This window comes from Saccopteryx bilineata, chromosome 4 (genome assembly GCF_036850765.1).
Source record: "Saccopteryx bilineata isolate mSacBil1 chromosome 4, mSacBil1_pri_phased_curated, whole genome shotgun sequence".
Lineage (NCBI taxonomy): Eukaryota > Metazoa > Chordata > Mammalia > Chiroptera > Emballonuridae > Saccopteryx > Saccopteryx bilineata.
Genome location: NC_089493.1, coordinates 291,687,890 through 291,749,951, shown reverse-complemented (window position 1 = coordinate 291,749,951; position 62,062 = coordinate 291,687,890). Strand labels below are relative to the sequence as shown.

Sequence of the window (62,062 nt, the reverse complement as noted above, 5' to 3'; positions counted from 1 at the left end):
AAAAGGGTTTCAGACCCTAGCCAGTTGGCTCAGTGGAGAGACTGTCAGCCCAGCATGCAGACATCCAGGGTTCAATTCCTGGTCAGGGCACACATGAGAAGTGACCATCAGCTTCTCTTCCCCTCCCCCCCCCCTTTTCTCTCTCCACCCCTTGCAGCCAATGGCCGGGTTGGTTCAAGCATCAGCCCCAGGCACTGAGGATAGGTCGGTTGATTGGAGCATCGGCCCCAAACAGGGGTGCCCAGGTAGATCCTTGTCGGGGTGCATGTGGGAGTATGTCTCTCTATCTCCCCTTCTCTCACTTAAAATAAATAAATAAATAGGCTTTCAGCCACAGAAGTTTTTTGTTTAACAAGAGAGAATTGGGAAAGAAAGGCAAACACAGAGAACACACAGAGAAAGAAAGGGACGCACAGGATAGAATGGCAGAAGTCCTGTCACCAGGATGTCCTTGTTTTGGACTTGGAGAAGGTGGGAGAGTTCAAACATTGCATCCTTGGCAGTCCTCCTGGCACCCGGAACCTCCCTGCCAGGAGTCCCACCCTATTTCCGGCTCCTCAGGGTGGGGTTCCCTTCGTGTCCTAGGATGAGTGCTTAGTCCCAGGTGGTGAGCCTGGAAGGGGTGGGGTGCTCTCAATGTCCTGATAATGGTCACTGATAACTGAGGCTCCATCTTTCTCTGCTTGGAAGGACCTGCTGACTCCAAGGGTTAAGGGACCCAGCCTAGAGGGGTCACAAAGAACTCAGGAGTTGGTCTTAGGGATTTTAGGTGGAAAGGAATTGATCCTGGAAGAGAAGGGCCTGCAAAGACAAGAACTCTTGGGTATCAACCCTGGGGAAGTTTAGGACCTACAGGAAGGAACAATTGTTCTGTGTAGACAACAGCCCCAGGACCCATCCCCAGGGTTCCTGGGGCCTTGAGCCCAGAGCTGCCTCCGGAGGAGGACCTGCTTACTCTCAGTGCCTGAGCTTCCTGCTGGCCCACTGGGCTGACTCTGCGTGCTCCCGGAGGGGACCTACAGGTGGTCAGTGCCCACCGGTGGCCCCAAGTCACCTTTCTCAGAGATATAAAGGTTGGGAAGGGTTTGGAAGACTGAGGATGGATAAATGAATGAATAAAAATGAAAAAAAAAAAAAGCAAGTACAGCAAAATATTTACCATGGTAGAATCATGGTATGTATATGGGTGTTCACTGTACAACTCTTCCAACTTTTTTATATGTTTGAAATTTTTTCATATAAGATATCAGAGGAGAGAGAAAAAAAATTGTCTGGCAAATCATAGGCACGCCTAAGTACAAGACTTGGGAATTGTGAACCCCTTCTAGGAGAACTGATATTTCAAATGGCTGGAGAGAGCAATGTCATCCCGAAAGATGACAGATTGCAGGTGAGAGGGCCTGCAAACACCCTACAGAGGAGGGGGAGCCTTAGGCCACACCCAGACATGACTAGTAACTTTGCCCACCCAAAGCTGTTGGCCTTTTGCTTGGTGACTTTTTCTGAAGTTTATTCTGCCCCTCCTGAGTTCTGGGCCTTGGCCTAGAGTGGACCCCACCCTGCCACCTGGAACTCTTGGGGGGAGGGGCAGGATAAGATGTTCCAGACCCTGCTTGACAACTGACCTGAAGAGGTTGACCGTGTTTGCCCAGCTGGTGAGGTTCACACGACAAAGAGCAGGGGGAGGGCTTAGACTTGGTATAAAAGGTTTGGAAGAGTCTGGGTGGCGGGTTACTTTTCACCTGAACCTGCCAGGTGAGGGGTGACAGAGGCCTGGGCTATGGGGTGACAAGGACGCCCGGATTTGAGTTAGGGGGGAAGGCAAGCTGAGCGGGAGGAGAGCCTGCCTGGACTGAATGAGAGAGGCGAGACCTGGATGTCAGTTAGCTGGGGCATCTGGATCTGAGCTGGTCGTGGGTGCACCGATATTTGGGTCTCAGCTGAAGGACTGGGGACACTTGGGATGCTCAGGGCACGGATATAGCCAAATTTGTGTTAGTGGGGAAAGAATTATGACAAATAGACCAGACACCTGGGATCTCACATCTTGAGCTGGTCCCAACTCCTATGACTTTTCCGTCTACCCCACCTCCACTAGAACTGCCTGGAAGCTAGTATTGGCAGTCTCTTCTACCACTGCCTTTACTCCCCAGGTGACACAGGGACACATCTCTATAATGCTCTTTTTCCTTCTGAGACCACGGTGAAGCTAGAAATTTAAACTATGCCCAGATGCCCCTAAGTCCGGCCAATCGCCACAGTAAACTTCAGTTAGGTTTTCTAAGACTCCTGGATTGGTAAACTCAACCATCTTTACGATTTGGAGATTTTTCTCTACTCTAGAATAACCCTGTTCTACTTTGTGCCATGAGGGAACATGGCTTGGAACAGCTTAATCCAGATAGAGGGTTAAGATCGATCTTCTGGCCTGGGACAGAAGAGGAGGGTTGGCTACAAGCAGACCAGGGAGAGGCGGAGGGGGGTTCAGGACACAGAAGATAGTATCTGTGAGGAACAGGGCTAGAGACTATGGACAATCCTTTCAAAGCCCAAGCCCGGGTTGGCCAGGCCTGAGTTGAAGGACCAAGAAACCTGATCTCAAGTGGAGGTCAGGGACGCCTGGGTCAATGAAGTCCCAAGGAAAAGGGTACATCTTCACTTTCTTCTTTCTTCCCATTCCAGCCCCAGGATGTTGACCCTCGCTCTTCTTGCCCTTCTCTGTGCGTCAGCCTCGGCCAATGCCAGTAAGTGAGAAGCCAGCAGCCCAGCACCAGGGTCGCGGCTGCGGGCCCAGGCTTTCCAAGCAGGCTTGGGTGGTAGGAACCGAGTCGCGGCGGAACAGGGGTGGCGGGGAGAACTGAGCTCTCAGAGGACGTCTTCCTCCAACTCTGACCTTCCTCTGCAGTTCAGGCTCGGTCCTCCTCCTACAATGGAGAGTACGGCGGTGGCGGTGGCCAGCGGTTCTCTCATTCTGGCAACCAGATGGATGGCCCCATCACTGCCCTCCGCGTCCGAGTCAACAAATACTACATCGTAGGGTAAGACACTGAGTTTCTGTGGTTTGGGGACCTTCTAGAATCTTACTGTATTGGGAAGTTCTCAGTCACTTTGGGTCACACCTGTTGCAATTAACAAGTCGCAGGGATAACATGGCATGTGAAAGTTGTTAGGGGCTCGGGTTTGAGACCTGCACTGTTGAGACCTCTACAACCCAAGCATGAGTGACCTTGAGGCAGTCCTATACCATGAACTCTCAAGGACCTGGAAGTTGTCTAGTTTGGCCCCCGCCCGAGATTTCAATCCCCTCCGACATCCCACATCTTCGCACGATGCCTCTCCCAAAGCATGTACCCTTCTGATCCTGGATCTGTATGCTGGGTCAGCACAGACAAGTCTCTTCCCCCATGACAGCCTTCTAGATATTTGGAAACCCGGCTTTGCTTCTTGCAGGGAGGGTGCGGGCACAGTGGGAGCCTAGACTTCAGGCTCAAGCTCTGCACTGTCTGAGTGACTCTGGGCAAGTTGTTTTCCCTCTGCCAGCCTGTTTGTGGTCAAAGGAGGAGTTGAAGTTTCTGGATGATCTCCAAGGGCTCACCCAACCCTCACATACTGTGGGACTGGCAGGAGACTTGTCCCTGTCACCAGTTTGAAGGTCTCAGCGTCTGGGCCAGGAGGTCCTGAGTTCTGATCGCCCTACCTGGTGTCTCCCCACTTTCCCTCCTCCCCCCTACCCCCTACCCCAGTCTCCAGGTGCGCTACGGCAAGGTGTGGAGTGACTACGTGGGTGGCAAACAGGGAGACCTGGAGGAGATCTTCCTGCACCCTGGGGAATCTGTGATCCAGGTGTCTGGCAAGTACAAGTACTACCTGAGGAAGCTGGTCTTCGTGACTGACAAGGGCCGCTACCTGCCTTTTGGGAAGGACACAGGCACAAGTTTCAACGCTGTCCCCTTGTTCCCCAACTCCGTGCTGCGATTCATCAGCGGCCGATCTGGCTCCCTCATCAATGCCATTGGGCTGCACTGGGACGCCTACCCCAGTCACTGCAGCAGCTGCTGAGCTCCTGTCTCCTCCTAGACAGGGCGGTGCAGTGAGGGCGGCGTGCGAACCCCCGTACCACTAACCCCATCTACATGGCTCAATTGAAAAAATAAAAAGATCTGGCTAAAGTGTGTATGTGGGTGTCTGCAGCTGGGATCCACCTCCTGACTCTGGGTACGGATGTGTGAATCTCGTTCTTGGCTATCTGTAGGATGCTAATCTGGGGCAGAGTGGGAGGAGGAGGGAAAGGTGTTAAAGTCTTGGGCTTTTCTTCATTATTTATCAAAAGAAGATAAGCTTCTGACTTGTACCAACTCATTTTTTAAGGATAGCTCCCGAGACTGTTTACCCAAATTGGGGTTCTGAGGCTAAGTCCGCTTTGTGACTTACTGCCAAAGCCCAAACTGTTCCCTTCTCTGGCCCCTCCACCTTGTCTCCCCCTCTCCTGACCTTAGCACCTCCTGACCTTAGCCCACTCACAGTACTTGGGTGGCCTGACCCATTACCCTTTGTTCTTTCCCAGAACCTACCTGCCTGCCAAAGTTTAGCCTAACGTGTCAAGAACTCTGCCTTTTTTTTATTCTTTTTTTTTTAGTAGGAGAGAAAGGAGAGGGAGAGGGAGGGACAAACAGGGACAGACAGACAGAAAGGGAGAAGCATCAATTCTTCGTTGTAGCTCCTTAGATGTTTATTGATTGATTTCTCATATGTGCCTTGACTAGGGGGACTACAGCAGAGTGAGTGACCCCTTGCTCAAGCCAGCGACCTTGGGCTCAAGCCAGCAACCTTGGGTTTCAAGCCAACGACCTTGGGTTTCAAGCCAGAAACCTTTGGGCTCAAGCCAGCGACCATGGGTTCATGTCTATGATCCCATGATCAAGCTGAATGAGCCCGTGCTCTGCCTATTGCCACAGCCTCCCCACCGTTATCCATAAGCCCTGGTGGCCTTGCTTAGCTCTCTCAGAACTGAAATTCCTTCCTTAGGATGCCACCTCCTCCTCACAGGAGATCTATGCTGTCAATACCATCCTCATAAAAGCGCATTTCAAAGTGGGGGAGATTTCCACTGTGGATTTTCATAAACATAAGGAATTGATTAGAGTTTGGGTAGCATTAGAGTGAATTGGTTCAGCAATATAAAGCTGCTTTGAAAATAACTCTTAGGACTCTAGTTCCCTGTCCTAAAACATTTCTTCCCAATTAGGCAAAGATAACAATTAAGTATGTGTAACTTTATAAAGAAATATTAACATTGCAGAAACAAGCTCATGCCTAGCCCATTTTTATAACAACTCCTTTCCCTTAAACAATCAATTCCATGGGATGGAATATTATATCACTGCCATTTTATTTATTGAAATATAAATCACATAATATAAAATTCACCTTCTGTGCCATTTCAGTGGTTTTTCGTATATTCACGGATTAAACAACCATCACCACTCTAATTCTATACTATTTTCATTACCTCAAAGAGAAACCTCATACCCTTTATGCGGGGACTCTTTCTCCTCCCACTCCCCTGGTAACTACTCATCTCTTTCTGTCTCTATGGATTTGCCTGCCAGACATTTCATACAGATGGAATCTTACAATAATGTGGCCTTCTGTGTCTAGTAGCTTCTCCATTTAACATGTTTCCAAGGTTCATTCATGTTGTAGCAAGTGTCAGCACTTCACTCATTTTTTTTTTTTTTAGAAAGAGACAGAGACAGGAGGGGAGAGAGATAAGAAACACTAACTTGTAGTTGTGTCACTTTAGTTGTTCATTGATTGCTTCTAATGTGTGCCTTGATGGGGGGGAGAGGGGACGTTCAGCCAAGCCAGTAATCCCTTGTTCAAGCCAGTGACCTTGGGCTCAAGCCAGCGACCTTAGGCTTCAGGCCAGTAACCTTGGGGCTCAAGTCAATGACCATGGTGTCCTGAATCTGATCCCATGCTCAAGTCCATGACCTTGGGGTTTCAAACCTGTCCTGTTCCTAGGTCTGCTCTCTAGCCACTGTGCCACCACCCGGTCAGGCTGTTTTTTAGTAGACATATTTTCTAAACCAGGGCTCTACCAGGAGCTCAAAGATTCAGTGATCTTCCCTGGTTAGGCTTCCAGAAAAGATAGGAAACTACTTAACAGACTGTCCAACCTATAGGCTATGGGACCTCAGGTGACGTTGACTAAGTGACAGACCAAGCATGCCTTTACCTCTTGCCCCCACATGTTAAATGCTGAGTTACAGAGTAAGGGAACATCTGCGCTGGTCTCCTTGGGGGCACATCTGGCCTCTGCACCTCATTCAGTGGCTTTGGGCATAGCAGGAGTGCAACGTGACTGCCCACAAGGCAGCCAGAGCACTGCACTTACAGAACTTACAGGGGTTAAAGCACCACTGACTGGCACTGAGGGAGGCCTGCAGTCCACAAAATGACCCCGTTTCACAGGCGCCCTAAACAACTTCTGAGGCAAGACACTATAGAAAGTGAAGGTCGTGCCTGACCAGGCGGTGGCGCAATGGATAGAGCCTTGGACCGAGATGCAGAGGACCCAGGTTCAAGACCCCGAGGTCGCCAGCTTGAGCGCGGGTCACCAAGGTTGCTGGCTCAGTAAGGGGTTACTCGGTCTGCTGTAGCCCCACCCACGGTCAAGGCACATATGAGAAAGCAGTCAATGAACTAAGGTGTCTCAACGAAAAAACTGATGATTGATGCTTCTCATCTCTCTCCGTTCCTGCCTGTCAGTCCTTGTCTATCCCTCTCTCTGACTCTTTCTCTCCGAAAAAAAAAAAGAAAAAATGAAAGTGAAGGTCGCTACCTGTCATTTAGAATAACCCAGTTTACCCGCAAATTTCCTTATTCACATAATCATCTCTTCTGCCGTGAAAATCGTATTTAGCTCAGGGAAATTTTTGGATAAATCGATTAAGTGCCTTCGATCACTGTCTGCTTGATTAGTACCAAAATTTGCAGTTATTTGAAGGAAAAAGAAATAAGGCGGAAACTGCAGTAACGCAAATCTACGCCTTGAAACTGGCGGCGCTCTGCAGCTCCCCAAAAGGCCACTGTCGCCACTGCTCGGGTTTCTGAGTTCGCCCAGGCCCTTGGGCCCGGACGGAAACAGCTGGGTGCTAACGTGCGCGCATGCGTCCTCCCGCCGGGGAACCTTTTACTTGCAGGACTCCGAGGCGAGTTCTAGAGGGCGGGATAGTTGCAAGCCGCAGAGGGGCTTCCGGCGGCGCGTAGCTATGATTGGTGGAGTCTAAGGAAGGGGGCGGGGCATCGGGAAATTCGAATGGAGAGGCGGGTTCAAGTAGGCGGCCGAATGGATGAAGGGGTCTCGGCGCCGCTGAGGCGACGCGAGATGGCGGCGGCTATCTCAGGTACGTGAGCCCGGCGTGGGCCGGGCGCCGAGGTCTGGAGCCTGGTCCGGTAGTGCGTCGGCATCTGGCCCGGGCTCTGTGGTTGTCCCGGAGGGGCGCACAGGGGCCGGTGGCGAAAGGTGGGAGTCACCGCGCCTCAGCCCTCCTCGCTCTTTCCTTCTGTTTTCCACCTCTCCGCGCGGGTCAGCACATTCGGGTTGAGACCCGGTTCTGGCACTCAGCGCCTCGTTTGAGGCCAGCGCCCTTGCCCTCTGTGAGCTTCAGTTTCTTTGTAAAGCGGGGGCGATGACCCCAGCTCAGGAGATCCCGTGAGTGAGCGAGCGAGCGCACGGTGGCGACCACTCCACCCTCTGTAAGGACAAAGAGAAGGCCGCTGGGTGTGACATCCTGCCCGGATGCCCGACCCCGGAGACGTCTCAGGGCAGGCCCGGTTAGATTGCCTGCCGCTTAGCGCGAGGCCACAGAACTGGGAAATAAGGGCCTGCTTTCTTTCACTCTAGCTGTGGATGGAGGTCAGTGCTGCTTTGCTATTTTAGGGTTGGAAAGGCTGTTAGAACATTCCGAGGCGCGTACGTGAGCATTTGTTTACATATGTCTGTGCTGTCTTCCTGTGGACTGAATTCTGGTCCGTAGTGATGGTGGGCACCCTAGTAATGTATTCTAGTCCCTGTTTGTCAAGCCCGGCGGGGAAAGGCTGTCTAGTAGAACGTCAGACACATGTTGAGCCCTTGCGAGGTGCCAGGCACAGTTGTAAGCACTTTATGGTGACGAGTCATTCAATCTCCACATAATGCCGTGAGGTGGCTTACCATCGTCCCTGTTTTATAGATGAGGAAACAGGCATAGATGGGTTAAGTAGGTTGCCTAAAGTTAACACAATGGTAAATACTAGGGTCTGAATTCACACTCAGGCAGCCTGACTCTAGAACCTCTGCCCTTAACCATTACGTCCAAGCACGTAAAATTCCCGCTGGCTGAGCACAACCTGCTCTTGCCCTTCCAAAACCCACTGTGTCTGGTCCATGGTAGGTATCATAACAACACTTGAATGAATAGGGTCCCTTCCCTAGAGGAGCTTATAGTCTGTTTTAGTAGGTAGTCATATAAATATATAATAAACACGAAAAGCAATGAGAGATATGTGTAAACTGCTATTTAGAGCCCAGAATCTGAAGTAACCTTGGGGTATTCTGGGAGGACCTCGTTAAGGAAGTGATACGTGAGTTGTGTTTCAAAGGTTAGATAGGAGTTTGCCAGACCTTGGTGGGACAAAAAGACTACCAAGTGACTTCCTTTTTGTGATGTAAAGAGGGGCCAAAAATGCTCTCCTTGGCTCAATTTCCTCATCATAAAAGAGGGAAGAGTTGCTGTGGCTGGTTAGCTCAGTTGGTTAGAGCTTCATTCCAAAGCACGGAGGTTGCTGGCTCCATCCCTGGTCAGGGCACCTATAGGAACAGATAGATATTTCTGCCTCCCTTTCTGTCTCCCCCTTCCTCTCTCTCTCAAATCAGTTTTTAAAAATTAAAAAAAGAGAAGGAGAGTTAAGGTGAATAAAACTTGGGAATTGTGTGTGTGTGGGGGATTAGAGTAAGTCCTAGCCTCGCCCAGTCTCGAAGTTGCTTTTATGATGAAGGGGAGAGACGCTGGTCCTGTAAGCAGCTGTTTACATGTGCCTCTTCCTTCCTCTCCTGGACCATGCGCTTTGGGGCAAGAATGGCAGTAAGCAGCTTTTAGGATGAAAATAGAAAACGAACAAGTTAATGTTTTATGTTAGTTTATTCATCAAATTTTCATTTGTTCAGCAAATACTCTCTGAGAGCCTACTCTGTGCCAGGCATTGGGGGTATAAAGGTGAGCAGAGGAAGATTTGTTTCCACCAACTTCACAGTTAGATGGAGAAGACAGACAGATTCGCAGTTCCAGTGGAGTGTGATCAGTGCTTGGGTGGAGGAGCTAGCTAAAGAGAGCCATGGCGGCCCTGGCCAGTTGACTCCGTGGTAGAGCGTCGGCCTGGCATGCAGAAGTCCCGGGTTCAATTCCCGGCCAGCGCACACAGGAGAAGCGCCCATCTGCTTCTCCACCCCTCCCCCTCTTCTTCCTCTCTGTCTCTCTCTTCCCCTCCCGCAGCTGAGGCTCCATTGGAGCAAAGATGATCCGGGTGCTGGGGATGGCTCCTTGGCCTCTGCCCCAGGCGCTAGAGTGGCTCTGGTCGCAACAGAGCAACGCCCCGGAGGGGCAGAGCATCGCCCCCTGGTGGGTGTGCCGGGTGGATCCCGGTCGGACGCATGCGGGAGTCTGACTGTCTCTCCCCGTTTCTAGCTTCAGAATAAATAAATAAATAAATAAATAAATAAATAAATAAATAAAGAGAGCCATGGCGGCACCTCGCAGAGCCTGAGTGGGCCAGTCATTTTACAAGGGGAGATTTTGTTATAGGAAGGAAGTAAGGTGTGTTTCCCTCAATGCTGTTGTAAGTATTTTTATATGAATTACCTTATTTACTGCTGTACCAACGAGTAGGTGTTTTTATTCATTCCCATTTTACAGGTTTGGTAATGAAAGCACAAGAATAGAAAATCGTTTCCTTAGGTTATTTAGTTAGTTGTAAGTGGTAGAGTTGGGATTTGAACACAGGCTGCCTTACCTTGAATAATGAACCTACCTACTGTATGCTATTTATTTATTTATTCATTTTAGAGAGGAGAGAATGAGAGTGAGAGAGAGAAAGGAGGAGGAGCAAGAAGCATCAACTCCCATATGTGCCTTGACCAGGCAAGCCCAGGGTTTTTTTTTACAGAGGCAGAGATAGACAGGGACAGACAGACAGGAACGGAGAGAGATGAGAAGCATCAATCATTAGTTTTTCGTTGTGCGTTGCGACTTCATAGTTGTTCATTGATTGTTTTCTCATATGTGCCTTGACTGCGGGCCTTCAGCAGACCGAGTAACCCCTTGCTGGAGCCAGCGACCTTGGGTCCAAGCTGATGAGCTTTTTTTTTGCTCAAGCCAGATGAGCCCGCGCTCAAGCTGGCGACCTCGGGGTCTCGAACCTGGGTCCTTCTGCATCCCAGTCTGACGCTCTATCCACTGCGCCACCACCTGGTCAGGCAAGCCCAGGGTTTTGAATGGTGGACTTCAGTGTTCCAGGTCAATGCTTTATCCACTGCGCCACCACAGGTCAGGCTGTATGCTAGTTATTATGTTGTAATTTTACATGTTACTTCTTGTAATCTTCATTAAGCCCTTCCAAGGCTCATCCTACCCTGTGTTAGAGACATGGAAACCAGGGTTAAGGGATGTTAAGTCACTTGATCAAGGTCACAAGGTAATAATTGAGAATTTAATTTCTACTTACTTGCTGCTGACTTTCAGGATTGCAATGAAGGTCAAATTAAAACTACATGCCCAAGTGCTTTTAAACCATAAAGCAAGAAATGGTATAATTAGCTTCATTTTTCAGGTGAAAGAACAGAGGCTCAGTTTTTGATATAGGCCATCTGCTTATGGGTAAGCCCTACTTATGTATAAGAGTCTTCCCAGGGTAATCTGTCCGCCTTTTTGTCTTGTTTCTGTACTGACCAACATAGACCATCCTCTTGCCTTCTGAGCCTATGGCTCCCAACAACCAGCTGCTAAAACCAGCAGAGGGGAGAGAGTCAAAACTGCCAAGAACTTTCCTAGTTAATCCTGAATGGGTTGCTCAGTGAATAGAGAGTCATCCCAAACAGGCTGAGGTTGCCAGTTTGATCCCTGGCCAGGGCACATATACAAAGTAACCAATGAATGCAGAGCTAAGTGGGCCTGACCTGTGGTAGCGCAGTGGATAAAGCGTCGACCTGGAACGCTGAGGTCGCCAGTTCGAAACCTTGTACTTGTCTGGTCAAGGCACATATGGGAGTTGATGCTTCCTGCTCCTCCCCCCTTTCTCTCTCCTCTCTAAAATGAATAAATTAAAAAAAATACATGCCTGACCAGGCGGTGGCGCAGTGGATGGAGTGTCGAACTAGGATGTGGAAGACCCAGGTTCGAGACCCCAAGGTCGCCAGCTTGAGCACAAGCTCATCTGGGTTGAGCAAAAAAAGCTCACCAGCTCGGACCTAAGGTCGCTGAGCAGGGGTCACTCAGTCTGCTGAAGGCCCACGGTCAAGACACATATGAGAAAGCAATCAATAAACAACTGAGGTGTCGCAATGAGAAACTGATGATTGATGCTTCTCATCTCTCTCCGTTTCTGTCTGTCTGTTCCTATCTATCCCTCTCTCTGACTCTCTCTCTGTCCCTGTAAAAAAAATAATATAAATAAATAAATAAATAAATAAAACTTGATTCTGACATAAAAAAAGAACTAAGTGGAACAATGAGACAATGCTTCTCTTTCTCTCAAATCAATAAAGGGAAAAAAACTACTGGTTGGTACACAATAGGAGGCAACGTGGCATGTTCATTAAAAACAGGTTTTTAGAGGTGAAGTGATGTAGGTTTGAACTATGCTATTAGCTGTAAACTATAGTATGATACCCTCCAACATGAAAGAGACATATCTTCCTCATAAGGCCTTTTTCTAGCTCATTCAGTCCTCACAAAAATAGGTTCTTTTTTTTTTTTAGTTTTATTTTCGTCTTTTCTAATGATACTCAGTTTTTTTTTAAATGATTTAGATTTAATTATCAAAAGCAGATTAAACATAAATTTTACAATAGAGAAGGAGTGCATGTCAGTGCCTTCTGCAAACTGAGCTGGGGCAAAAAGAGACGGCTGCCTCTCAGCTGCATCCCTTCCAAACAGAGGTTTCCACAGTGCTGTTCTTCGTTTTTTCGAGAGAGAGAAACATCAACTTGTTGGACTTGTTCCTCTTATGCTATCATTGGTTGTTTCCTCTATGTGCCCTGGCCAGAGATTGAACCCACAACCTCCTTGGCATGTTGGGATGATGCTCTAACCAATTGAACTACCTGGCCAGGGCTGCCATTCTTTTTTTAAAAAATGCAAACATGACAGCATTACCAAACGGGTAACATAGAAAATAAACCTACAAAACCTGCCGTCATTAACAGTTTGGTGTGTGTGTGTATCCACACATACACATACATGTAAATACATACTATAAACCCAGGTAAGAAATAGAGGGACAGAAAAGTCAGTTGGTTGAGTGGTTTTAGGTGGGAGCAAATGCCAGCTCTTCATTCCTAGGACAGCCCTGTCAGGGACTGGTCTACTACTCCTTGGCTTGCAATGCAAGTTGTGTTCCACCAGCAGCAGCTGTGTCACTTGGAAGTTTGCTAAAAGTGCAGCTCACAGGCAAACCCCCCAGGTACTGACACTGAATCTGTATTGTAACTAGATCTTCCATGCTGCGAACCAGCGAGACTAGTAATTCCAGGTCCTGAGTGGGAACAGCGTGGAATTAAGAAAATAGACTTAAACAGAAAAAGGATGGGCTCAGGACTCTTTGCAACGCAAAAAAATAGCTTGCAAAAAGCCCGCCTCCACCCCCCACCTGCTTTATTTATAGGGCAGAGTGAGGTCATTGGCAAATCAGGCATCCCAAGATTTCTACCAAGTGCAGAAAACCCCCACGATACATAACATCTTAACTTCACAGAAGAAAGGATAAAAAGGAAATTGCCTCAAGTCTTTCTGAGGGACATGGGGGATAAGACAAGAGACTGGGGGATAGGAGGAGTATAAACAGTCCAGCATCTCAGCTAACATGGAGGTGTGGAGAAAAACAGCCTTTAGCAACTTCACAGAACACGTGAGGTGGGGGATGGGCAGACTGTCAGCTTACTGCCAGTTCCCCACACCTCTCCCCCAAAAATCTAAACCATAAAGATTCTATTGGCTTGCGGTCCCCAACACTTCCGGGTTATTTATGTACACATTACTGTCTACACTCCCACTGGACCTACTTGAAGAGCAGGGAGGGAACTGAGGCCAAGCTTAGGAACACCCACAGCTTGGCCTGGGTGGGAAAGAGCTTTCCACAAAATGAGCTGTGGTCACTGACGTTCCCAGGGCCCCGCCTCCAGCCCTCCTTCCCTGCCCCTGGCTGTGGGGGCCTCTAGGCTACTAAGATGCTGGGGTTTTGTTTTGCTTTTAGGCTCTGCTTCTCCCTCTTCTGAAGAGGAAAAAGAACAATATAGGCTATGATAAAAGTAAAGTAATGGGCCCTGGTCAGTTAGTTCAGTTGATTATTAGAGCATTGTTCTGAAACACCGAAAACACCAATGTTACAGGTTTGATCAGCAACCAATGAATGCTTCCACCTGTCTCTCTCTGCTCCCTTTTCCTCCTTCCTCTGTCTCTAAAATCAATAAAAATAAATAAATAAAATAATGGCCACATGTCCCCATAAAATACCAAGGTGCTCACAAGAGCTGCTACACCTCTTCATTGATAAAGTGAGACTAATAGAACTTGATTTTCAGGGACACAGTGAAAATGAAAGTGCGCCTGGCATGTAGTCGGTGCTTAATCAGTGTTAATGCTTGCTAGTACACTATATGGTTCCTAGTCCCTGACCTGTATAGAATTTCTCTTCTCTGACCACTCCCCCTCCCCGAACTCGGCCTGAGACCATGTATTCTCCGTCCATCCTGCCCTTCTGTGCTCACCCTCGCTAGCAGACACTGAGTCCTGCCTTCCCAGTTCTCCGAGGGGTCCCACGCTTGCACACTCGGTGCTTTTTTGCCCGTGCCATTCCTTCTGCCCGGAATGCTCGGCAGGCTCCTGATCACCCTTCAGAGCTCAGTGATGTCAGAGACCTCTCCTCTAACATTCTTCCCCTCCCATCTCAGCAGAGCTGGGCCCTGCTTCCTCTGTGCTGTGCCATACTTCATGCTAAAACTTCTCTCCTCCAGGAGCTGGTCGCTGTCGGCTAAGCAGGGCGGGAGCTACCCGGCGCCCGCCTCCAGCTCGAGTGAGGGTGGCTGTACGGCTGAGGCCGTTTGTGGGCGGAATGGCTGGAGCAAATGATACCCCCTGTGTACGGGGCTTGGACAACTGTTCTTTAGAGATTGCCAACTGGAGGAACCACCAGGAGACTCTCAAATACCAGTAAGATTCAGGCCACCCTTTCTTCCCATCCCTCTCTCTCTTAGGCCTGCCCACACGATCACTTGCCCAATGTCTCAGACCTGCTTCCTTAGGGTCCTTGCCCCTTCCTTAGCACAGCTTTGTTCCCCACGCCATCATTTGTTCATTGAGGAAATGTTTGCAGGTGCCCGTGGTGACGAGTCTTCTGTAGGGTGCTGTGACGAAAGAACCGGAGGCCCAACCAGATGTACATTACTGTTCCCAGTCCCGTGGGGGAAAGAGGCACAAAGTAGGGGAGGAGCAACAAAGATGAGCAGGGGGCCCGGCTAGGGTCTGTGGAAGGTGTGGGCCAAGCTGGTGGCTGGGTGATGTCACAGAAGACCACCCAGGTTTGGGGGACAGACTGACAAGAGCAGCTACTTTAAAATTCCATTGGAGATTTAAAGTTCAGACTCCCTGCCTTGTCATCCTAGGCTCGTTGCTGGCAAACTGTAGCCTGCAGGAGTTTGAGCAGAAATCTTTACAATAAAACGTAATTGGAACATAACTGTGCTCATTTATTTATATATTGTCTGAGTCTGCTTTCCAATAGCAGGATTGAGTACTTGTGAAAAGAACCAGATGGCCCACAAAGCCTAAAAATATTTACTGTTTGTTTTTTTCTGGAAAAGTTTGCCAACCCTGTTCCAGGCCTTGACAGTGCCTTTAACTTCTTTCCAGCCTCATCCGCCAAATATATGCTGTATTCCACTTACATTAATCCCTGCTGTGGGCCCTGGCCGACTGGCTCAGTGGATAGAGCATTGGCCTGATGTATAGACATTCCGGGTTCAATTCCTGGTTGGGGTACACGAGCAGCAGCCATCTGCTCCTTTTTTCCTCCCTTTCCCGCCCTCTCCCTTTTCTCCTCCTGCAGCCAGTGGCTCGATTGATTCAAGCATCAGCTGCATAGATAGCTTGGTTGGTCCCAGTACATCAGCCTCAGGTGCTAAAAATAGCTCTGTTGATTGAGCATCAGCCCAAGATGGGGGTTGCTAAGTGGGATCTCCGTGGAGTCACATGTGGGAGTCTGTCTCACTATCTCCGTTCCTCTCACTTAGAAAAAAAAAAATCCCTGCTGTGGCCTCAGCAACAGCCTCTCTACCAGAGTACAGTGAATGAACTATAGGTGTGTGGAGTCTCAGCTAGTCATAAGCAGCATCCTCTATTTACTCCATTATGATGTACAAGCACTACTTTCTATATGTACTGTGTTATGAAAAAGATTGGGAAGCCCTACCCCTTTTTTTTAGTGAGAGAGATAGTAAGTAAGGGAGAGATGAGAGGTATCAACTTGTAGTTGTAGCACTTTAGTTGTTCATTGATTGTTTCTCATATGTGCCTTGTCTGGGAGGCTCCAGCCAAGCCAGCGACCGTGGGGTCTTGTTGATGATCCTCTGCTCAAGCTGCATGAGCCTGTGCTCAAGCTGGCGACCTTGGGGTTTTGAACCTGGGACCTCAGTGTCCCAAGTTGACACCCTATCCACTGTGCCACCACCAGTTAAGCAGCCTGACCTTTTTATACACACGTCTTTTTTTTTTTTTTTTTTTAATTCTGAAGCTGGAAACGGGGAGAGACAGTCAGACAGACTCCCGCATGCGCCCGACCGGGATCCACCCGGCACGCCCACCAGGGGCAACGCTCTGCCCACCAGGGGGCGATGCTCTGCCCCTCCGGGGCATCGCTCTGCCGCGACCAGAGCCAGAGCTGCTCTAGCGCCTGAGGCAGAGGCCAAGGAGCCATCCCCAGCACCCGGGCCATCTTTGCTCCAATGGAGCCTTGGCTGCGGGAGGGGAAGAGAGAGATAGAGAGGAAGGAGGGGGAGGGGGTGGAGAAGCAAATGGGCCCTTCTCCTATGTGCCCTGGCCGGGAATTGAACCCGGGTCCCCCGCACACCAGGCCAACACTCTACCGCTGAGCCAACTGGCCAGGGCCTATACACACGTCTTGTGTGTGCCTTTTTTTTTTTTTTTTGTAAGAGAGGTGGAGAAAGAGATGAGAAGCATCAACTCGTAGTTGCATCACTTTAGTTTATTGATTACTTCTCATATGTGTCCTGACTGGAGGGCTGCAGCTGAGCCAGTGACCCCTTGCTCAAGCCAGAGACCATAGGATCATGTTGATTATTCCACGCTCAAGGCTGTGACCCCGTGCTCAAACTGGATGAGCCCATGCTCAAGCTGGCGACCTCGGGGCCTTGAACCTAGGACCTCAGTGTCCCAGGTCAGCGTTCCATCCACTGCACCGCCACTGGTCAGGCTGTGTGCTATTTTTGATAGTTAGAATATCCTTTTCTTTGGTAAATCTTCGTTCCTCAAGCAGAATCAGTTCTTTCTCCCAGTGAGTAGTTTCCTGAGTCACAGGAAAGTATGGGTATCTATCCATCTCACCACACTGCAGAGCTTCTAAGAGCAGTGACATGAGATTCATCTATCTATTCCTAACGCCAGTATAAGAACTGGATGGAACAGGTGTTCGTTGGGTGCTTTCAAGGGTCTTTGTGTAAGAAAAGGGATACAGACTCTTTTAAATCTGAGGCCAGTGTTATCCTGTAGGTCTGGGTGAGATTGCACCTGTCTGTTAATGCCCTCCTTCCTGCCTGCAGGTTTGATGCCTTCTATGGGGAAAGGAGTTCTCAGCGGGACATCTACGCTGGATCAGTGCAGCCCATCCTAAGGCACTTGCTGGAAGGGCAGAATGCCAGTGTACTTGCCTATGGGCCCACAGGGGCAGGTAAGGGAGCCAGAGGAAGACCAGCTCTGGGTTAGAAAGGGCTCCCGAGTGTGGAGGACAATCCCATCTCTCTCCATTCTTTTCCCAGGGAAGACACACACAATGCTGGGCAGCGCAGAGCAGCCTGGAGTGATTCCCCGGGCTCTCATGGATCTCCTCCAGCTCACACGGGAGGAGGGCGCTGAGGGCCGGCCATGGGCCCTCTGTGTCTCTATGTCCTACTTAGAGATCTACCAGGAAAAGGTGAGGCCCTGCTCTGGTTGGGTGGAGAGACTACAAAGGGTCAAAGTAAGACCTAGTTCTAGAACACGCAGCTCTGCTGTAGCAAGGAGCTAAGGCAGAAAGACAGGTTGGGGTAGTAGATGGTACAACTTGGAGAATCCAGCAGAGAAATGGAGACTGATCCCCAGGAAGTGAGCAGCCTGTGTCTGGAAAATTGGCCATATGTCTCATTGCTCCAATAGGTATTAGACCTCCTGGACCCTGCATCTGGAGACCTGGTGATCCGAGAAGACTGTCGAGGAAACATACTGATTCCGGGCCTCACACAGAGGTCCATCACTAGCTTTGCTGATTTTGAACAGCACTTCCTGCCAGCCAGTCGCAATCGGACTGTAGGAGCTACACGGCTCAACCAGCGCTCCTCCCGCAGTCATGCTGTGCTCTTGGTTAAGGTGAGGCCACCTGACAGGTGAGTCCCCGGGAAGGCCCTTGGGCCTGAGCTAAGCCTGGGCCCTTGTTCTTACCGCCAGGTGGATCAGCAGGAACGACTGGCCCCATTTCGCCAGCGGGAGGGGAAACTCTACCTGATTGATTTGGCTGGCTCAGAGGACAACCGGCGCACAGGCAACAAGGGCCTGAGGCTGAAGGAGAGCGGAGCCATCAACTCCTCTCTCTTTGTACTGGGCAAGGTGGTGGATGCGCTGAACCAGGGCCTCCCTCGTGTGCCTTACCGGGACAGCAAGCTCACTCGCCTGTTGCAGGTCAGGCCACCATATCAGGGCAAAAGGAGCTGGAGAACAAGGCTTTTGGGCCTCCTGTGGGGTTGGGAAATAGCAATCAAGGAATGGAAATGTGGGGCCTTCTGACCAAGTCCCCGTCCCTCAGGACTCTCTGGGTGGCTCAGCGCACAGCATCCTCATTGCCAACATTGCCCCTGAGAGATGTTTCTACCTCGACACAGTCTCTGCACTCAACTTTGCCGCCAGGTCCAAGGAGGTGATCAACCGGCCTTTTACCAATGAGAGTCTACAGCTTCATGGTGAGGACTGGGGTTGGCAGGAGTGGACAGGCCGGTCTGGACAACGGGGTTTGCTAAATCTACCAAGCAGTAGCACAGAGGCTGACAGTCCTTCACCCCATCTTTCCTTAGGCTTGGCACCTGTTAAACTGTCTCAGAAAGAACTGGTAGGTCCTCCAGAGGCAAAGAGAGCCCGAGGCCCTGAGGAAGAGGACACTGGGAACCCCGAGTCCCTGGCACCTCCAGCTGCTTCCCAGAAATTCAGGTGAGCAGATACGAAGAGATCTTGGGCACATTCCCTTACCTGCTGTGTCTGGGTTGGGTGCAGAGCCAGTCAGATCCTTGAGCTGTGAGCCTGGTCCTTTCCTTGGTGCACCTAGCCCTCTCCCCTTCCATTTTCCAACCCCTGAGGCAACACCTCCCATTTTGTGTTTTGTTTTTTTTGTTGTTGTTGTTTGTTTGTTTTTGTATTTTTCTGAAGCTGGAAACGGGGAGAGACAGTCAGATTCCCGCATGCACCCGACCGGGATCCACCCGGCACGCCTACCAGGGGCAACGCTCTGCCCACCAGGGGGCGATGCTCTGCCCCTTTGGGGCGTTGCTCTGCCGCGACCAGAGCCACTCTAGCACCTGGGGTAGAGGCCAAGGAGCCATCCCCAGCACCCAGGCCATCTTTGCTCCAATGGAGCCTTGGCTGCGGGAGGAGAAGAGAGAGACAGAGAGGAAGGAGGGGGGCGGGTGGAGAAGCAAATAGGCGCTTCTCCTATTGCCCTGGCGGGGAATCGAACCCGGGTCCCCCGCACGCCAGGCCGACGCTCTACCGCTGAGCCAACCGGCCAGGGCGACACCTCCCATTTTGGGGCAGCTGTTTCAAGGACAGGTATTTTTACTTCTGGCTCAATGCGTGATCTGGATCAGGTGTTTCAGGTCCAGAGGATAAGACCAAAGCAAGGGAGACGAGGAAGAGATGAAGAGATATGTCTCACTGAGACCTCTCAGCCTGTGGGTGAAAAGTCCAGTCTCTTCATGACTCTCCCAGGAGCCGATAGCAGTCCTAAGAATACCCTGTTCCCGCCCTCAGTCCACACAAAGCCTCTCTAAACTGAGTCCCTTCTGTGTGTGTGGCCTCCCTCCCCAGTTCTGGTAGCCCCGTGGCCCAGTATGCACTCCTTCTCAGGTCACCTCTGTTTAGTGGTCTTGCTTTCTATGTGTCGCCAATTGTACTTTTAATTTGGCTCTGTTTCTTTCTTTCTTTATTTATTTTAGAGAGGAGAGGGAGAGGCAGAGAGAGAGAGGAGAAACAGAGAGAGAGAAGGGGGGGAGGAGCTGGCAGCATCAACTCCCATATGTGCCTTGACCAGGCAAGCCCAGGGTTTCGAACCGGCGACCTCAGCATTTCTAGGTCGACGCTTTATCCACTGCGCCACCACAGGTCAGGCAATTTGGCTCTGTTTCTATGGAGCCCAAATAAAGCCTCCTTTAACAGTGTACTGAACATGGATGAAGTGCAGAGGCCAAGCGTTAGTGCCCCAAGGGCTGCTGTGGCTGCGGAAGAGTGACGTCCATAAAAGTGTGCCGTTGGCTCACAGGTCCATCTTTCAGTCTTGTCTTCTCAAACCACTGTCAGCAGTCCCTCCTGTGTACACAGATTCAGAAATACACATACTTGTACATCTGTGTCACATGTCAACAGGCAGTATCGCTGCCACATGGGCATTTTGAGGGTGACCTCAGAGATGGGGCACATTAGACCTAGTCAGACCCTTACCTCAGAGAGCTCACGTTTGAGGAGGAGAAATACGACAAAATTGGCCATATGGTGCAAACATCAGTATATGGTGCAAGGTAGGCAGTATGCAGTGCAGCAAGGAGGGAGAAGCTGCTTGTTAAGTTAGCCAGAAAGAAATGACTTCTAATGTTCATCTGTATTTTCTTTTTCTTTTCTTCTTTTCTAAGTGAGAGGAGGGGACACAGAGAGACAGACTCCTGCATATGCCCTGACCAGGATCTACCTGGCAACCCCCATCTGGGGCCATGCTCAACCAAGCCATTTTTAGCACCTGAAGTGGTGGCTCCACAGAGCCATCCTCAGCACCCGGGGCCAATGTGCTCGAATCAATTGAGCCATGGGAGGGGAAGAGAGAGAGAGAGAAGGGGGAGGGGGAGGGTTGGAGAAGCAGATGGTTGCTTCTCCTGTGTGCCCTGACTGGGAATCAAACCCAGGACATCCATAATCCACACGCTAGGCCGATGTTCTACCACTAAGCCAACCAGCCAGGGCCCACCCATATTTTCTGATCCTGTTCTTCCTAGGCACTTGCACATAAAAAAAAAACAGGGGAGTCCCTGTTGTTGAGGAGCTAGTTCAGAATGTAGGAAAAAAGATACATGGTCAAGCGGGGCATCATGGGAAAGGTGGCATCAAACTCAGTTTGAATGATAATGGAGATCAGATGTGAGGGGGAAAAATCCCAGACAGACAGACCAGATGTCAGGCATTATTATGCTTAGGACTCTACGTGAATAGGCCTTTCCTACTGCCCACAGGAGAAAGCTGTGGCTTTTGAGGTCTCTAGTGGCTTTCAAAGCACTGTTGAAGATGACCTCCTCTGTGAAGCTTCCCTGACTGCCCCTTCAAATAAACAGGCTCACAGGCCCTGAATTCCTGGAACTGGGGCCTTCATTCAGTGCTTTTTGTCTGATCTGTATCCCTGAGAGGTTACTTGGGCAGGTAGTGATCACTCTCCACACTGTACCGAGTCTGGATGACTTGATCAGTTGTCCAAGTTAACATCAGGGTTCTAGAACCACATAATACACCAAGTTAAGGCATGATGAGGGGTTCCTGCTGCTGGAGAGGGTGCCAAGAGGTAGGTGGGAGTAACCTCTTTGTCTGCTCAGCCCACTGCAGAAGCTAAGTAGTATGGACCCGGCCATGTTGGAGCGCCTCCTGAGTTGGGATCACCTGCTTGGCTCCCAGGGGACCCCTCTGCTGAGCACCCCAAAGCGAGAGCGAATGGTCCTCATGAAGACAGTGGAGGAGAAGGATTTGGAGATTGAAGTGAGTGTGTGTGTGTGTGGGGGGGGGCTGGGATTCCTGTTGGACTTGAGAAGTAATCTGAGGGTTATTAGATAAGGAAGGACACCGACAGGCTGGATTCGGTTTGCACCCAGCACTGGAGTCCCCCCGTTTTTCAGCTTCTGCTTGAGTGTTTTTAACAGGGCGGAACTTGGAAAGATAATTGAGATCAGATGTGAGGAGGTGAGAGGAAAAAAATATTCTGGGTAAAAACAATAAATATAAGACATTGCCATTTCATAAGTCTTAGTTCTCAAGTTAGAAGACTCTGCTTGAACAGCCCTGATCATCAGAAAGCCCTTAGTTATGCTGGGCTCAACTTGTCTCCTGGTAGCTTCTCCCACTGATCCTCACTCTGCCCTCTAGGACCTTGGAGTCCTGCACACTCACTTTCCTAATCCACTGTCCTTCAGAGTGCCCTAAAGTTGGTTCTGGGTCACATCTCTTCCTGATCCTTGCCAACAGAGGCTTAAGATGAAGCAAAAAGAACTTGAAGCCAAGGTGCTGGCCCAGGAGGCTGTGGACCCTAAAGACAAAGAGAACTCTCCCACAATGCTCCGACCCCTTGCTCGCCGCACAGTCACAGTGGCTAAGCCCCTCAAAAAGGCTGTGGTGATTCCCCTACAACTGAGTAAGTTTGGCTCTGGGGGCCAGAAGGGCACAGATAAAAGATCTCAGGAGGGAGGCAATGTTAGGAGCAGGAGTCCTCATGTCACTTATGTCCTCCCACCATATGCCAGCCTCAGGGATGGCTGAGGAGGATCTGAAACAGCTGATGCTCTGCTCAGGTGTTCAGTACAGTGGGGTGGACTGACAAGCGCATAACTGATTATCGTGCAAGACTACTCTGATTACTTTCAAGTACTGGTAATGAGAAAGGTCATGTGGGCTCTGGCTGGCTGCCTCAGTGGACAGAGTGCACTGAGGTTGCGGATTTGATCCCCGGTCAGGACACCAACAAGACGTGATCAGTGAGTGCACAGCTAAGTGGAACAGCGACTTGATGCTTCTCTCTCTCTCTCCCTCTCTTCTTCTCCCTCCCTCCCTCTTCCTCTCTTCCTCTCTCTCTCAAATCAATAGAAAAAAGTTTTAAAGGAAAAAAGGTCCTGTGGGAACAACAAAAGAAGAGGTTAACTTGAGGTGGAGGGGATCTGGGGAATCAGAAACGGGAGAACCAAGTGGCTTCCAGGGAGGATGAAAAGTAGCTTCTGCAATGACTTCAGTTCTTTTCATTCAGTTCAGGAGCAGGCAGCTTCGCCAAATTACAACATCCATATCCTGAAGAACAAAAGCCGCAAGAGGAAGGTAAGAGTAGCTGGGGGCTTAGGCTCTGCCCAGTGCCTGGAATTAAGGGGTAGTAAGCTTCAGCATGACCTGCCAGAATGTCAGCTATTTACAGCTCTTCCAAGTTGTTTATGTTCTGACTACAGAGATCAGGCACAGGGCATTTAAGATGGAATGCAGTGATAAGCATGTTTCTAGCAGAATAGGTGTCTATTAATTCCCTTCTTCCCCATAGCCGTCATGCTCAGTACCTACTTACTAGCCTGGTATGTAGCCTGGGCCCTGCCCTCTGCACACTTAGGCGCTCATGTGGAAAACGAGACCTAAACACTGGAGTGAAATGAAACAAAGGTGGAAGAGCTACCTAAAAACTGAAATGGCATGGTTGGGGGCGGTGCCGTTTATCTTCTGTATGTTTTCCCAGGGGTGAAAGAGAGCTTATTCTTTTTTAAAAATGAGGGACCAGATTTAAGAGTTTACTATGTGCTTTACATTCATGAACTCGTTTAATCTGTACAGCAACTGTTACTATTCTTGCACAGGTTGGATAAAATGAGAATCAGATAGGTGACCAGAAGGGGAAGTTTTTGGACACCTGACAGGAGGGAAAGGGAGGCTGGGAGGGCGGGGAAGGTAGCCACTGTCAGGCTCCTGTCCTTGGCAGAGAAGTCCAAAGCTTGCTGGGGGCTGAACAGCAAACTGTTTTCGTTGCTCACTTCCCCCTGCCACCTAGTTGGAGAGCCTGGATGCCACAGAACCGAAGGAGAGGGCCGAGGACTGCTGGGAGCTGCAGATCAGCGCAGAGCTACTGGCCCATGGGCGCCAAAAAATACTAGACATGCTAAATGAAGGCTCAGCCCGGGATCTGCGCAGCTTGCAGCACATTGGCCAAAAGAAGGCCCAGCTCATCTTGGGCTGGAGGGAGCTCCACGGCCCCTTCAGCCAGGTAATGGCCCTGGAAGGGTGGCCTCGTAGTGGAGTGGGCAGGTGTAGGAAAGAGGCCAGGACCCCCTGGACTCCTTGCCCACAGCTGTTGTCCTGCCAGGTGGAGGACTTGGAACGTGTGAAGGTCATGTCAGGGAAGCAGCTGGAGTCTTTCCTGAAGGTGAGCACGTGGTGCAGCACCTCCTCTCCCTGCCCAGGCCCTGTCCTCAGGCTCTAACGCTGCTGTCCCCTTCCCTCTTTCAGGCAAACATCTTGGGTCTCGCCGCTGCGGGCCAGCGCTGCCGCCCCTCCTAACTGAAAGCGCCTCTCTTCACTCGGCCTTTTTTTTTTTCCCCCTCTCTCCAATCCTGTACAACTGCTCCTTTTATAAATACAGTTTTAACTCTGTTGCCTCAGCCTGATTATTAGACTGTGGGGGGCGGGGCCGGGGCCGTAATTGCCCTGGGGACGGGCCACAAGCTCTGCTGTTAACTTCCTTGGGCGCCATCTTTGGGCAAACACGAAGCAGCGCATGGTTGTAAATAAACTTGGAACGGGAAAGGACGGTGGCCGACAGGAAACAAAAACTCGCGAAATCTTGAGGACTACGACCGTTATGCGGGCGCGCGCTCTGAATTTAGCTCCGCCCCATCCGTACCCCCGGCGCGCGTTCCCCTTTTCTCCCGCTCAACGACAGCGGTGTTGTGCGCGTGCGCGCGAAGTAACGGCCGCTGGCCAGGGGAGGAGGGGGGTAAAGTCTTTGAAGTGGGGGGGAGAGAAGCCGCCCTGTCTCCCGCGCGCCCACCACCTGCACCATCGTCAGCCAATCAGCGGCCATCTCAGGGGTCTCGCGCTTGGGACGACTCGGGCTGCTGGGCGGCTCCTCCGGTCCCTCCCCCGCCAGAGTCCCTCTCCTACCTCCCCCCTCCCACTGGCCTCGCGCGCGCTCGCGCCCGCGCCCGCGCCAGCCTCTTGTGTCCTCGCGCCCCCCGCCCGCCCTCCCCGCGCGCAGTGTGCTCCGCTCCCCCCACCCTCCTCCTCCTCTCCCCCTCCCGCCGCCCCGAGCGCCTCCTCCCTAGGTGCCCCCTCCCCCACTGCCGCCGCCTCCTCCTCCTCCTCCTCCTCCTCCTCCCGCCCCAGGGTGAGCGCGAGCCACCTCCCTCCCTCCCTCCGCCATGGATCCCGGCAACTGGAGCAGCTTCATCTTCCAGGTAACAACCCCCTTCCCCCGCCCCCACCCCCCCCTTCCCACACCCCCTCCCGCCCGCCCTCCCTCCCGTCCCACCCCCCCTCCGCGCGCCCGGTGCGCGCGCAGCTGTCCCCCTCCCTCCTTCGCGCCCTCCCCCGCCCTCCCCGAGGCGCCGGCTGGGCGCGCGCGCGGCGGGGGCCGAGGCTGCTCCCTCGCTCCCCCCACCCCGCCCCGCCAGGCTCCAACCGCCGCCGCCGCCGCCGCCGCCCGGGCCCCCGCCCCCGGTCCCCGGCCCCGCGGGGCCTCCCGCCCCCACCGTCGCCGCCGTGCTCCGTGGCCCGCCGGGCGCCCTCCTTCCCTCCCGCCGGCCGGGGTGCGCGGGCGGCGGGCGGCCCTCGGGCCATGCGTTCGGCGCGGCCCAGCCCGGCCGGCCGGGGGCGGCGCCCCGAGCCCGGGCCCCGCGCGGCCCGCGCCCCCGGCCCCCGCTGAGCCCCGGGGGCCCCGCCGTGGCCGAGGCCATGTTCCCCGTGTTTCCGTGCACGCTGCTGGCCCCCCCCTTCCCCGTGCTGGGCCTGGACTCCCGGGGGGTGGGCGGCCTCATGAACTCCTTCCCGCCACCTCAGGGTCACGCCCAGAACCCCCTGCAGGTCGGGGCTGAGCTCCAGTCCCGCTTCTTTGCCTCCCAGGGCTGCGCCCAGAGTCCGTTCCAGGTGAGTAGGGGCCGGCCTCGGAGGGCCGGGCGGGCCGAGAGGGCGCCTGCCGCGGCCGCGGCCCACCGGGTGCCTTGTCTCCGCAGGCCGCGCCGGCGCCCCCGCCCACGCCCCAGGCCCCGGCCGCCGAGCCCCTGCAGGTGGACTTGCTCCCGGTTCTCGCCGCCGCCCAGGAGTCGGCTGCTGCCGCCGCCGCCGCCGCTGCTGCCGCTGCCGCCGCCGCCGTCGCCGCGGCGCCCCCCGCCCCGGCCGCCGCCTCCACTGTGGACACAGCGGCTCTGAAGCAGCCGCCTGCGCCCCCGCCGCCGCCCCCGCCGGTGTCGGCGCCCGCTGCCGAGGCCGCGCCCCCTGTCTCCGCGGCCACCATCGCCGCGGCCGCAGCCACCGCCATCGTAGCCCCAGCCTCGACGGTGGCCGTGGCCCCGGTCGCCTCTGCCTTGGAGAAGAAGACAAAGAGTAAGGGGCCCTACATCTGCGCTCTGTGCGCGAAGGAGTTCAAGAACGGCTACAACCTGCGGAGGCACGAGGCCATCCACACGGGAGCCAAGGCCGGCCGGGTGCCCTCGGGCGCTATGAAGATGCCCACCATGGTGCCCCTGAGCCTCCTGAGCGTGCCCCAGCTGAGCGGCGCCGGCGGAGGGGGGGGAGAAGGCGGGGCCGGCGGCGGGGCCGCCGCGGTGGCGGCCGGCGGCGTAGTGACCACGACGGCCTCGGGCAAGCGCATCCGGAAGAACCACGCGTGTGAGATGTGCGGGAAGGCCTTCCGCGATGTCTACCACCTGAACCGGCACAAGCTGTCGCACTCCGACGAGAAGCCCTACCAGTGCCCCGTGTGCCAGCAGCGCTTCAAGCGCAAGGACCGCATGAGCTACCACGTGCGCTCGCATGACGGCGCTGTGCACAAGCCCTACAACTGCTCCCACTGTGGCAAGAGCTTCTCCCGGTGTGCAGGGGCCTGGCCGCTGGCTGGGCTCGCTGGGCAGGGGGGGGGGCGGCCATAGTGGTGGCCAGGCCACTGCTGGGAAGGAAGGAAGTTTCTAAGGATGGGGACTGGGAGCCACTCCCAGGGAGGCGGGAGAAAAACCTCTCCGGGTTACCGGGGAGCAGGGGGTGGTTCTGAGCCAAAGGAGGTGGGTCTTTAGATTGTTGGAAAGCTTGGCATGGAGGAGGCAGCCCCGCTCCAGGGGAGGGACTTCCTGCCTACCCAGGACTCTGAAGCCCCAGATTTGGGAGAAAATGAAGGGACCTTTGAAAGGCCTCTTGTACTAAGTTAGATAGCTTTGGAGGCATCTCCATACCCCAGGGCCCTAACCCCAACCCCAACTATCCCCAGGCCGGATCACCTCAACAGTCACGTCAGACAAGTGCACTCAACAGAGCGGCCCTTCAAATGTGAGGTAGGAAGCCCACCTCCTGTCCTGTTTCCATGATTTTGATCCTCATTGTAGTTGTCTGAGTTCAGCCTCTCAGACCCCCTTTTTCTCTCTTTTTGCTTTTTCACTCCATTTTCTCATCCCTTCTTCAAGGCCTCATCGTCTCATTCCCATTTCCTACAGATCAAAGACCCCCAAGGCTCTGATTCCTTTAATCTCTTGCTCCCCTCTCCCCACTCCCTGAAGCTTTAACTCTCCTGACACCCCCCACACCCCTCCCCCTTCCCCAGAAATGTGAGGCAGCTTTTGCTACGAAGGATCGACTGCGGGCACACACAGTACGACACGAGGAAAAGGTGCCGTGTCACGTATGTGGCAAGATGCTGAGCTCAGCGTACATTTCGGACCACATGAAGGTGCACAGCCAGGGCCCTCACCATGTCTGTGAGCTCTGCAACAAAGGTACATGCTGAGGGGCGCTGGGGGGGCCGGGGAACAAGGGCAGGGACAGCCAGAGGCCCTTCCACAGGTGTGAGTTAAAGGTGCTGTTGCTGAGAGCTCGCATCTAGAGCCCTCTAGAAAGCAAATAAGTGACAGTGCCACCACTGAACATCGATCATTAAGTTCAGTGGTCAGAACTGGAAAGGTGATCTACCAGGAAGAGGCAACCTCTGGCTGCGTGGGGAGAAGGCACAGTGGGACATGGCTGCTCTGGGGAAGGGATGGTCGAGAGAGCCAGTGCCCAAGGGTTGACATACAAGGTTTCACTTGCAGCCAAGTGGAGTACGTTGGCAGGGGTTAAACAAGTATGTGCCCTGCCCCAGTAGCAGTGAAAGCTGCTTTTAAATAGACTGGCTTATTCACTGAGGAACTGGGCTGAAGACGGGGGGACACTGGAGGGAAGGGACACAGCCGTCTCTACTGAGGGTCGACCCTCCAAGTGGCTAGGAATCGGTGGCCTGTTACCCCAGGAGAGATTCCCCCAGCCACGGAGAGGGGGTTCTGGGTACCGGTGCCAAGGAGCAGACACTACTGAATCAGGTTCTCAACTTTAGGGTAGGCTTGTGCCCTGCCAACCCCAGCAGAGTAGTTGGCCCCAGGTTATCAAGGATGTGGTGGGAGGAGGACAGGGCCCTCTGAGGGTGTCCCCAGCCCAGGAGAATAACCCCGTCTCTGGGGTCTCCACACGGCTGACCCCATCCCCATCCCGATCCACCCCCCCCCCCATAGGCTTCACCACGGCAGCATACCTGCGCATCCACGCGGTAAAGGACCACGGGCTCCAGGCCCCGCGGGCTGACCGCATCCTGTGCAAGCTGTGCAGCGTGCACTGCAAGACCCCTGCCCAGCTGGCCGGCCACATGCAGACCCACCTGGGGGGGGCCGCCCCCCCTGTCCCGGGAGATGCCCCCCAGCCACAGCCTACCTGCTGAGGGGGACCCGCACCCACCAGGCAAGGCGTGGGGCATGGCTGGGGGTGGATGGTGTGTGTGGGACAGGGGGGCTCAAAGGGCCCAATAGGGGATCTTAGGAAGGCCAGGGATGTCCACCTATCATTCCAGTTAGGGAGACTTCTGGGGACAGGGAGGGCCCATTAGGAGAACTGGGTAAGGATGCAGGCCAAAGCCTCTGGGGACCAACAGGAATTGAGCAACGGCTGTGTCCCAGGGGAGGGAGTCTGGGAGAGTCTGCGCTAAGGGGTAAGACTCTTGCCATTCAGATGGCGCTGTGATCTGGTGTTTCTCTCCGTGCAGGTACCGGTGAGGTCTGTCCAATGGCAGCAGCGGCAGCAGCGGCGGCGGCAGCAGCGGCTGCATCAGTGGCAGCCCCCCCCACGGCTGTGGGCGCCCTCTCTGGGGCTGAGGGGGTGCCTGTGAGCTCTCAGCCACTTCCCTCCCAGCCTTGGTGAACTCCAGGCTGGTGAGAGGGAGAGGGGAGAATGGAGGAAAGTCCCTTGGTACCATCTCCGCCCCCCCTGTCTTCCCACCAACTCTTCACTGCTTCCCCCACCACCCAAAGCGCCTCCTGAAGGAAAGGAGGAAGAAATGTGTTCTTAGGGGAATTCACTAGGTTTTAACGATTTGTTTCTCCTGCTCCTCTTCTCCCTATCAGACCTGACCCCATATACACCTGTCCCCTTGGTTGTGTTGAAGCCCCCTGGACAGTGGGCAGGGTGGCAGAGGACAGGAGCGGCCACTGCCTTCATCCCCTCTCCTCTCTGTAACCCCCTGTCCTGCCCTTCCAGGGATTTGTGAGCCTTCTCCCTCGATGGACTTCTTGCCCTCCTTCTAGTCTCCCTCACCAGTCTGCTGCCCTCCCTGGGGAGTTGGTGCTTTTTTTTTTTTCCAGGGGGGAGGGAGGAGAGAAAGGAGGGGAATCAAAGATTCTGTCCTAGAGCAGGGAAGAGGTGAGATTTGAGAAGGGGCAGAGGCAGGGAAGGCCAAGGTTGGGTTGTTTAGGGTCAGGCCCTAAGCATCATCCTACTTGAGTCTGACAGGCTAACAAGTCAAGGGGAGCAAAGAAGGAGTCACTCAGGCCAGAGGCAGGACAAGAGATGGAACTTCAGGAGGCCAGGGAAATGGGACCCAGGGACTAGAGGTGCTGCCTGGGGGTGGGGGAAACGCAGCTGCACTGTCTCCCCCTTTCCTCTTCCACCCCAGCTCCAGCCCTGGCCTTTTCTTTCTGTTCCTCTTCCCCAAGATAGAAGCTGTGCCCCTGGCCATGTCATCATGTTCCTGTGTCCCCTGCATGTTCCCTACCCTTCACCCCCTCCTCTTGCGTGGATTCCATTACAATAAATTTTAAATAAAAACTTGGCTCCGGCTTGAATGAATTGTTCTCACCAAGGCCCCTGTTCTCACCCCCAAGGGGTTTCTTGAGCCTGGTATCAGTCCCAGCCTTGTTCCGCTTCCTGAGCTCTGGCTCCTCCCTCCAGGGAGCAGCACAAGTGGCCACAGCCCAGATTCCGGTGAGGCCAAGTCTCCAGAGGCTGTGGAGAGCAAGTTCCAGGACTCCTGGGTCTGGGAGGGAGGTGTTACCCAATCTGGACGGGCCCAAAATAGCCGACCACTGCAGGTTAGAAGAGGCCTGGCTTAGAAGCCGAGTTGCTAGAAGCCAGCCAAATATCTAACCCCCTTGAGGCCCTGACAGGTGAGGGCGGATGGTGTAGCTGCAGAATGGCTGGGGAAGTCTGAGCCCCAGGACTGGGAACAGGGAGGCCGAGAAGAAAAACTGCACTGGTCCTCCTCGTTCTTGGCCTGGTCTCCCCAGTCTTCACTCAGCTCCTCTGCCCCAGCCCCTTCCTGCTGGTGCGGGCTGCCCCTGCAGCCTCGGCCCTGCCCCTTGGGGCTCCCTCCCCAGTCCTTGCTCTCCTTTCCAGGGACCCCTGAGCCTTTCCAGTATCAATTTCTGCTGCTGTTCCGTTGGTAGAGGGACTTCCTATTCTGCAAGTTCCCTTCCCTTGAAACCCCACCCTGGTCCCCAAGTTTTGCCTCCTGTCCCTTCTCTTTCTGCTCGTAAAGGGGGCTCCATCCGGTCCTGCCTGTCCGAGGACCTGCCTCTCGCAGACCCCTCTCCATTTCATCCAACATCCTGCCTCTGCAAAGACCCCCGGTGACGGTTGGCGGGAGGGGCCCGGGGCTTAGGAAGGGGATACCCCAGGAGGTGCGCGTGGGAAGGAGCAGGGAGCTGGCGCGAGTGGTCCCCCAGCTGGTTGCCTGGGTAACGCGGGCCTGGCACGCGTGGCTCCCTTGGGCGGGCCTGGAGGGGCGGGAGGCGTGCGAGGGGCGGGGGCAGCCGTGCGGCAGCAGAGCGTAGGGGAGGGGACCTGAGAGGAGAGAGGAGGGGACTGTAGAGCGGAGGGGAGACCCGCCGCCTCCCTCCCGCGCTCGCTGACTCTCCCTCCCGGGTTGCGGCTGCTGCAACGAGGGCAACGGCGGCGGCGGGAGCAGCAGGAGCAGCGGGATCAGTCTGGAGGCCGGCGTCGAGGTGAGACAGGGGGTGGGCTGAGGCTGCGGGTAGGAGTGGACAGACAGACGGCAGACGCCGGGGAGGGCTGCAGTGCACGGGAATACAGGCGCCTAGCCGACTGGCTGGTGGTACTGGGAGCGACAAGCCAATGGAAGGAGGAGGTGCCAGAGGCACCCCGGGGCAAGGGAATCCCTGGGAGAGGGGCTGAGAAGGGGCTCAGAGGAGATGCCCAGGGAGGAACCAGGGCGCCTGTGCCCCCAAACACGCAGCAAGAAAACCGCACCCGCTGGCACCCAGGTAGGAGGGAGGATGCAGAGGGAGTGGAATGTATGGGATCTCTGCCCGGCCTGCCTGTCGGCGTGTATGCGTGTTTGCACAGCTTGATTGGGAGGTGCTGGGCCATCTGCTAGGGTTTGGGAGGCTGGGTCTGGTTGTGGGTGCCCAGGAAGAGACCACGGTAAGGGCCTGTTTACAAAAGGGTTAATTTTTCCAGGGCTCTCCAGGCAGAAGAATTTGATCTGAACACTTCTCCCCAGAGATGTCCCACCCCAAGGCAAAGGAAACCCCAACTTTTCTTCCTCTCCCTAGAGGCAGCCCAGGGCTGGTCCTGAGACAGGAGCACAGCCTCGCAGGCTGCAGTGCCCAGAGCTGCTGCTTTCCTGCTCACCCCAAGCCTGTCTCCTCCTCTTCCAGGATCTGCTGCTGTCTCCACTGCTCCATCCTCTCAGAGGTCTCCCCTCTCCCAGCTCAAGATGGCAGCTAGCAGCTCTGAGATCTCAGAGATGAAGGGGATAGGGGAGGGTCCCCAGACCCAGGGAGAAGGACCTGTCCACGCTGAGGTGGGAACTGGCCCTCTCCAGGTCCCAGTTGGGGTCCCAGATGAGCCTGAGGCCCTGCAGCCAGGTCCAGATATCACTGGGACCCCTGTGGACTCAGAGCCCAAGGCTGGGCTGGCTCCAGAAATCACAGAGACCCCAACAGGGACCACAGAAACAGTCCAGACCAAAGACGTTAGCTCAAGCCCAGGAGGGGAACCAAAGGCCAACGTCAGCCCCAAAGAAGAGTACCAAAAGCCAGCGTCCCAGCCAGAAGTGAGCCAAGAGGCCACTGCAGACCAGGGGTCCAACCTGGAGCCTGCAGGCCTGTCTGAGCCAGCTTCAGAGCCCACTCCTCAGCTGAACCCTCAGTCAGGTTCCCAGCCTGCCCCCAACCCAGATCTTCAGACAGACCCCCCTACCCAGGAGGACCCCACCCCTGAGGTCTTGACTGAGAGTGTGGGGGAAAAGCAGGAGAACGGGGCAGCAGTTCCCCTGCAGGCTGGCTCTGAGGAAGAGGGCTCAGCCCCCCAGCCTCATTCACCACCCTCAACAAAAACCCCTCCAGTCAACGGGGCTCCCCCCCGTGTGCTGCAGCAGCTTGTTGAGGAGGACCGAGTAGGAAGGGTTCACAGTGGGCATCCAGGATCTCCCCGAGGTAGCCTGAGCCGCCACCCCAGCTCCCAACTAGCAGGGTCAGGGGTAGAAGGGGGTGAAGGCACCCAGAAACCTCGGGACTACATCATCCTCGCCGTCCTGTCGTGCTTCTGCCCCATGTGGCCTGTCAACATCGTGGCCTTCGCTTATGCTGTCATGGTAAGCCCCACGGGACCCTGGCCCAAGCGTGCTGTGGCTCCCAGCTTCCTGCACTGGAACAAAGCCCCCCGGAGTAGCCTGGCCTTCCCTCTCTGCATGGATCTCACGTCCAAATCCAGGGCCTGGCTTGCCTCTCCATAGGTCTTCACCCTCTGAGCCACTATTTTCCCACCCCTTCAGGTGGGAGGGATATCCAGACATGTTTCACTCAGCCTTGCTGACCTGTGCCCTCCTCCTCCTGCCTCTCCGACTCTCCTCTCTCCCTAACCCTGGGCTGGCCTATCTCCTCTGGACTGCTCTTTCACCTGATCACTGCTTGGCTGGCCTCTCCTGACCTGGGCCACGGTGCCCCACGCCTTACCTCAGTCCCGGAACAGTCTGCAGCAGGGGGATGTGGATGGGGCCCAGCGTCTGGGTCGAGTGGCCAAGCTCTTAAGCATCGTGGCGCTGGTAGGGGGGGTCCTCATCATCATTGCCTCCTGCGTCATCAACTTAGGCGGTGAGTGGGGGTCTGGGACAGGCTGGGAGGAAGGGAAGGGTCGGCAAGGGCAGCTTTACTAACCCCTGCCCCTGCTCTCTCCTGTCTGTCTTCTCTGCTTCTCTTTTGTTTCTCTTTGTCTCCCCCCACCCACTGTCTCTGTCTGTCCCTCCCTTTTCCTCTTCCACAGTGTATAAGTGAGGGGCTCTGCCCTGCATCCCAAGACTTTTCTTCCTGTTGGGAGCTGCCTTGGGCCCATCCTCCCCTGCTCCCCTGCAGGGAGCCCAATCCATGGCCCAGGCCTGCACCCACAGGGACCAAGGGAGCCTGAGCAGCCTTGTTTACAGCTTCTTTCCTGCTCCTGCATCTTGCCAGGCTCCTCTGCCAATCGTAGGCCTCCCTCCTCCTTGCACTGTTTCCAGCCTCCCTGTATTTCTGCCTGCAGCCAGTCCAACTCTCGGCCTCCCTACTATCCCTGCACTTTTGGAAACCTCCCTTAACACCTCCCAAACTCTTTGCTCTCAGCCTCCCTGCATCTCTCCCAGCCTTCCTGCACTTACTCCTACCTCCCAAATTCCCTGCATCTCAATCCTGGTCTTACCCCCCACTTTCATTGTCTTGGCATTTCCCCCTATTTCTCTCTTCGTTCTTTCCTTTATTATCTCTCCTTCCCTCTACACACCATCCGCACCCTTTCTCTCCCTGCCTTGTTTTCCCTCGGCATTCATTCATCCCCTGAGGACCCTCCACCCTCCTGCCACTGTTAATTCCGCAAAAACTCCAGCACTTAGATCAGGCTGGGGGAGGGCAACGAGGTCAGGAGAGGACTCTAGCCCGGGGCTGTACTCTGCTCGGACCACCCAGGTCCGGATGCCTGCCCAGCGCCACAGGGTTGCAGATCTGGCAAGCTAGGGCTAGTTTGGGGACTTGTGAAGGGATGGTGAGCGCCGTTCCGAACACGCACCTGGGAGAAGGGAGGGATGCAGCTGTTGACCTTCTCTGGTCAGCCTGAGTTGACCCGCCTCACCTGGGCTTTTTAGCCGAATTGGCAAGTTTCTTAAAGGCATGGGGGCTAGGGTCACTCGCGTGCTTTGTAACGAAAAAAAAAAAAAACAACCAAAATAGGACCAAAGCTCCCAGCCTCAAGTAGCTAGGGAGGGGCGGGGAGCTATATAATTACTTTCTATGAGAAGAGAGGTTTTTTGCATACGACAGTCAGCTAGGGAGGCAGAGACCGAGCAATGATGCGGCTCGGAGTTAGCGGGGTTTTTTGTTTTCTTAAAAAAAAAAAAAGTGTGGGGGAAAAAAACTAAAAGTCTAAAAAAAAAAAAAGACACATCAAACTGATTCTCCCTTTTTGTATGCCGGGTGCTGCATGAGTCTGAAACACCAATAAATGAAGACTGCATGAAACTCGCCTCCAGCCTCATTGGTCCTCACGTCGGTCCGCCAGCGGGTGCGCAAGTACTGCTTTTTGGGGGGAGAACCAGCAGGGTAGTACGCGTCCGCACCGTCCCGACGGCCATCTTGACTGTGGGCTGAAGCCCGTAATGCCCAAGCGCCTACCTGCGCATGTGCAAGCCTTGCCTTGCTTTCCTCTCCAAGTAGCTTTTACTAGAGCGGAGCCTTCCGCGCCATCTCTATGCGCTTGCGTGCTGCGACCCAGCGCAGCCTGCGAGGCGGGCCTTAGCTCCAGGTGCGTACCGCGGCCGAGGTGGTGGAACTGCGGTGTGAGGGCGAGAGCCACGGGGTTGGCGGGGCAGGTGCTCTCTCCGGTCCGGGGAACCCGGCACTACCGTGCTCAGTCCGCGGGGCGGGGTCCTTGGAAGAAACCGAGCGCCCCCTCCTGGGAACGGGCGCTCCGGTCGCCGGGATCCCTGTTGGAGCCTGATTGGTTGGAGAGACATCCTTGGGGACACCTCCCCTGGGGGGGGCGGGGTTCCCCAGGTTAGTACTCCTGCCTCTCCTATAATCGCAGGGTTGCTTCCCTAGTGGCTTATGTCCCTTGTCCGGGGTCATGGAGACATTGCGTCCACGACGGCGGCGCCTCTATCTGAAGAAGGGGAAGTGACCTCCGGCCTCCAAGCTCTGGCCGTAGGAGATACCGGAGGCCACTCGGCTTCGGCCAATAAAGCCGAGGAAGAGAGGGAAGGAGTCCGGGAGGAGGCTGAGCGTGAGGGGTCTGGGACCGAGGAGGTGCAAGGAGAAACCCCCAGCGCCGAGGGGGAGGAGCATGCCCAGGGAGAAGCCGAGGACTGGTGTGTGCCGTGCAGCGACGAGGAGGTGGAGCTCCCCGCGGATGGGCAGGCCTGGATGCCGCCCCCCTCCGAGATCCAGCGACTCTATGAACTGCTGACTGCCCACGGCACACTAGAGCTTCAGGCTGAGATCCTGCCCCGCCGGCCACCCACGCCTGAGGCCCAGAGTGAAGAGGAGCAGTCCGACGAGGAGCCCGAGACCAAAGAGGAGGAAGAGGAGAAGTGAGGGCACCCCTTACACTTTGTCCCTGGGGCTGCTCCCCTGAAGCCGAGGAGGGGGGACTAAAGAGGGGAGGGGATCCAGACGCATGGAAAGGGGAGGGAAGGAAGAGAGGAGGGTGGGCAGGCTGGGCGCAGCAGGTTCAGGGGAGCGCCCTCACCCTCCACTCTGTCCACCTGTTTCAGACCACGCATGCCCACAGAATTTGACTTTGATGATGAGCCAATGACACCAAAGGATTCCTTGATTGATCGGAGACGCACCCCAGGTACTGACAAGAGGGAAAAGTGGCAGGAAGGTGAGGGGCCTCTGCTCCCACTTACTCGGAAAGTGACTTCCTAACAGAGGCCTGTTTGGTGCCTTGGCTGCTATACAGTTTATCAGCTTAAATTGGTAACCCTATTTTCCTTTTAGAGAGAGTCACAGATAATCCTGTTGTGACTCCCATTCCTTTGATCTCATCTCTGCAGAAGTCCGAGTCTTCCTGATACTGGGATGGATATCCCAGTACTACTGGGTACATCGCTAATCTGACCCAGGTTCCACCCTGTCTGCTTTCCTAGAATTGACCCTTAGAGCTGTTCTAGATTTCTCTTTCTCTTACTCCAACATTCATGCTGGCGGCAGCAGGTGTAGTGACTCTGTTTCCACATTTCCAAGTGACCTGTGAGCCTCCCATCTTCCACACCATGCACTCACCCAGGCCACCCTCTCTCTTGCCTGGATAGGTGCAGTGGCTCTAACTGGTGTCTCTGCTTCCAATCTCAGTGACCAGGTGACCCTTTTAGGAAATAAATCATGTCACTTCTTTATTTAAAATCATGTTAGAGGTTTCCATTCCTGGGGAGGGGGGGAAAGAGCATGTTGAGAGAGTCCCAAACCCCTTATCACGGCCTCCACATCATTTCTCCTCCAGGTCTCCCCAGCTCTACACTCTTTGAACAGACCTCCCTCTTCCTGCCCCGAGGCCTGTACTTGTTCCTCCGCTGCCTGAGCTGGTCTTCCCTGGTAACCCTGTCCGGGTGGACGCACAGAGCCTCACTCCCCTCCACCTCTCCCACCTTCCCTTCTCCAGGAAGCTCAGCTCGGAGCCAGAAACGGGAAGCCCGCCTGGACAAAGTCCTCTCGGACATGAAGCGACACAAGAAGCTGGAGGAGCAGATCCTTCGTACCGGCAGGGACCTGTTCAGCCTGGACTCCGAGGAGCCCAACCCCGCCAGTCCCCCGCTCCGGGCCTCAGGGAGCGGTCTCTTCCCCCGGCAGCGGAAGTACTGACTGCTGCTCCCTTCTGGGGCAGTGTGTGGTCCTGCCTGGGCCCAGCCTCTCCTCCCTGACCCAGGTGCTGGAAAACCTGGGAATCGGAGACACACTCCAAACTGCCAACACAGCCCCTTGCCAGAAGGGGGGCATATGTGCGTGTGCGTGTGTTTTTTGTTGAACACCTGCCTAAAATAAAAAATACAAAGTTATCTTTTCGAGGAGGGGCTGCAGCCAGAGCCCAAACAGCTGTGGAGAGGCAGTGTTTTCCTCACCCCTGCGGGCAAGTTAGAGCCTGAAGGAGCAGAGGTGAACTCAGTCAACAGTGCCTCGGGTCCGCTGAATCTTTCCCGGTCTCTCTCACGCGAGGCCAGCTGGCTCGGAAGTGGGGATTCCCGAGTGTTAAGTGAGCTGCAGTACCTTCAGCAGCAGCCAAGGCCGCCAGAGGAAGAAAGAGCCGCTGCAAGGGCCCTTTAAATGCCCAAGCCCCGCCCCTGAGCCTGCCCTGCCCGCTGCTTCCCGGCAGTGATCCCTTGGGTTAGTTTGTGTGTTTCCTCATTCTGGGGAGTCCGTGCAGTCAGCCCCGCTTCTGCATATGAATCTGCATGTGAGTATCGAACTGGTCCCCAAACCCTGAGTCAGTGGTAGGGCCTTGTGTCCCTCTCCAGCCCTGGCCTGCCTTCTACGGCCTTTCTGAAGCAGAGTGGGGAGAAGGTGGGTGTGTTACCAGAAAGGGGACCTGGCCCTCTGGGGCTGCTTGGGGCCAGCTGGAAGTGTGTGGGTTCTTGACTTTGTGCAGGAGAGATTCCACCAGGTGAGCCCAGGGTTTTGAGAGTCTGTTAAAGCTAGGGACAGGGAAACGAGGCCTAGAGCAGAAGCCACAGGAGAAAGACTAGGCGGGGTGCTCTGGCTGGCTAGAAACCTTACGGGAAAGAAATGAGATTATAAAGAAATGAGAAGTTGGGGAAAAGGGGGCCTTGGAGGCAGGTTCATAGGGTTAGCACAAAATGAGCTCCTGCTGGCCGTTGCTCCCCTGGTTGCAAGTCTCATGGGGACCCTTAAAATTCAGGAGATACATGCCTGTGGGCATGGGGAAGGGAAAGGCAGGGTCCTGGGGAGGGCACTGGGTCCTCTGTTTTGAGGGTTTAAAGACTAGGAGTTTAGGGGAGGATTTCAATAGAATATTCCTTAGCTCCCCCCATACCTTTTAGGGTGTGGTCTTCACTGGGCAGCCCCAGAGCAGGGCGTCCCCAGGCACAGCAGCCGGTCCTGGGTCCCGGACAGTACCCAGCCCCACCAAGTCCTCGTTCTGGACTTGGGTGGGGGTGAGACCTGGGAGTGCTCCCAGCTCAGCCCTGGCGTGGCCCTCCTGGTTCTGCTGCTTTTCTGGGCCGGGAGCTAAAATTCAGCTGAAGCCTAGATGTCATCTCCTGGGAGGCAATCTGTAAATCCCTCGGCCAGTGTATTTGGCTGTCTCAGTTCCCCAGGCCACTTGCCAAAGACTATCCCTAGTTCCTTACCGTCCTTCTCATTTGGAGGACGGGCCTTGGGAGGTGTTGCTTTCCTTGTTGGAATTTTTTGTCTTTGACATAAAGGTAGATCCATTTGTCACCTCGGCCACACCCCTCACCTCCAAAATCTCTGCACTCTGATAAGTTCCCACTTCAGAAGGAGGAACCGGAAGTTTAAGGGGGCCATGTCCACTCCCTCATGGAATGAGATTGGACCCTGCTGTACTCCTCTGCCTTCTAGCCTGGGGACTTGAGCTCTTAGAACGTGAGATCCCTCAACTTTGCCAAATACTGAGGTTTAAGCCACTAGCAGAGAGATCTTAAGGCAGGCTTGATTCCCAGAAGGTGTGGCGTTTGGTAAGCAAGGCTGTTCTTTTTCTCTGTGAGGAAAAAGTGGGAAACAGAAAGCCCATTGGGACCACCAGCCTGCAATCCTGGGGTCTTAAATCTCAGGAGTGAACCATGGAGGGTCGGAGGGGGTCGTAGCTAGGACAGGTGTCCCCTGAATTCTGCTCCCTGCCTGGGTGGATACCTGGGTTATAGAGGAAAGGCTATCTGTGAGGAAGGCTACCAACTTGAGTCCCTGAAAACTCCTGCTTGCTTCTGCCGGACACGCAAGGCACCCAGCCTGTCTGGGGGTGGTGCTTTGTGCGCAGGGCAGCCGCCTGGAGTGGATGGCTTAGGGCCAGTTTGAGGGCTCCCTGGTAACTCAGGCCTCCTTGTTGGGCGCTACCCTCGAAGCTTGCAGAAAATGGTCACCTTTGAACGGCCATTGTCGCTATTTCCTGGACAGTACCCAGCCCCACCCAAGTCCTTGTTCTAGGTTTAGAATCTCATTGACATTTGTGCCTGAGAAGCCAAGCTGCCTCCTAGTTTGGGGCTGAGCCCAGGGACGGGGAATTCTGGCTTTCGCCTTTGATCATTCTGTGATCCTAAGGAAGTTCCTTAACTTCTAGGTTCTTGTGAGGATTAGATGAGTTAATTAAAGGTACTCGGTACAATGCCTGACACAGATTAAGCTGTTCATAAGTGGGAATTGTTATCCAGGGTTACTTGCTGATAAAGTTCCGGAGTCTCCTAGAAACCTCAGCCCATTGGGTCTAGGGTGAGACCTGGAGTACTCCCAGCTCAGCCCTGTGGCCTGGACTAGGTTAGACAACACTGCTCTGGGTCAGGGGTTCGGAAGTTCAGTTCCTGGGTCACTTCGAATCTAGGCAATCCTTGCCTTCAGTGATTGGTGTTAACTGGCAGCAAATAGGAGGTCAGATGGAGGTGGACAAGAGGCATTGTGAATGGGCAGAGCTGCTCCTCCCACAAAGTGGCCCGTTGGGCTGGAGCTCAGATAAGATTGTCCTATGTTTTGAAACCACTCATCTCTGGGGATTGATCTCATTGGTCTGGGGTGGGATCCAAGCATTGCTATATTTAAATACTTTTATTGATTTTACAGAGACAGGAGAGAAAGGGGAGCATGGAATGGGAAGTAACAACTCATAGTTGTTTCAGGCTAGTTGTTCATTGCTTGCTTGCGGTATGTGCCTTGACCAGGGAAGCCCGGGGTTTCGAACCGGCAACCTTGGCATTCGAGGCTGAAGGTTTATCCACTGCGCCACCACAGGCCAGGCAGCATTGCTATATTTAAAAGCTCTCCCGACCTGCCTGACCTGTGATGGCGCAGTGGATAAAGCATCGACCTGGAATGCTGAGGTCGCCGGTTCGAAACCCCGGGCTTGCCTGGTCAAGGCACATATGGGAGTTGATGCTTCCAGCTCCTCCCCCCTTCTCTCTCTCTCTCTTTCTCTCTCTCTCTCCCTCTCTCTCTCCTCTCTAAAATGAATAAATAAATTTAAAAAATTTAAAAAAAAAAAAAAAAAAAGCTCTCCCGACCTGACCAGTGGTGGCGCAGAGGACAGAGCATCGGACTGGGACATGGAGGACCCGGTTCAAGACCCCAACGTCGCCAGCTTGAGTGTGGGCTCATCGGGTTGGAGCAAGGCTCACCAGCTTGAGCTTAAGGTCGCTGGCTCGAGCAAGGGGTCACTCAGTCTGCTGTAGCCCCCAGTCAAGGCACGTATGGGAGAGCACTCAACTCTAACAACTAAGGAGACTAAGGAGCCGCAACAAAGAATTGATGCTTCTCATCTCTCTCCCTTCCTGCCTGTCTGTCCCTATCTGACTCTTTCTGTCTCTGTTGCAAAAAAAAAAAAAAAAGGCCCTGGCCGGTTGGCTCAGCGGTAGAGCGTCGGCCTGGCGTGCGGGGGACCCGGGTTCGATTCCCGGCCAGGGCACATAGGAGAAGCGCCCATTTGCTTCTCCACTCCCACCCCCTCCTTCCTCTCTGTCTCTCTCTTCCCCTCCTGCAGCCAAGGCTCCATTGGAGCAAAGATAGCCCGGGCGCTGGGGATGGCTCCTTGGCCTCTGCCCCAGGCGCTAGAGTGGCTCTGGTCGCGGCAGAGCGACGCCCCGGAGGGGCAGAGCATCGCCCCCTGGTGGGCAGAGCGTCGCCCCTGGTGGGCGTGCCGGGTGGATCCCGGTCGGGCGCATGCGGGAGTCTGTCTGACTGTCTCTCCCCGTTTCCAGCTTCAGAAAAATACAAAAAAAAAAAAAAAAAAAGGATAAAAGCTCTCCCGGACTCCTTGTGCAAGAAGAGTTCAGTTCTCTCACTGTCTGCAGGAGCTTGAGCCACTCGCTAGCCTCTGAGCCGCGCTCTCCTACACTCTGAGGAAGGGATACAACTGGCTGCTCCTTAAGGTTAGAGACGGGAGGATGCCCAGGAGGGAGAAGAATGAACAAGCGCTCAGACTGCAGGCCGGCTCAGGGGAAGGGAACCCCGTTCTGTCTCCCCAGCCCCTCCGGCCAGGCAGTCCGCTTTCCAGCTCAGCCCCTCTGCCCCAGGTTCTGCGTCTCGGTCCAGGCAGGCCTGCAGCTGCAGGCGAGCTAGGTGACCTGGCTGTGCTACCACCGCCGTCTCCACCAAGCTTAGGTTTAGAACAAGGTACGGGAGGGTCAGCATAAACAGGCGCTCATCCTGAACACAGCAGGCCCCATACGCAGGCCCCGCAGAGAGGCCGTTTCACCAGACAGCCTCCCGGCCTAGGGAAATTATTCCCCGCGTTAGGGACTAGAGTGGGAATTCTTGAGGACTTGTCTCACATAAGCCATTTAGCAGCAAGCTTTTAGGAACGCTTCTTCCTATCTCCAGGTGATTCTAATGTACAGCCAGGGCTGAGAGTAGCTAATTTAGACTAAGGCTGCTCGTCCTGGCTGGCTGGCTCAGTTGGTTAGACTAGACCTAGAGCATCGGCTGGAAGCACAGAGGTTGCTGGTTCAATCCCCGGTCTGGGCACAAAGGAATAGTTTGATGTTCCAGTTTCTCTAATATAAAAATAAAATAAAAAATAAATAGACTAAGGCTGCTCGTACCTTAATGCAAGCCCGAGTCATTGGGGTTTAGTTAAGATGCCAACTGATGGGGCAGCTCTCGGGTGGGGCGGAAGATTCTGTGTTACCAACAGGCTTCGAGGCAAGGCCGTTGTTGCTGTTCACTTCAGACCAGCGTGCCTTGTGGCTGGTAACTTGGGTATCTTTGAGATTCACCATCAGCCACTCACAGTGGACCCTGAAGATTTCTGATACATAGTGACTCATCATTAATCGTCACTGCTGTAGCATACATAGGTTTACCTTTGAGGCAAGACACGGGTGTTAACTAGAGGATGAACCCAGCTTCTCCTTACAGGGTGTGGTGTTCTTTGCTCATCTACCCGTTAGTCCTCCTTCTTTGTGTGTAAGGGGGGCGAGGATGTGGTGCAGCCAGGAGGCTGCTGGTCGCCAGGACTGGGTTCAAGCTGACTGGTTCTCACAGGAGCCTCGTGACACTTGAGGGACATGTGTTCGGGCAAGTCTGGACATGTTCCCAGAGAGCAGACTAGGGGAGACCCCAGAAGCAGGCACCGAAGGGGAGGCCTTGGTAGATTTTGGGAGTTGGGGCCAAGGGCAGGGCCTTCCAAAAGTAACCATTGTCTTTTGAGGACCCTAATCTATTGGAAGTAAAATCCTCTAACTGTATGTAGGTCATCTGGTAAACCACAAAAGTCTAAATCTGCAACTTGTCACAAACATGGTGCCAGAGTCCAATGGCTTCTCTGGATCCCCCGAGAGGCCCTGTAGAGAAACTCACTTCTGTGGCTGCTGAGCGAAGAGGCAAAGTCTGTTCTTGGGTGAGTCTGGCAGAGAGTCTGAGTGGAGGGTACAGCTTTAGAGCGTGGGGAATGGGTGGTCGGGGAGGTAAGACCAAGTCCCGGTACTGAAACGAGGGTAGGTGGCAAGGGGTTGGCCTCAGAGCACGGCAGGAGCCCAGTTTGATCAGTGAAAGGATGACTCTCGGCTGAGTCACTGAGCTGGGCCTGGCTCTCAACCCCCCTGGCTGCGCCCAGCTGGGGTGACAGATGGTGGACAGGCCTCAGCCTTAGGGGGTGGGGAGGCGGGTCATCCATCAAGGAGCCAATGGGGCGCTGTTTCCAGAGCCCACTTCCCAGCCTTGCATAACCTGCCGTTCGTTCAGTGCTTCCCTGTGGGGCCTCCCAGAGCCCAGTCCCTACCTCTGCCCACAGCCCTAGCTCCCCCCCACACCCCAATCTGGCTTCCTGTCCAGGCGTCCACCCTGCAGAGAACCTGGCAAAGAAGTAGCTGGAAAAGGCTTCATTTGGCAGTCAGATGCCCCTCTCTTCGCTGTCCTTCTAGCCCCACAGCTGGGGTGACACACAGCCTTTCACATTCCTGACCAGTAACAGGAAGGGTTGAGAGGCCAGTGAGTGGGAGCCTCTGGTGCTAGGTCACGTGCCCTAAGTGGATGGGGAAGTGGTCTCGGGCCAGACTCTGCTCAACAGTAAGACAGTGGTTTTGAAGAGCCAGGCTCTGTTCCAATTGCTTTGTGATGAACTCATCCCTCTTAACTTGGGTACATGCCCTATCCATTCCCAGTTTACGGGTACAGGGAAGGCAAGGGACTTATCTAAGATCACCCATCCAGTAAAGGTTAGAACCACGATCCAGGCGGTTCTAGCGCCGGGGTACCATGTCAGGGAGCAACCTCAGGGACTGGAGGCACAGCTGAGCAGGATGGGGCTGTACAGAGGAAGGAAAGAGAAGGTCCAGCTAAGAGTGAGGATGGGAACGGAACCCCAAAGCAGAGCGCCATCCCTAGCATTTTCAAACACTATCTGAAATCAACAGAAGAGGGAGCTCTGGCTTTAGAAGAACCATTCTCCTACAAATTAGGGGGAATTCACTTCACATTTTTAAAAGGAGCAACAGAAAAGTATCAAGGTCAAATCCCATACAAAGTTGCAAGATAAAAGAATGAGGAGCCCCGATAACATCCTGCTGATGTGAAAACTGTACCAGAAAAACAGATCAAAACTGGAACCTCTCTTAAGATGAAGTAAGACATTAAGGAAACAATTCAAGGCAGGCAAGCAGCAGATCAGATCTGTCAGGAAGCCCGTGCCTCTGCACCGCTAACCACTGTGCGTGCTGCGCAGGGAGGCAGCCCGTCCAGATTCCTGGCCAGAGAGGCCGCTAACTCGCTGTGTGGCCTTCAATGACTCATTGTCCCTTTCTGGGATTCAGCTACTTAGAGCTACACTGTCTAACATGGGGTCAACTGGCCACACTTGGCTATCACTGTTCTTACAAAACAACGTATGCATCTTATTTGGCTTTTAATTTGTGTGGGGAGTAGCTTTTTTTGTTTTTTACTTTTTTTTTACACTTGGCTATTTTAATTAAAATATGAAATTTACTTTCTCAGTTATACTAGCCATATTTTGGGTGTTCAGTCACCACATGTGGCCAATTCAAAGGCAGCTCAGATTTAGAGTTTCCATCATTGTAGAAAGTCCTGCTTGATGCTGCTGAGTTCAAGTGCTTTAAACAGTAGCCAGACAGGTGGTTGGTATGAGTGCAGCAGCCCTGGGGTAAGACAGCAGGGAGTGGTGGGGACTGTGGTCAGCAGGTAAACCTGTGTCCCATCCAAAGGGCACAGCTGCAGGTCAGTGTCCAGCAGGGCTGTGGCCTTAGCCTAGCCAGTTTTGCTCTGAGGGAATGAAGGGTTCGCCTAGCTCAAGAAAAGCATGACTTGAGGGTTTGTGAAAACTCCTAATTTCTAAACCCCAAAAAGTGAAATTTCACAGATTACATAGGTCAAGTAAAACTCTTGGGCCTCGCCTTGACCCTGTAAGGTCGTGGCCCCTGCCTCTCTCTCCTGTGCAGTTCTCCTTCCCTGCGCCCCATTTCTCGAGTGGGAGCTGGGTGAAGCGCGGTAGGGTGCTCCGAAAACTGGTCTGACCAAAGTCTCAGCAGACAAGGCGCTGAGTTGCTTACTCAACTTGGCTCCCTTTGTGTGACTCAAGGGCACATGTTGTCCAAAGTCCGTGCTGAAGGCGGTGATGGGGGGTTAGGTAGGAGGTGTGGCTTCCTTCATGGGGTCGAGCTCTGGGTGGAGCCACCCAGGATTCAGATGCAGGGAGAGTGGATGGGTGGGACACAGTACTCATTGCCCCCTTCGATTCACCCCCACCCCGCCTCTGGACAGCAGGGAGTTGAGGATGGCAATGGACCAGAGAGAAAGGGGAGAAAAGAATGAATTTGTCTGTTCCCAGTCCCGCTGGTTCTACAGGGCATCAGTTCCCTGAGATTCCAGGACGGCTTACAGTGCAGGTGTGGGGGTGGAGAGCCCACAAATACTATGCAAATGTTCTGGGACTGCGGGCTAACATTTGAATATTGCTGATGTCCCCCGGAGCCCCTGGTAAAAGGCTGACTGCTCTGGGAGGGGCCCCTGAACCCCGCTGTGCTGGGCAAAGGCCACAGCACCTCCAGAGACTGGCCCGCAGGCCCAGCTCCCACACCGCGGGGGGCTGGACATCGGGAAAGTGCTCGCAGTTGGGGCGGTGGAGCTGACCACGAGGAGAGGAGCGGAAGGATCCGCGGGGAGCAGCTCTTGGCAGGACTGCCATCTGGAGGCGCTGTGCCGGCCTGGGTGGGAAGGAGGGGAAGAAGGGGCCGGAGCAGCTCTTGGCAGGACTGCCATCTGGAGGCGCTGTGCTGGCCTGGGTGGGAAGGAGGGGAAGGAGGGGAAGAAGTGAAGGGTGGAATAATCTGAGCTGGAGGAGGAAGGGTCCTTCCCTCTGTCACCAGCCAATTTTCAGGGTCCGGCCTGCCTCCTCCTAGGCCCCCTGTGTTCATCTTGTCCCCCCTCCTCACCTGTCTGTCCCTACATGCGCAGCCCTGGGGACAGGCGGTAACCATGGTAACGGAAGAGTCCATCATCCGCATCCCGCCCTACCACTACATCCACGTGCTGGAGCAGAACAGCAATGTGTCCCGCGTGGAGGTCGGCCCGAAGACTTACATCCGGCAGGACAATGAGAGGTTGGTGTCGGGACTGGGCGGCGTGGGCACCCGGGGCTGAGGAGGGCCTGCTGGTCCGGCTGGCACGGTCACCCATCTCTTCTGCGGCTGGTCCTCCCTAGAATCGCTGGGCGCTTTCTTTCCCATTCATTATCCCCTTTGGGGGTGGGTATCTTCTGGGTTTTCATCCCACTTCCCACTCTCCAACAGGGTCCTGTTTGCCCCCGTGCGCATGGTGACTGTCCCCCCACGCCACTACTGCACGGTGGCCAACCCGGTGTCCCGGGATGCCCAGGGCGCCGTGCTGCTGGATGTCACCGGGCAAGTGCGGCTTCGCCACGCAGACCTGGAGATCCGGCTGGCCCAGGACCCCTTCCCTCTGTACCCAGGGGAGATCCTGGAAAAGGTACCCACTCTACCCGTCCTGCCACCTCGTCCTAGGCCTCCACACTGCCTTCTGGAGGGAAAACACACTGGGACTGGGGGGGGGGCGGTGACAATTCCTGGTTGTCATCAGGGTAGAATTGATTCACTGCCCCTCCACTGACCTGCCCCGAACACCCCCTTCCTCCTCGTGTGCCCACAGCAGACTCGCCCCTCTTTAGAGAGCTGTCAGCCCGTCTCCCTGCTAAGTCAGCCAGGCTCCAGAGCCTGCTGGGAGCTCCTGGCCGGTCTGGCGCTAAGTGACTCGGGCCAGCAGTGAGCATGCTGTTCACTGGGACTGCCTGGACAGTGGTGGGCATGACGGCGGTGGGGGACCGGATGAGGCCCAGGGGGAAGGCACTGAAGGCTGGCGCCTGTACTGGCCCGTGTCCTCGTTGCACCCAGGCCCTGGGCCTGAGCAAGTGGGCCTCCCATCTTCACTTCCGTAACCGTGCTAGCTGTTTCCTGCTTTACTTTTCCTGCTTACCCTTTGGTGACAACTTGCGCTTGATGTTCTCTGCCCTATTCCCTCCGTGGCCCCTGCCCCCACCTCCGCTGTACCCCATCTGGCAAAGCCCCGGGACATCTGGACCGCAGGCCCATGGACAGTTGGTCTGTGTCCGTCAGTCCTTCCCACCACACCCATCGCTGCTCTGCGCTCTTACTAAACGTGTCTTCGCATTTTGCTCTGCAGTCTTCTCTCCATCTCCTTAGAGGTCGCCCCTCCGCCCCGCCCTCTGTGCCCCCGGCTCCTGTCCTGAGCCTCCTGTGTGCCCTCTCAGGCTTCCGTAGTCTATCTGAAGACACTCACCCTCCAGGCAAGACATGTTGACAGCTTAGGTGGGGTGACGGCCGGGGCACAGGTGCAGTGAGACGGGGTTTGCGATGGGACGGATGAGTGGTGACAGGGCCGATGCCAGAGGAGGGGCCCGCACGGGGCTGAGTGCTCTTCCCGTGATGCTCCCCGGCTCCTCCCACACCTTTATCAAAAGCCAGCTCTTCCTTTGAGCCCCAGTTCAAATGGCACTTTCTGAGGACCTTCCCTAACTTCTCCTTCATCTGAACTTCTGCAACCTCTCCCCCCAACACTGTCCACAGTCCGCGTGGAGAGAACGGTCTGTGTCTGTGTCTTGTCACCTGCTGGCACTTAAACTCAGGGCTGACCGGGGTGTCCTGCCCCGCCACAACCAGCTGAGTGCCATGCACCTGTAAGGTGTGCAGGGAAGGGCTTGCCAGGGCACTAAACCCCCAGCTCCACCCCTCTCCAACCCAGTGTTGGTCAGTGGGCACACTCAGAGCACACCCAGCCAAGGGCTACCCGCCCAGAGCACACCCAGCCCAGGGCCACCCGCCCAGGGCACACCCAGCCCAGGGCCGCCCGCCCAGAGCACACCCAGCCCAGGGCCGACCACCCAGGGCACACCCAGCCCAGGGCCGCCCACCCAGGGCACACACAGCCCAGGGCCGCCCACCCAGGGCACACACAGCCCAGGGCCACACACCCAGAGCACACACAGCCCAGGGCCACCCACCCAGGGCACACACAGCCCAGGGCCACCCACCCAGGGCACACCCAGCCCAGGGCCGCCCACCCAGGGCACACACAGCCCAGGGCCGCCCACCCAGGGCCGCCCACCCAGGGCACACCCACCCAGGGCCGCCCACCCAGGGCACACACAGCCCAGGGCCACACACCCAGAGCACACACAGCCCAGGGCCACCCACCCAGAGCACACACAGCCCAGGGCCACCCACCCAGGGCACACCCAGCCCAGGGCCGCCCACCCAGGGCACACCCAGCCCAGGGCCGCCCACCCAGGACACACACAGCCCAGGGCCGCCCACCCAGGGCCGCCCACCCAGGGCACACCCAGCCCAGGGCCGCCCACCCAGGGCACACCCGCCCAGGGCCGCCCACCCAGGGCACACACAGCCCAGGGCCGCCCACCCAGGGCACACCCACCCAGGGCCGCCCACCCAGGGCACACCCACCCAGGGCCGCCCACCCAGGGCACACCCGCCCAGGGCCGCCCACCCAGGGCACACCCGCCCAGGGCCGCCCACCCGGGCACACCCAGCCCAGGGCCGCCCACCCAGGGCACACCCAGCCCAGGGCCGCCCACCCAGGGCACACCCAGCCCAGGGCCGCCCACCCAGGGCACACCCAGCCCAGGGCCGCCCACCCAGGGCACACCCAGCCCAGGGCCGCCCACCCAGGGCACACCCAGCCCAGGGCCGCCCACCCAGGGCCACACACCCAGGGCACACACAGCCCAGGGCCTCCCACCCAGGGCCACCCACCCAGGGCCACCCACCCAGGGCACACCCAGCCCAGGGCACACCCAGCCCAGGGCCACCCACCCAGGGCACACCCAGCCCAGGGCCGCCCACCCAGGGCACACGCAGCCCAGTGCCGCCCACCCAGGGCACACCCAGCCCAGGGCACACCCAGCCCAGGGCCGCCCAGCAGCATGTACGCTTCCTTAAAGACTGAGGTTCAAGTCCTCATTCTGTTCCTTACTTGTGGTGTGACCTTGATCATGTTCCTTAACCTCTCAGCCTCTCTTTTCTTACTTTTCTGCCTCCTTCAGATCAAAGATCAAGTGAAGTCCTATCCGTAGAAACACTTCTACAAACTTCCGAGAGGTTTGGCTACTTGTTTCCAGGCCCCACTTCCCGATGGAAGGAGATGTGATGGCTGGAGTACAATGGCTACCTTGTGACCATGAGGCAAACTTGAAAACAAAGCCACATGCTTTCAGTGTGTCTGTTACTGCAATTTCTTTCTACCTTCCTACTTCCTTATGCTTCCTAGAGGCCTCCAGTAAACACTAAGCCATGAGATACTCATTTATTCAACTTTCCAGATATTTCTCCCACTTATCCCATCAAGCCCTCTACACACTTTCCCCCCTAAGTTGCTAGTTCAAAACAACTTCAAAGTAGGCCCTGGCCAGTTCGCTCAGTGATAGAGTGTCGGCCTGGCGTGCGGGAGTCCCGGGTTCGATTCCTGGCCAGGGCACACAGGAGAAGCGCCCATCTGCTTCTCCACCCCTTCCCCTCTCCTTCCTCTCTGTCTCTCTCTTCCCCTCCCACAGCCAAGGCTCCATTGGAGCAAAGTTGGCCCGGGTGCTGAGGATGGCTCTGTGGCCTCTGCCTCAGGCGCTAGAATGGCTCTGGTCGCAACAGAGCGATGCCCCAGATGGGCAGAGCATCGCCCCCTGGTGGGCATGCCGGGTGGATCCCGGTCGGGCGCATGCAGGAGTCTGTCTGACTGCCTCCCCGTTTCCAACTTCAGAAAAATACGAAAAAAACAAACAAACAAAAAAAACCCACCCAACTTCGAAGCACTTCCTCCGGAGGGATGTGTGTCCTTGGCCCCTCAGCAGTGGCATCCTCTTGCTCTGTGGGCGCTGTCTTGGTTCTTCAGCCCAGCGGGCTTTGGGACTCCTCCTGTCTATCGTGTACGTCCTACTCTGGGTCTCACCTTGAGACAAGTGTAAGGATGGAAGACGTGGATTCTGACCTCCAGGGTCCGAGGTCTGACTCCTGGGGTCCCAGCACGGAGTACCCTACGATCCCCCTTCTCCCTGTTAGGACATCACCCCACTGCAGGTGGTTCTGCCCAACACGGCGCTCCATCTGAAGGCGTTGCTGGATTTTGAGGATAGCAATGGAGACAAGGTGGTCGCAGGAGACGAGTGGCTGTTTGAAGGGCCTGGTAAGTTCTCTCCATTGGGCTGGAGCCGGGACGACAGGCTTCCTGCCTTCCCGTCATACCCTGCTCTCTTCTGACCCTCCCCTCTGCCTCCTCCTCCCTTCCAAGGCACATACATCCCACAGAAGGAGGTGGAGGTCGTGGAGATCATTCAGGCCACGATCATCAGGCAGAACCAGGCTCTGCGGCTGAGGGCCCGCAAAGAGTGCCGGGACCGGGACAACAAGCAGAGGGTGACAGGTGAGGGGCCCGGCGGGCTGTGGCTCTGACCTCCTCGGCTGCAGGGGAGGGAGGGGAAGGTTAGGCAAGGCCACTTATAAGTGGCTGCAGCCTGGGCGGAAGTGCTTCTCTGGACTCTGATACGCTGTTGGGGGGGGCTGCCCACAGCTACCTCCCCACTCAGGTGACGTCCTGGTGGGGACGTCATGCAAGTGACGTCCCAGCTCTGCTCCTGTGATCATGGACATGTTGACACGCCTCTTCCCTGCCCCCACCGCCCCCACCCTTTACCATGAGCTGGAGGCCGTGGCCATGTCTGTTCCTCGATCAGCAAAGCAGGTGTCCACATGCAGTTGGCAATTGTGATGCATTCACAGTATCTTAAATGCAGTGCTTACCGTATGCCAGGCACCATTCAAAACGCTTTACAAAGAATGACTTATGTGGTCCGCAGAAACCTTGCATCAGTACCGTTCTCACTCCTTTCCCATATAACAGAAGCGGCGCCCAGGGATGAGGCTGTGTGCCTGGGCTTAGGGCAGGACGGGCACGGCCCGGGCACTCTCGCTGCCTCGGCAAACTGAATGACACACGCGACTCCAGTAGACACCGTCTGCCGCTCACTTAATGGGAAGGAACCAAGTTGGTCTTTGGAGATTAGAGGAGTTATAGCAGCAACTTGGACACTTAAAAGGACTTTTTTTTATTCTCTTGGCTTGAGATTAGTTTCCCTCTAGCAGGCAGGCAGGCAGGCAGGCAGGAAGGAAGGAAGGAAGGAAGGAAGGAAGGAAGGAAGGAAGGAAGGAAGGAAAGAGGGAAAGAAGGAAAGACAAGGGCTCCTGTCAAGCCCTGAGCCTGGGAACAGTGTCATCTCCTTGCCTACAAAGTCCTTCAGGAAAGGGCTGCTGGGGAGCAGGCGTGGGTGACCTTTGACCCTTACACTCCCCCGTGGCGCAGGAGAAGAATGGCTGGTCCGCACCGTGGGTGCCTACCTCCCGGCCGTGTTTGAGGAGGTCCTGGATTTGGTGGATGCGGTGATCCTGACAGAAAAGGTCGGTGCTCTGGCGGATGTGGGGCAAGGGCCCTGGGGGAGGGGACGCTCGGGACAGCAGAGGTGGTGGAGACACAAAGCGCAAAAGGGAAGCGGGGTTTCTAGGGCCACTGGAGGGAAATTTCACAGGTCAGGTAACCTGGGGAGTATCTTGGGCCATCTGAAAGGGTAAAAAGTCCTCCGGGGTTAGTAGAAATTGGCACTGAGACCTGGGAGCATTTGGTGGCCAACTGGCTTCCCAGGTCCCCCGAGGAAGTTGGAAGCGGGTTTACTCCGACACCTGGTGTCTTGCTTTGCAGACCGCCCTGCACCTGCGGGCCCTGCAGAACTTCCGAGACCTGAGGGGAGTGACCCGCCGCACTGGGGAGGAGTGGCTGGTGACAGTGCAGGACACGGAGGCCCACGTGCCAGATGTCTATGAGGAGGTGCTGGGGGTTGTGCCTATCACCACCTTGGGTCCCCGCAACTACTGTGTCATTCTCGACCCAGTCGGAGTGGATGGCAAGAACCAGCTAGGGCAGAAGCTGGTGGTCAAGGTAAGTGCCGGCACCTGCCCGGAGCGTGAACGCCCTTGCCTAGCATAGGGGCCGCAGACCTCTCTCCTCTCCTCCCGCCCTGGGGGCATGTTCTGGAAATGCCGGGCTTGTCATGGCCCTCTCTGTGCCTCTGCACACTACGTTCTGGCTCTGAGACCCGAACCCATTGACTTCCCGGGCAGCCCCGCCCTTAGGGCACACGCTGCTGCTCTGGGAGCGCATCCCTGGCCCCGCCCCGCGCCACGGGCCAGGAGACTCTTCCTCTCGTATTTCCAGGAATTCGGTCATCCTGCATAGAACACATCTCTTGGTTTACCCTTCTCCCCAGCCCCTGCCTCATCCCTTCTTGAAACCATACAAAGGATTAGCAGGGCGCGGCAAACTTTTCTATAAAGTTTTGGCCTTTGTGATCAGTGAAATTTCTGTAGCAACCACTCCGCTCTGCCGTTCTATGCAAGCGGCATAGGTAGCTTGTCAGCCGACGAGTGCCGCCGTGGTCCTGTAACATTTCTGCCCGTTGCAGAAACAGGCAGAAAAAGTAGAAACAACCCAAATGTCTATCAGTTGATGAATGGATAAAATATTGTGGTATAAAAAGAAATGAACATGAACTGAAGTTCATATACTTATGATCAGCATGCTACAACATGGAGAAACTTAAACATCACACTAAGAAACCAGACATAAAAGTTCACATGTTGCCTGACAGGGCGGTGGCGCAGTGGATAGAGCATCGGACTGGGATGTGGAGGACCCAGGTTCGAGACCCCGAGATCACCAGCTTGAGTGTGGGCTCATCTGGTTTGAGCAAAGCTCACCAGATTGGACCCAAGGTCGCTGGCTCGAGCAAGGGGTCACTTGGTCTGCTGTAGCCCCACGGTCAAGGCACATATGAGAAAGCAATCAATGAACAACTAAGGTGTTGCAACGAAAAACTAATGATTGATGATTCTCATCTCTCTCCGTTCCTTTCAGTCTGTCCCTATCTATCCCTCTCTCTGACTCTCTCTCTGTCTCTGTAAAAAAAAAAAAAAAAAAGTTCACATGTTGTATGACTCCATGTATATGAAATGTCCAGAATAAGTAACTTCATAGAGACAGAAAGTAGGTTGATGGGGGGTGGGATGGGGCAGTAACTACTATGGGCTACAGTGTTTCTTTTCAGGGTGATGAAAATATTCTGGAATTAGACTGTGGTGATTGTTGGACAAGTCTGTGGATATACTAAAACAACTGAATTATATACTTTAAATGGGTAATTTTTTTTTTTTATTGAGAGGAAGAGAGATAGTGAGACAGACTCCCAAATGCGCTCTGACCAGGATCCACCCGAAAACCCCTATCTGAGCCCGATGCTCAAATCAACTGTGCTATTTTTAGCAGCAGAGGCCAACACTCATACCAATCAAGCTGTAGGAGGGGAGAAGGAGAGAAGGGAGAGATAGAGGGGGAGAGAAGCAGATGGTCGCTTCTATTGTGTGCCCTGACTGGGAATGGAACCTGGGATGTCCATATGCCAGGCTGATGCTCTATCCACTGAACCACCAGCCAGGCCCTAAATGGGTAAATTTTATGGCATGTGGATTACATCTCAAGTACATACAGGGATGGGTAAAAGTAGGTTAATCATAAACAGTACAATAATAATTTAAGAATAAACTCTGTGTTTGCTGTACTCACAACTGTAAATCTACCTTTGCCCACTCCTGTATTTTTTTAAAAGGCAGCAGGCCAGATTTGGCCCAAAGACCAGAATTTGCCAATGCCCAGATCACACCATCCAAAGTAAACAAAACATAGGAGAAATGAAGAGTAACGATATGCTGATTCTTAATGCTATGTTGAGCTTGTGAGGATCCAGGTCCTGGCAGTTCACAGACTCTTTTAAAGGCAGGTCTGACCAGAGAAGATCTGCAGGCGTGTGTATGAGCCTCATGGTCCAGATGACACTTCGCTGTATTATAACACGGGGGCGGGGAGACTGCTTTTCTGGGCTCCTGTCCTCATCATGAGCCCACAGCCGCATGGAGCTGGGAGAGGTGCCAACAGAGGCACCCGCCACCCTGTGTGGCAGCTGCTCCTAACCCTGTGTCTCCCCACTAGGGAGAGAAGTCCTTTTTCCTCCAGCCGGGAGAGAGGCTGGAACGAGGTATCCAGGATGTGTACGTGCTGACGGAGCAGCAGGGGCTTCTGCTGAAGGCCCTGCAGCCCCTGGAGGAGGGGGAAGAGGAGGACAAGGTCTCACACAAGGCCGGCGACCACTGGCTCATCCGCGGACCCCTGGAGTATGTGCCCTCTGCCAAGGTGGAGGTGGTGGAGGAGCGCCAGGCCATCCCCCTGGACGAGAACGAGGGCATCTACGTGCAGGACGTCAAGACCGGAAAGGTAACGGCGAGGGCTGGGCACTGTCACTGCTGGGTGGCCATGGCGGTGGCTTGCTCTGGGCAAGTGGACGATGCCGATGGGGACAGGTGCGTGGTGGAGGTGGCGAGGGACTTCAACAGCCTTGAGCCACTGGCTGGTAGGAGTGCGGGCACCCTGTGGAGAATCTGCCCCTCTCCTGAAACCCTGCCCCAGCCCCACATCTCCGACCTCCTTCTCTAAGAGTCCATCCTGGAAGTTGAGCTCAGAATCCAGGCGGTGTTAGTGGGGACTGTTTCCCAGGCTTGGCTCTGTCCCTAGGACATGGTCCAAGCTGCCCCATGAAGGAAAGTTCTGGAAAAAATAACATCAAGTTATCCAAGCTCTGCTCCAGGACTGCTGTGTGGGTCTCTCTCCCTCTGCCATCCGCAGTAACACCCCCCCTCGGCCTCCTCTGCCCAGGTGCGCGCTGTGATTGGAAGCACCTACATGCTGACCCAGGACGAGGTCCTGTGGGAGAAGGAGCTGCCGCCCGGCGTGGAGGAGCTGCTAAACAAGGGGCAGGACCCTCTGGCGGACAGGGGCCAGATGGACAGGACCAAGGCCGCCCAGCCCTCCGCCCCCCGGAACAAGACCCGCGTGGTCAGCTACCGCGTCCCTCACAACGCGGCGGTGCAGGTGTACGACTACAGAGAGAAGAGGGCTCGGTAAGGGGTAAGGGCGGTAAGGGTGGGCTGGGGGAGGTGCACAGCGGGCGGCCGGAGGGGCTCCCGGTGTCTGACTCCGGCTCCCTCCGCAGCGTGGTATTTGGGCCCGAGCTGGTGACGCTGGGGCCTGAGGAGCAGTTCACGGTGTTGTCCCTCTCTGCCGGGCGGCCCAAGCGTCCCCACGCCCGCCGGGCGCTCTGCCTGCTGCTCGGGCCTGACTTCTTCACAGATGTCATCACCATCGAAACCGCGGACCACGCCAGGCTGCAGCTGCAGCTGGCGTATAACTGGTAAGGGCCCGGGGAGGGAGCGAGGGCTTCTGCCCAGCAGCCCCCGGAGGACCCCGAGAACAGGAACTGCTCCCCTGAAGCGCAGGGCTGAGAACGAGGCGGAACACCTGAGTCTACGCTCAGGCGGCCGAGGGACACGCAGGGACTCCTGAAAATCCAGTCTGACGCCCCAGGGCACCGACAGGGACGACGGGGGCTCACCTCCAGGGAGCAGGATTCAGGGGACATGATAGGAGAACACTGCCCAGCTCAACTCCCAGCACGTGTTCAGCCAAACGTAACTGCAAGGCTATAAAAAGATGGATCAGACGGTACCAGCAGTGGGCAGTGTGGAGGGAGGCCAGCAGCGCACGCGCTGAGCCTCCGCCTGGGTCTGCATCCCAGCACGGCCCTTCGCTAGCTGCAGGTCTGAGCCGGGGACTTGGCACCTTCCTCAGGTTCCCCATCTGTAAGATGAGGGTGACACGTGACCTTCAGTTTCACAGGCTGAGGAAAGGATGCAGTGAGCATAAGAACAATACCCTCCCTGAATGTAGTTAAGGTCGAATGGCAGCAACTAGACATGGAGAAGACACGTCACGCCCAGAAGTGATGTTTGACCCCATCCCAGGAGGTGTCCATCGGCTCTTGGCTGAGTGGCCAGGACCATGACAGAGGCCGATGAGGCGCTGATATCTTTGGGGCATGACAGCTCAGAGCATAGACCCTGGAAGCCACACTGCCTGGTTTCAACTTTCTGGCTTGCCATGTATTGCGTGACTCTGGGCCTGTCATTTAACTGCCTGAACCTCTATTTTCTCATCTGTAAAATGGGGATAATTTTCCTCCCCATCTCATAGAATGATTGAGGAAATGAGATAGAAACACATGTCAAGTCCTCAGGACTTCACCTGGCATGTGCTGGGCACTAGTCAGCTCAGCACTCTCTGTCCTGGAGTGCCCGGCCTGACCACAGAGGGTGGGTGTCAGAATCCTCTTCAAAGACGAGAGACTTGTATCCTTCAGGAAAGTGCTTCCCTGTTCTGGGCCTCTTTGCTCACAGGCACTTTGAGCTGCGTGACCGGAAGGACCCCCAGGAGACAGCCAAGCTCTTCTCGGTGCCTGACTTCGTGGGGGACGCCTGCAAGGCCATAGCGTCCCGGGTGCGGGGGGCTGTGGCTTCTGTCACCTTCGATGACTTCCATAAGAACTCAGCCCGCATCATTCGCACTGCCGTCTTTGGCTTTGAGACTGTGGGGGCCAAGGGCCTCAGTGGTGAGACCGTGCCCCAGCCCCGGGACCGGGCCATCTTCCCCCAAAACGGGCTGGTGGTTAGCAGCGTGGATGTGCAGTCGGTGGAGCCTGTGGACCAGAGGACCCGGGACGCCCTGCAGCGCAGTGTTCAGCTGGCCATTGAGATCACCACCAACTCCCAGGAGGCGGCTGCCAAGTGAGTGAGGGCAGCTGCCCATAGTGCCCACCAGGGGCCAGACCTCTCCTGGGTCTCCATCTCTAGCCCACTGCTGGGCCCCACGTAACACGCTGTTCCCTGCTGGTCAGTCCATTGTGATGTACCCAGCATATTGTATGGCCCACTTAAAGCGTGACTAGGTGCCACCCCTGCTCTTGTGGCCATTCACCTTGCTTGTGCCAGAACCCAAACTCATTTCCGCAGTCTTCCCAGCTCCGGAGTCCATCCCTGCCCCCAGCCCCCCACCTCACCGCCCGCCCTCTTCCCGGGCCACCAGCTCCTTCTGCCCCTCCGGGGCTCCGTGAGGTGGAAGGCCTTCTGCACGGGCTGCTCCCTGCGCTCAACGTTCTCCCCTTGGGCGCTTCAGGACAGGCTCCGCCCTGGGCCTAGGCTTGAAGGTCCCCTCCTTGGAGAGCCTTTGCTTTCTACCCGAACGGAAGCAGCACCCTCTTTGCCAAATTGTTATCTCGCCACTCATTTTCAGGGAACTTGTCATTGTCTGAAATCACCCTCGAGAACTTGTTTCTTTCCCCGCTGGACCGTAAGCAGAGTGAAAGCAGGGGCCTTGGTCCTGACTGCATCCCCACGGGTCAGGTTCGGCCCTGGGCACCCTGTAGATTGGCAGACCCAGGCCTTTGAGCTCCTGTGGCAGCTCTGGCCCCACACGAGCATCTTCTCTGTCCCCACACGGGCGTCTTCTCTGTCCCCTCTCCCACCCAGGCACGAGGCTCAGAGACTAGAACAAGAAGCTCGTGGCCGGCTGGAGCGGCAGAAGATCTTGGACCAATCAGAAGCTGAGAAAGCTCGCAAGGACCTCCTGGAACTGGAAGCTCTGAGGTGGGTCAAGAACTAAAGGAAAAGGTGGCCGCAAGGGTCCTGGCAAAGCAGCTGGTGGTGGTAGGGGCCAGGGGTGTTGTGAAAGCTGCTGCAGAGTAAGTCAGGGTGGAGGAGGGCAGGGCTGGGCTTCCCCGGGCCTCACCTGACTGTGGGGCTGGCTGTCCCCAGCACTGCGGTGGAGAGCACCGGGACCGCCAAGGCTGAGGCTGAGTCCCGGGCGGAGGCGCTGCGCATCGAGGGAGAGGGCTCCGTGCTGCAGGCGAAGCTGAAGGCAGAGGCCTTGGCTATTGAGACGGTGAGTGGGGCAGCGGCCCCTAGGAGGGGGCCTTGGGGTCTGGAAGGGGCCCAGTCCCTACAATCCCTGAAGCCGAGCAGGATATCAAGTCCTGTATGGTAAGGCTCCATTTAAATACTCTGTAGTTTATAACATCCTTTGCCCTCCATCGGTTCGCTTAGTACCTGCCTGCAAGACCAAGGCAATTACGATATCCACCTGGAGTGCACTCCGTAATGGATAGCGTTGTGCCAGGTAGTGCGGATGTTTTACAGGCACGACCTTATTTAATGTTGGAACGAGGTCCCAACCTTATTTAATGTTGGAAATCCACTAAAGGTTGGGGGTTGCATTTTACAGATGAGAGGACTAAGGCTTAGATTAAGTGGCTCCCACGAGTCTCTATCTAAAAGACAGCCTAGCCAGGATTCACACTGAACTGCCTATAATTCCATGCCTTCCATCCAGTGGTGGAATTCAACTAATTTAACAACCGGTTCTCTGCCCTAATGACCATTTTAAGTATAAAAAAATGATATACTGAAAGTTAGTATATTATTTCATGCATTTAATACTTAAATTTAAGAGCCTAGCCAGGCGGTGGCTCAGTAGATAGAGTGTCAGACTGGGACGCGGAGGACCCCAGTTTGAGACCCCGAGGTCTCCAGCTTGAGCGCAGGCTTATCGGGTTTGAGCAAGGCTCACCAGCTTGAGCCCAAGGTTGCTGGCTAGAGCAAGGGGTTACTCAGTCTGCTGTAGCCCCCCAGTCAAGGCACATATGAGAAATCAATCAATGGACAACTAAGGAACCGCAATGAAGAATTGATGTTTCTCATCTCCCCTCCTGTCTGTCTGTCCCTATCTGTCCCTCTCTCTGACTCTTTTTGTCTCTGCCACAAAAAAAAAAAACTTAAATAAGAGCAATAAAAGCGGCACACAAAACTAGATTATAAGAAAGTTTTTTTTTTGTTTGTTTGTTTTTTTTGTTTGTTTTTTTTTTCATTTTTCTGAAGCTGGAAACAGGGAGAGACAGTCAGACAGACTCCCGCATGCGCCCGACCGGGATCCACCCGGCACGCCCACCAGGGGCGACGCTCTGCCCACCAGGGGGCGATGCTCTGCCCATCCTGGGCGTCGCCATGTTGCGACCAGAGCCACTCTAGCGCCTGAGGCAGAGGCCACAGAGCCATCCCCAGCGCCCGGGCCATCTTTGCTCCAATGGAGCCTTGGCTGCGGGAGGGGACGAGAGAGACAGAGAGGAGAGCACGGCGGAGGGGTGGAGAAGCAAATGGGCGCTTCTCCTGTGTGCCCTGGCCGGGAATCGAACCCGGGTCCTCTGCACGCTAGGCCGACGCTCTACCGCTGAGCCAACCGGCCAGGGCCAGATTATAAGAAAGTTTTAAAATATTAATGAAAAAATATTAATAATACCTGACACAAAAACAATAAAACTGTTACTTAAGATATCCATATTGCTTCTTTCTTTCTTTTTTTTTTTTTTTTTTTGTATTTTTCTGAAGCTGGAAACGGGGAGAGACAGTCAGACAGACTCCCGCATGCGCCCGACCGGGATCCACCCGGCATGCCCACCAGGGGCAACGCTCTGCCCACCAGGGGGCGATGCTCTGCCCCTCCGGGGCATCTCTCTGCCGCGACCAGAACCACTCTAGCACCTGGGGCAGAGGCCAAGGAGCCATCTCCAGTGCCCGGGCCATCTTTGCTCCAATGGAGCCTTGGCTGCCGGAGGGGAAGAGAGAGACAGAGAGGAACAGAGAGGAAGGAGGGGGGGGGTGGAGAAGCAAATGGACGCTTCTCCTATATGCCCTGGCCAGGAATCGAACCCGGGTCCCCCACACGCCAGGCCAACGCTCTACCGCTGAGCCAACCGGCCAGGGCCCATATTGCTTCTTGATTGGCGTCCTCACTTGCAATTTTTTTCACCTATGGACGGAATGAATTCTACAGGTGCTTAGAATACGCTGTTGCACAGATGAACGTTAGAAAAGAGTAGAAAAGAGCCAGTAGAAAAGAGTTAGAAAAGAGCCAATCCGTGCCAGTTGGCTCAGCGGTAGAGCATCGGCCTGGCATGTGGAAGTCCCAGGTTCGATTCCCAGTCAGGGCACACAGGAGAAGTGCCCATCTGCTTCTCCACCCTTCCTTCTCCTCTTCTCTATATCTCTCTTTCCCTCCTGCAGCCAAGGTTCCATTGGTGCAAAGTTGGCCCAGGCGGTGAGGATGGCTCCATGGCCTCCGCCTCAGGCACTAGAATGGCTCCCGTTGCAATAGAGCAACACCCCAGATGGGCAGAGCATCGCCCCCTGGTGGGCATGCCGGGTGGATCTCAGTCGGGCGCATGTGGGAGTCTGTCTGCCTCCCCACTTCTAACTTCAGAAAAATTAAAAAAAAAAAGAGTAAGGAATTTAAATCTGTGATTTCCACATTGGGTGGCTGGCCAGGCGCCCACCTTAGAGAGAACCCTGATGACAAGTGCCATTTTTTTTTTTTTTTGCATTTTTCCGAAGCTGGAAACGGGGAGGCAGTCAGACAGACTCCCGCATGAGCCCGACCAGGATCCACCCGGCATGCCCACCAGGGGGCGATGCTCTGCCCCTCTGCTGCATCGCTCTGTTGCGGCCAGAGCCATTCTAGCGCCTGAGGCAGAGGCCATCTTTGCTCCAATGGAGCCTTGGCTGCAGGAGGGGAAGAAAGAGACAGAGAGGAAGGAGAGGGGGAGGTGGAGAAGCAGATGGGCGCTTCTCCTGTGTGACCTGGCCGGGAATCGAACCCGGGACTCCTGCACGCCAGGCTGACGCTCTACCACTAAGCCAACCGGCCAGGGCCGACAAGTGCCATTTTTAACAACTAGTTTGCCAAACTCAACAAAAAATTAGGTATCGGTTCTACCGAACCAGTGCAAACCAGCTGAATCCCACCCCTGGTTCCACCTCATCTCCCTCGGGCTTGCTGGCTAGGTGACTTGGCCGACTGTCCCCAGGGGCCATGTGATTGAAAGAAGGCTGCCTTGTCCCCTTCCAGGAGGCCGAGCTCCAGCGGGTCCAGAAGGTCCGAGAGCTCGAGCTGGTGTTCGCCCGGGCCCAGCTGGAGCTGGAGGTGAGCAAGGCCCAGCAGCTGGCCGAGGTGGAGGTGAAGAAGTTCACACAGATGACGGAGGCCCTGGGCCCCAGCACCATCAGGGACCTAGCCGTGGCCGGGCCGGAGATGCAGGTGAGAGCAGGGTGGGGGGAGCATGGGGTGGGGGTTGTCGTGGGACCATATTTGGAACCACGAAGAGAGAGCTGGGGAGGCAAGTACAACATCTTAGATGGGGGCAGGGGGGTGAAGTGAGGTGGTGGTGGAACTGTCCCCTGTATCCCAGGTCCTGACCTGAGTCTGGTGTGGTATCGGCACTCTACTAGACTCAGCAGTGAACTGGAGCTTCTGGGGGGACAATAAACAGATGGGACATCAGTTGATGAAAGCTTTGAAGAAAGCCAAGTGGGGTGAAAGAGGAGGTGACATTTCCAATTAGTTGGTCTAAGGAGGGTCACTTGGAGGAGGGAATTCTTGAGCACTATGCAGAGTTGACAAGAGCCGCCCAGGAGAGGGTCCAAGTGCAAAAATACAAAGAGAATGAAACATGGTACATTTAAGGGACAGAAAGGCCTGGGCAGCAGAGGGTGGAGCGGTGAACTCCTGGAGGCTGCTGCAGGGCAAGGCCAGAGCTGTGAGGCCGTCTAGGACCCAGAGGGTGGAACCGCCAGGCTTCCCTTCTGCTGGCCCCTGACCGCTATCTAGTCTATGAGGACGGCTTGGGTGGTAACTGCAGGGTCAAATCAGAGTGGATGGTAGCCCCCCACCCCCCAAAGAGGCAGCCAAGGGGATGAGAGAAGAGACCAGAGTCTAATGAACGTCTTCTTGCAGGTGAAACTGCTTCAGGGTCTGGGCCTGAAATCAACCCTCATCACTGATGGCTCCACTCCTATCAACCTCTTCAGCACAGCCTTGGGGCTGCTTGGGCTGGGGTCTGAGGCCCCGACCCCAGCCAAAAAGGTGGCCAAAGGGCCTGGCCCTGAGGAAGGCTTTCTCCAGTCCTCTCCTGCCCCTCCAGGCTTGGGAAGCAACTACATTGTGCCTTAGCTGCACACGGTGTCAGCAAATAAAACTTACACTCTGAGCACTTCAACCCTCTTCTGTTGCCTCGAGTCTGTGTGTCATACAGGAGCTTAATGGGGATGGGAATCGGGGGAGGAGTGGAGAATACTCCGGAAATCTTGAGATAGTTACTAGAGACCACCCATTTGTAATGTGGAGAGGAAACCAGAAGGGAGAAGGCTAACCTAAGTCACACTGGTAGACATGGCCCCATGTCTTACCCGTTTGCTAGAGGCTGTTCTTGTGGTAGTCGGCTTTCTTTAAATGCCAGGTGTGGGGAACGATGCCACT

The 62,062-nt window shown here is 55.1% G+C and overlaps 6 protein-coding genes across 17 annotated transcripts; all 6 read left to right on the top strand.

Moving 5' to 3' along the window:
- The first annotated feature begins 1,669 nt into the window (after positions 1 to 1,669).
- On the top strand, positions 1,670 to 4,169 carry ZG16 (zymogen granule protein 16). The gene is made up of 4 exons (XM_066275650.1): positions 1,670 to 1,755; positions 2,683 to 2,744; positions 2,906 to 3,038; positions 3,744 to 4,169. The coding sequence occupies exons 2-4, from the start codon at positions 2,690 to 2,692 to the stop codon at positions 4,057 to 4,059; spliced, it is 504 nt and encodes a 167-aa protein (XP_066131747.1). The 5' UTR covers positions 1,670 to 1,755; positions 2,683 to 2,689; the 3' UTR covers positions 4,060 to 4,169.
- A 3,127-nt stretch (positions 4,170 to 7,296) lies between these two features.
- KIF22 (kinesin family member 22) lies at positions 7,297 to 24,154 on the top strand. The gene is made up of 14 exons (XM_066275649.1): positions 7,297 to 7,409; positions 14,270 to 14,465; positions 17,090 to 17,217; positions 17,306 to 17,460; positions 17,682 to 17,891; positions 17,970 to 18,200; positions 18,325 to 18,478; positions 18,590 to 18,722; positions 21,359 to 21,518; positions 22,002 to 22,167; positions 22,774 to 22,841; positions 23,554 to 23,766; positions 23,866 to 23,925; positions 24,009 to 24,154. The coding sequence occupies exons 1-14, from the start codon at positions 7,322 to 7,324 to the stop codon at positions 24,057 to 24,059; spliced, it is 2,013 nt and encodes a 670-aa protein (XP_066131746.1). The 5' UTR covers positions 7,297 to 7,321; the 3' UTR covers positions 24,060 to 24,154.
- Positions 24,155 to 24,825: 671 nt separating this feature from the next.
- MAZ (MYC associated zinc finger protein) lies at positions 24,826 to 29,832 on the top strand. 5 transcript variants are annotated; one of them, XM_066275645.1, is made up of 7 exons: positions 24,826 to 24,955; positions 25,557 to 25,643; positions 25,730 to 26,586; positions 26,977 to 27,040; positions 27,307 to 27,478; positions 28,247 to 28,469; positions 28,771 to 28,908. In XM_066275645.1, exons 1-6 carry the CDS (start codon positions 24,920 to 24,922, stop codon positions 28,447 to 28,449), a joined length of 1,419 nt encoding a protein of 472 aa, XP_066131742.1. In that variant the 5' UTR covers positions 24,826 to 24,919; the 3' UTR covers positions 28,450 to 28,469; positions 28,771 to 28,908. The 5 variants fall into 5 exon arrangements, with proteins under 5 accessions (XP_066131742.1, XP_066131743.1, XP_066131744.1 ...); XM_066275646.1 differs by lacking the exon at positions 28,247 to 28,469 and having other exon boundaries at positions 24,828 to 24,955; positions 28,771 to 29,832; XM_066275643.1 differs by lacking the exon at positions 24,826 to 24,955 and having other exon boundaries at positions 25,208 to 25,643.
- A 1,045-nt stretch (positions 29,833 to 30,877) lies between these two features.
- On the top strand, positions 30,878 to 33,404 carry PRRT2 (proline rich transmembrane protein 2). Of its 3 annotated transcripts, XM_066275637.1 has the most exons (4): positions 30,878 to 31,003; positions 31,679 to 32,616; positions 32,983 to 33,115; positions 33,285 to 33,404. In XM_066275637.1, the coding sequence occupies exons 2-4, from the start codon at positions 31,738 to 31,740 to the stop codon at positions 33,293 to 33,295; spliced, it is 1,023 nt and encodes a 340-aa protein (XP_066131734.1). In that variant the 5' UTR covers positions 30,878 to 31,003; positions 31,679 to 31,737; the 3' UTR covers positions 33,296 to 33,404. The 3 variants fall into 3 exon arrangements, with proteins under 3 accessions (XP_066131734.1, XP_066131733.1, XP_066131735.1); XM_066275636.1 differs by having other exon boundaries at positions 32,983 to 33,380; XM_066275638.1 differs by lacking the exon at positions 30,878 to 31,003 and adding an exon at positions 31,090 to 31,282 and having other exon boundaries at positions 32,983 to 33,380.
- A 1,262-nt stretch (positions 33,405 to 34,666) lies between these two features.
- PAGR1 (PAXIP1 associated glutamate rich protein 1) lies at positions 34,667 to 37,041 on the top strand. 3 transcript variants are annotated; one of them, XM_066275641.1, is made up of 4 exons: positions 34,667 to 34,790; positions 35,087 to 35,574; positions 35,758 to 35,840; positions 36,648 to 37,041. In XM_066275641.1, exons 2-4 carry the CDS (start codon positions 35,093 to 35,095, stop codon positions 36,845 to 36,847), a joined length of 765 nt encoding a protein of 254 aa, XP_066131738.1. In that variant the 5' UTR covers positions 34,667 to 34,790; positions 35,087 to 35,092; the 3' UTR covers positions 36,848 to 37,041. The 3 variants fall into 3 exon arrangements, with proteins under 3 accessions (XP_066131738.1, XP_066131737.1, XP_066131736.1); XM_066275640.1 differs by having other exon boundaries at positions 34,671 to 34,790; positions 35,073 to 35,574; XM_066275639.1 differs by lacking the exon at positions 34,667 to 34,790 and having other exon boundaries at positions 34,804 to 35,574.
- A 135-nt stretch (positions 37,042 to 37,176) lies between these two features.
- On the top strand, positions 37,177 to 61,802 carry MVP (major vault protein). 4 transcript variants are annotated; one of them, XM_066275631.1, is made up of 16 exons: positions 37,177 to 37,436; positions 42,414 to 42,560; positions 45,629 to 45,774; positions 45,964 to 46,159; positions 49,774 to 49,897; positions 50,003 to 50,134; positions 51,071 to 51,165; positions 51,464 to 51,700; positions 53,804 to 54,085; positions 54,524 to 54,768; positions 54,861 to 55,058; positions 56,101 to 56,487; positions 57,229 to 57,345; positions 57,514 to 57,640; positions 60,656 to 60,844; positions 61,541 to 61,802. In XM_066275631.1, exons 2-16 carry the CDS (start codon positions 42,477 to 42,479, stop codon positions 61,754 to 61,756), a joined length of 2,775 nt encoding a protein of 924 aa, XP_066131728.1. In that variant the 5' UTR covers positions 37,177 to 37,436; positions 42,414 to 42,476; the 3' UTR covers positions 61,757 to 61,802. The 4 variants fall into 4 exon arrangements, with proteins under 4 accessions (XP_066131728.1, XP_066131732.1, XP_066131731.1 ...); XM_066275634.1 differs by having other exon boundaries at positions 37,418 to 37,436; positions 42,436 to 42,560; XM_066275632.1 differs by lacking the exon at positions 37,177 to 37,436 and adding an exon at positions 40,955 to 41,091.
- Positions 61,803 to 62,062: the final 260 nt, after the last annotated feature.

Excerpts from the sequence above, each read along its gene's own strand:
- ZG16 (XM_066275650.1), top strand. The coding sequence starts at position 2,690 with ATGTTGACCCTCGCTCTTCTTGCCCTTCTCTGTGCGTCAGCCTCGGCC. Across the intron at positions 2,745-2,905 it reads GTCAGCCTCGGCCAATGCCA|TTCAGGCTCGGTCCTCCTCC; the intron begins GTAAGTGAGAAG and ends CTTCCTCTGCAG. Across the intron at positions 3,039-3,743 it reads AACAAATACTACATCGTAGG|TCTCCAGGTGCGCTACGGCA; the intron begins GTAAGACACTGA and ends CCCCTACCCCAG.
- KIF22 (XM_066275649.1), top strand. The coding sequence starts at position 7,322 with ATGGAGAGGCGGGTTCAAGTAGGCGGCCGAATGGATGAAGGGGTCTCG. Across the intron at positions 17,461-17,681 it reads TAGAGATCTACCAGGAAAAG|GTATTAGACCTCCTGGACCC; the intron begins GTGAGGCCCTGC and ends TTGCTCCAATAG. Across the intron at positions 17,892-17,969 it reads ATGCTGTGCTCTTGGTTAAG|GTGGATCAGCAGGAACGACT; the intron begins GTGAGGCCACCT and ends TCTTACCGCCAG.
- MAZ (XM_066275643.1), top strand. The coding sequence starts at position 25,452 with ATGTTCCCCGTGTTTCCGTGCACGCTGCTGGCCCCCCCCTTCCCCGTG. Across the intron at positions 25,644-25,729 it reads GCGCCCAGAGTCCGTTCCAG|GCCGCGCCGGCGCCCCCGCC; the intron begins GTGAGTAGGGGC and ends TTGTCTCCGCAG. Across the intron at positions 27,041-27,306 it reads AGCGGCCCTTCAAATGTGAG|AAATGTGAGGCAGCTTTTGC; the intron begins GTAGGAAGCCCA and ends CCCCTTCCCCAG.
- PRRT2 (XM_066275636.1), top strand. The coding sequence starts at position 31,738 with ATGGCAGCTAGCAGCTCTGAGATCTCAGAGATGAAGGGGATAGGGGAG. Across the intron at positions 32,617-32,982 it reads CCTTCGCTTATGCTGTCATG|TCCCGGAACAGTCTGCAGCA; the intron begins GTAAGCCCCACG and ends GCCTTACCTCAG.
- PAGR1 (XM_066275641.1), top strand. The coding sequence starts at position 35,093 with ATGTCCCTTGTCCGGGGTCATGGAGACATTGCGTCCACGACGGCGGCG. Across the intron at positions 35,575-35,757 it reads AAAGAGGAGGAAGAGGAGAA|ACCACGCATGCCCACAGAAT; the intron begins GTGAGGGCACCC and ends CACCTGTTTCAG. Across the intron at positions 35,841-36,647 it reads TGATCGGAGACGCACCCCAG|GAAGCTCAGCTCGGAGCCAG; the intron begins GTACTGACAAGA and ends TCCCTTCTCCAG.
- MVP (XM_066275631.1), top strand. The coding sequence starts at position 42,477 with ATGGCTTCTCTGGATCCCCCGAGAGGCCCTGTAGAGAAACTCACTTCT. Across the intron at positions 51,701-53,803 it reads GGCAGAAGCTGGTGGTCAAG|GGAGAGAAGTCCTTTTTCCT; the intron begins GTAAGTGCCGGC and ends TCTCCCCACTAG. Across the intron at positions 60,845-61,540 it reads TGGCCGGGCCGGAGATGCAG|GTGAAACTGCTTCAGGGTCT; the intron begins GTGAGAGCAGGG and ends GTCTTCTTGCAG.